Below are 71,063 nucleotides of genomic sequence, written 5' to 3' on the forward strand. Positions count from 1 at the left end.
TTTGGCACAAGTTGGGTTGCTGGGCTCAGAGGGAGACAGAGGGATGGGAGAAGGGCTGACACCTTCCCTAGGAACCTGAGCAAAGATTCCCCCTTCCTGAGCGAATGCAAGAAAAAAAGCCTGATGGTGTTCATTTTAAGCATTCAGCCACTTGTAGCCTGATGCTATTAGAGAAAATAAACACACAAGAGCCACTCAAGCAGTGCATGAAGCGGGGAACAGGTATAAAACAAGCATTGGATGACAGGAGGAGACACGGGGTGCTGGAAGGGAAGGCTGCACAGCCACACCCCAACCCCATGTCACCCCGCCGGGCTCCTGTGGTGCAGGAAAGAAGAGGGATCAGGGCCCACACCATGATCCCTGGCCTCCAGGTTGGTTTTATACCAGATCCTCTGAGGACGTCAGTGCTTGGTCCCAACCATACGCCACCAGCACAAGGCATTGGAATCAGTACAAGCCCAGCAGTGTCCCCAGATGTGACACCCGGCTGTCCCTGCTGTCCCTGTCTGGTGAGATTCAAACCTAATTGCTCTGTTAACACAAGGCAATGCAACAGAGACAAGGGAAAACAAAAACCAAAGATGTGAGGTCTCGGAGGGTGGATTCCTCATGTTGCTGCTGGGGTTAAGCACAGAGCCATGCAAAAACAAGGGTGTTGGAGGGGAAAGGGAGAGGCACCAGAACAGAAGAGCTCCTCAACCCCATCCGGCAGCATTTCCCCACTGCTCCCCACTCCATCAGTCGCTCCTTCACCTCCATCAGGAGCAGAACAAAAGGCATAGTGGTCTCTCCTTCCCACCATCACTGCAGGCTGGCAGCCTCTGGATGCAGGCTGTGGTCTTTGGTGCCTCAGACTGAAAGTGTGAGGCCTGGGGAAAGCCACTGCCACAGCGGTGAGGAGGACCCGCAGCATCCCAACACTGCAGAGCTGCTGTGTGACACTGCCATGGCCACTGGCAGCTGTCACCACTGGCCCTGTTTTCATACCAGCGCGAGAGGCAGCAGCTCCCTCTACTAAAGTCAAGAGCTCTATGTGAAAAAGAAGCTGCTGGCTTCTTCAGCTGCCCACACCATTATTTTCCCCTTGGAGACAGAACGATTGAAATACTCTGATTCCCTTCATCCCATGTAGCAGCAGGGCAAGCTGCAAGTGCCTGCCAAGGGAGAACGGGTGAGCACTGAGCACTGCAGAGCCTGAGCATCCTTCCCCCCATCGCAAAACACCGGAACCAGGCTCCAGACCTGTGCCTCCATCCTGCACGTCTCAGTGCTGGTGTGCAGTGGAGCGGGACCCCACAGCAGCTCCTGCTTCCCAACCCAAATCAATGCAGCGCTAATTTAAAAAGCAACACATTCCCAAGCCCCTTCTCTGGCGTGCTCAAACTGGCACAGTGCAGCCTCAGCAAATGCAGAGCCCTCTGCTGCTGGCAGCCTCAGCAACCGGCACCCCAATGTGGTGTGCAGGGAGCTAGGGGGCACATTGCCTGGGCAGTGCCTGCCGATGGCAAGCCTGGTCTTGTACAGGGTTTGCACTTTGCACCACGTGCCAATTAACAGCATGCCACCATCAGCACCGCAGCTGGGTCCCCAGAGCTGACAACAGCATCCCCTGCCTCCATGGCATCCCCTGCGTCCTCTACATCCACCGCATCCACAGCCCACTCAGAGATGTTCTGTGGGCACCATGAGTGGAACAAGCTCACACCTTGCATGATGTCCACCTTCCAAACTGCACTTCATCTGCAGAACCTGCACTTGGTTACAAGGCAAAGAGACTCCAGCTGCCCAGGTTCTCCCTGGTCCCAGTCCATCCCCACGTGTTTATAAGGTTATATCTGGTCTGTATGCACACCACTGGAGAGCAGAGGTTTTCCAGAGATGCAAAGCCACCATCAGAACTCGTGGTTTGCATTCAGGACGCAGCACTTCCCTTGGTTAAATCTTAGCACACATCAAAGGGTGTCTGTCATTCAGTTTACAGAGTGATCGCAACCAGGAAAGAAAAGTAGGAGCTGGAATATTCATGACCAAAGCCATATGGTTGAAGCAGTCAAGAAAGGTTTTTTGAATACATTCAAACAATTACTACATGTGAGAACATTGCAATTCCCTCACTGCTAGTCCACAAACAGAGAGAAGCTAAATTCATTAGATTAATATTTGTGGAGACTTATTAGTTTAGCTCTAATTTCATGATCAGATGGCATTTTCTGGAAGTTGAGAAGTAAGCCCCGAAGGCTCCCCTGGACCCAAACCATAGCATGAAGGAGCTACTGACTAATTCTGCAGGAAGAAACTGTGCAGAGCTTCTGCTTTTCCTTTGGCACGGCTCCCCCAGCCAGGGGGGCAGGGAGCAGACCCCTCGGACTCATGTTGGGCTTAACCCACCTCCCATCAGGGTCAGCACTGCTGCCAACATCAGCCAAGACCCCGTGCCGGCCCCGTTCCCAGGGCACGAAGGCATCTTTCTCCCTTTCCTTCTTCTCCTCCTCTTTCTCCTCCTCCTCCTCCCTGCAGCACACACATGCCGCGCTCACCCAGCCTCGTGGCGGGGGGGTGGGAGGCAACCTGACCCCCGCGGGTCCCTCGCTGACAAAAGGCCTATCTTCTCTCCGCCTAAATGATTTAAATTCTAATCAAACATCATTTATGGTACATCTCGGAGCCGTCTCCCGGGAACTGCTCCCACGTGAGCCGTTGCCAGGGCAACCAGGGGGTCTCATTTCAGAAATGTCAGATTGCATTATTGTCTTCACACTTCTCTGATAACCTGGTGGCTCTCCCTCTCCCGCCGCCGTCCCCGCAGCTCGCGCCAGCCTTCCCCCTCCTCGCCTGCCGTCCCTGGAGAACACCTCCTCCCCCTGCCCGCCCCGCCAGCACCGCGTCTCTGTCGGAAGGGGAGATGCTCCCGTAGCCACCCTGCTGCATCACCGATCGGCGTGGTGGCGCCAGGGCTGCGCGGGGACGCGCCGTGCTCCCTAAAACGCGGGCAGAGAGCAACAGGGGGATGTGCTGAGCACCACGGGGTTGTGCCGAGGTACTGCGACTGCCCAAGTGGGCCCCGCTCCCAGCAGCCTTCCCAAGGCTCTGCTCCACTGCAGTCACCTGCTGCACACCCCACAGGTTGGCCGTGCTGCACCACGTTCTCCCACCAGTGCAGCTTCCAGCCAGACTACAGAGCCCAGCTCATCCCTCTGACTTTGTAATTGTCTTCTAAAATGACATACGAGAGGTGTTTAATCACTATCTACACACGAGAGAGTCTAGGAGGAGCCCCTAGCCTTCTCCACAGTGCCACGGGGATGCAGGTTAAAGCAGCTGGGCATCAGCAAAACAGCAGACAGCTCTCATTAAGGTCACAACCAAGATGAGCCAAGCACTCACCTGAGACAGCCGAAACAGCCACCCAAAGCAGGGAGAATGCTCACTAGAAAGGACATTTTTATTCTGTGCAGCAAGAGCTGGATATGCAGCAAGTGCTTCTGTCACAGCCGAGACATATTGTTGCTCCTTGGTGCACCTAATTGAGCCCAGGAGCCACGTCACCTCTCCTCAAGAGGATCCTACAGAAGCTTCAGATTCCCTGTGCTGCCACTCCGCTTGGGGGAACTGCCAGCTGCTTGCTTTCATGCTGGCACACAGCGAGTTTCATCTGCACCCACACTGAGCTCCCGGCCTGCATCTCTCCAAGGCCAATCACTGACCCCTTCATTTCTCCATTATGACCTTTTGAAAACCCTCTTGAACATTTCCAGGAGAAGGACGGTGGCCTCTATCACATCAGATCCCCTGGGACAGGCTCAGTGTGGGACATGTGGCTGTGCTGTCACCTTGATTGAAGAGCCAAAGATACGGCCACCTCCCCTGCTCTGCTCCCTGGGATCCCTGCACCCCAATGTCTTCCACCTCTACCCCATTCACACACATCTAAACCTCTTCTGCCCTCCTGCTCAGAGGGTTTGGCCAAACAGCCAAAATTTCCATTTCCCCTCCCATTCCCTTGTATCCCACCTTAAGAATGGCATCTGGGAAGGTGACAACGGATGGCCCTGGTGAGTCAGGCTAGTGATGGTGCTGTTCTTGTGTACTCATGCGCTGTCCTGCATCAACTCGTCCGTCCGTTCATCCATCTATCCATCCTTCTGTTGGTCCCTTCATTCCGTTCATCCACCCATCCATCTGTTCATCCACCCATCCATCCATCCATCCATCCACCCATCCACCCACCCACCCATCCATCCATCCATCCATCCATCCATCCATCCATCCATCCATCCATCCATCCATCCATCCATCCATTTGTCCCCCTATCCACTCTCCATCTGCCGAGTGTGCCGGCCACCTGACAAACTCCTAATGAACTCCAATGCTGCCTCTTCCCAAAGAATTAACCAGCCCTGGCCCAGGCGGTTAATATTTAACTGGATAAGAGCCATAAATATGGAAAATGGGACTTTTAATTAAATAAGCAGCTTTTAAAAGGGCCCTTGGGCCGAAGAGGCTTTTGTTTAAATATGATTGATTTGACATTTCCTTACCCTCCCGTTTTTTCTCTCCCTCCCTTTCCCTTTTGGTGCGTGGATGGGGAGAAGAGCTGCTCAGCCCCATCATGGCTACCCCAATGGCCTTCATGGAGGACAGGGCAAGACCAGCAGGGCACAAGGGCATGTTGGGCAGTGATCAGGAGGGGCTTATAGGGGCCCAGGCCCTCCTCAGCCACTGCTTCTTCTGAGCCCTCAATCATCTCGAAGGTGCTGTACTGTTTCAATCCCATTTCCTCTCATCTGAATTTTTAAGGCCTGAATTACAGCAGAACACTCCCCAGGGGGGAGCACACGGTCGTCCCTTTTCCTCTTGCTTCCTTTTTAGGCATTACCACCGCAGCCCCCCAGGTTCATTATTTTCATGAACACTCTTCTCCGCAGGGGGCTGCAGCCACACGTGTTTGTGCACGGAGAGTCCCCTGCAGGCGGCTGGGAGGGGAAAATGAGGCAAAGAGCAGGGAAGACTGAGGCAAGGAGCAGGAGTCCAGTGCCCATCCAGCCCGGAGGCTTCAGCCCTCAGAGTCCAGTGACTTCCTGCACAACCTGGGCTCCCTGCGCTTGGCTCGGCCACAGTGGGTTCCAGCGGGGAGCACAGTTAATTATCTCCAGAAATGACTTGGGGGAAGGAAAGCATTCGCGGGGCCTTGACTTGTTGCTTCAGTGGCGCCTCACATGCAGTACTGTGAAATGGGAAAAAAAGAGTGTGCGTGATCACGGAGCAGAGCTGGCTGTGCTTCACTCAGGGGTCCCTGCAGCAGGGACTGCTGGCCACGCACGCAGCTGGGTGGGACCCAGCGGGTTGCACTGCTGCCGTGGAGTGGGATGATTCTGACGTCTGACATGATTCTTCCTAAGTAATTCCTAAGAAACATTTATGCTTTCCTCATGAGGGCACCATGCCACTGCTGTCAGTGGAGATGAGGGGTGCTGGAACATCCGACCCTACGCTGCAGCCAGAACTCCTGGCCAGACTGATGCAGTGCTGAATGGCATCGAGAGCACTTCAGTGGCTTGGGGCTCTGATGGGACTACGCGAGACACACAGCAGACACAGACCTGAAGCGACGCACAGGGACCATGCACGGCACCCCAGGCACTGAGGTGCTGCAGGGATCTTTTTTTTTTTAAGGTATGAGGTTCTCAAAAAGAAAAAAAAAAAAGTCCCCGTGTTTGCAGCCAACACGTGTAATCTGTTCAGCCCTTGTCAGACAAAACAGTTTTGCCATAAGACAGCGATTCCCAGAGGGGAAAGGGGCGAAGTGAAAATACTTTATCAGCTGCGTACATATGTAACGTGGTAGCCTGGCTGCAAAGCAAAGCCTCTTTCCTTTTGAAAGCCAGGCAGGGGTGGGAGGCAGCTGCCTGCGAGAGGGGACAGAAGTGACACCGGCAGAGCCGAAAGCACCATGGCCCCCCCCCCACTCCCTTATCACCCTTATCCACCCATCAGGACAGAATAACCCCATGAATTCAGAAATACATCCAAGCAAACCTTGAGATTTCGTAAAGCTCTTATTAAAAATATATGCGTGGCTTTTAATGTATACAAATGATCGTTTACTTCAGACATGAAGAGCAATCTGCCAGACTGCTTGGGGTGGTGAGGACTCCCACCTCAGTGCTGGAGTCTGAGCGCTGCGCTCCTGCCCCGGTGCTGTGGATAGAGGGGGGTCCTGGGGCAGCAGCGCAGCTCTGTGCTCCAGGGATGGACTGTGGGTACACAACAGGTGAGTGTTCACTGAGAATCCATCAGTTCTTCATCCATCAGCCCTAGGGAAAAAGAATAAAGGCAATGCCATGAAGCAGTCACCAGTCACTGCTGCACAGTTTGCAAGAGATGGTGGGGCTGGAGGATCTGAGATGCAGCCCTGGGCAGTGGTGGGGCAGCGGGGTGATGGAGAGGGAAGGGAAAGGATGAGAGTGGGTGGGTGAAGGGGAATGGCAGGAGCGTGTGTGTGTGTGTGTGTGTGCCCATCTGGGCGATGCATCACATTGAGATTGTCCCGCATTAAAAATTCACCAGCCAGAGAATTTTCAAGGGATTTGTAGTAATTAGATGACAAAATGCTGGCAAATCTCAGGCTTGCCAAAGATGTTACTCAGGGGTCAAAGACTCGACACTTTTGGCTGGGTAATTTGTAAGTGTCAATCACACTCAGCCGTCAGAGGGAGAGCAGAGATCTGAGGGCTGCATCCTAACGAAGCCACAGCTCTGCCTCCCGCCTGCAGGACCGGGCACAGCACTGCCAGTGCTGAGTGTGGTTTGGGAAGGGCATGGCCACTCCTGTGTCCCAGCGCCCAGCTCCAGGCGGGAGGAGCCGCCCTGGCTCGCTGCCTCCAGCATCCATCCTGACTTCATCCCCATGCACCAATTTCTCCGCTTTCCTCCTTTCCTTTTTTTTTTTGGTGGGTTCCTTCATTTTCAGCACCTTTCACCCCACAAAGCCCCTTGCAGGTTTTCCCGCTTTCCTCCTCTTGCATCCTGCACGCACCCGGATGCTCGCGAGCTGCTCCTTGAACACCTGCAGGCTCCGTGCCAGGCGGAAGGCAAAGCTTCTATGCCTGCTGCCAGGTCCTGCAGCCCTCAGGACAGCCCCAGTGTGCAGTGAGCGGCAGCAGTCACAGGCAATGACCCGTCCCACAGGCCTGACATCCAGCCTCAACCCACAGCCCTGCAACGGTGGAATGTGTGATGGGAAGGCGCCGGCCCCAGGCAGGGTGCAGGGTGCTGCTGCTGCCCCTCTGCCCCACGGACCCCCTGGCAGAGCCGTGCTCCCGCTCCCACCGCTTTGCATATTTCTCCAATTCAGGTCACATCGTGCACATATGCCTCAGCCAACATTTGTTGATATTCTCTCTGCCTCTCTTCCCAGCTCCAGTTTGGGGTGAAAGCCTCCCTTATTAGCCAATTTGGATACCCATTTACTGTGAATTACTGAGCCTGATTATTATTCATGAATGGATAAGTCTGAAATCTCAAGCCCTGCCATGCGATTTCTCCCCCTCTCAGATGCATACATTTCGGGAAGCAGGAGGCAGCGCGCCCGTGTCACGCGGTGCTCTGGGGCACAGAGCCGGGCAGGGCTGCTGGCTGTGCGCAGTACATGCAGAGCTGAGGAGCTCGTGCCCCCAGCCCAGCACCCAGAGCCCCCCACAGCTCCGAATGCTGCCATTACACCTGCTGTCATTTCGGGGTGTGTTGCGCGGGATCCTCCGCGTGCAACGGAGAAGTCGGGTCCTTGCCTGCAGAGTGGGAATTAACTCCAACTGTTCTCCAGAGCTGCGATCAGCACTTCCATAATTAATGTATGGGCGCAGAGCTGTGTACATACACAGCCCCCCCACCCGCACACATCAAACAGATTTGCCCGATACCAAATTGCCTGAAAAATTAACCAGTGTCGAACTGCTCAACGAGATAAGTATCATTAAGGGAAAAAGAAAACCTTCATTATGTTTGAAGGTATGGAAAAAAACCCTTGTAAATGTTTTCCAGCCCATATCCAGACAGGGAAATAACATGTTTTAAAACATATCAAAGGGTTAAATTAATTTTCATTAAAATTTAAATTTGGAAGGCTCCCTCTCTCCTCTCCTCCCTCCTCCCCTCTTTGAACATTTGACTGGCAACCATTTCATATTTCAATCTCGGCAGAACAAATTGAATTAGATGTTGAAACCAAACTCTGCTCTGTTCTCTAAAGCCTACATGCTCAGCTTGTGCTAATCCTTTTCGCCGCCGCTGCAGACCTCAGAGATGCGCAGCAAGAACCCTGCCCTGCCACAAAAGACAATGAAGGGAGGGAAAAACACAAAAAAAGAAAAAGAAAAAGAAAACCAACACGGGAAAATCCAACCCAAACTTGTAGCCCTGTGAGGCTCTGCTGAAAGTGAGTGCTGCGGGCAGTGTGGGCAGGGCCCCGCTCAGTCCTGGCTGCGCTGTGGTGCCAGTGCCTCCCTCTCGCTGAGCATCCTTGTCCAACCCTTCTGTTTTACCTAGCACTTCATATATACATTATTACCCTGCAGCACTCTTCCCATGGATCTGGGATGGTTTTCATCTTTTCTTGCAGTGCCACGTGCCTCCCATCCCTCCCTACCTTTCACTGTCACTTCCCCAGAGATGTCTCTTTCACCCAGGCTGAACTGATGGCAGCCCCCTGACACACAGGGCTCTGCTGCCCACCCTGCTCCCCTGCTGTCACCCTCCCAGCCCCGCCAGGATTGTCACTCATCAACGCTGGGCAAAAAAAGTCTAAACAACAAAAAAAAACCCCAGATTCCAGAATCCTCATCCCTGCTTCAGCTGACAGCCACTTTGATAGTGCTGCTCCATCACGTGCCTCAGTTTATCCACCTGTACAGTGGGCACAAATACCTGTATGGGCAAGGCTGAGGCCTGCGCACCGTGCTGGGGATGCAGCAAAAGGCAGGCATTAGTATCCCACAACCTGTGAATGAGTCTGGGGGTCAGTCCCAGTGCCTGCAATGCTGGTTCCTGGGGGCAGAGAGGTGCAGTGTGTGGCACCAGGAAGAAGCAGCAGAGCTGGGAGTACCGGCTCTAGGAGCAGAGCTAGGGAGGTTTGCAGACACTGTCTGTGGGCAATGGCACAACTGCATCCAGGAGCTGGGGCGGGCTGTGTCCAAACAGCTGGGGCTGCCTGGCTCTGGACACTGCAGCTCCATCCCTTCTCCAGTTGCATGCTGTAGAGCTGCTGACCACTGGATGCATCCTTCAGCTGAGCAGCTCCAGGGGAACAAACGCTAACTCAAGGCCACGCACACACTGCAACACGCTGCATGAAGTGGGAAGCAATGTAACCCTGCTGGGATTGTTCCTGTCTTTATGGGGGAGAGGAAGGAAGCATGCACTGAGCATGGCTCTGAGCCACCCATGTCCCTGCCACATGTCCCCAGGAGCTGTCCCCCCCACAACAGCAGCATATCCTGCAGGGCCACCTCTGCCATACCTACCTCACTATGCTGCACACTGGTTACAGGGCCTCATCTTTGTTGCTCTCCTCCTCTTCTAGCTGCTCCAGGATCTCACCCAACACCTCTGATCGCTTCTTCTTGTTTGGGGAATCTGTAGAGGCACAGGTGAGAGAAAAATGAAGGTGACGGTCACAAAGGGATATGTGCACCACATGCAGCCCAGTCCTGCCCCACCAACCCCATGGCACCACTGGGGAGCTGTCTCCCCATCCACAGCACCTTTACTCCAAGGCTCTGCTGGAAGCCATGTGCCCACCTCCAGCCAACACACGGCAATGCCAACCCTTAAATGCAGTTCACCCATCCCACATCCAAGAGAGGCTGCAGCAGCTGTCCGGACAGCAGGCTGGTCCCTTGGGGCCGGGCCCCAATCCTAGTGGAGTTCAGATGATGCTGCAAGCCTGCAGTGCTGGATCTGCCCACCCCATGCCGGGTGCACGGCAGTGCCACGTCCCCCGCCAGGCGCAGAGTGCCCTCCGCAGAAGTTGCCCCCCCCCACTCCCTGCCAGCGGCTGCAGAGCACATGGAGAACAGCTGTTTGAATCCTGCCTCAGACATCAAAAGCCTCGCCGGGTTTCTCAAACAAACAAACATACCATAGGACTGAAGAAAAGGTGTAAAATAAATAAATGGAACAAGCTGTGCGTTTTCTTTTAGTATTACAGCTGCTGCGGGAGATAAACAACAAGTAAATGTCACAAAACATCAATACAGAAGAAATTAACCTGACAAAAGCTCACATCCCCCTCCTCTGCCTCCCCCAGCTTGGAACAGTTTTGCATTTCTGGAGTTCCCACCTAACGATTTTATTTTTCAATTAATTCCTTGTCACAGTGCCAGGGCCTGCCTGCTCCTGGGGGTTGTGGGAAGGGGTGCGGCTGCCACCCCAGGCCCCATGCACAGCTCTGCCCCACCAGGGCTCTTAAGGACACAAAACAGGATGGCTGAGGCCAGAGGAAGGCCCTAACCCAGCTCCTGTTGCCTGCTGCCCAGAGCTGAGGTGAGGTGGCACCAAGCGTGGTCCCAGAGCCCCCCATCCACTACACACAAACCTTGGGCACGGGGACATCCTGACCCTGCAGCCCCACAGGGTACACTGCAACTTGTGCAGGCACCTACACCCCACGCACAAGCACCCACACCACGGACACCCACGCCATGCCATGTGCCACCAGGCATCCCACGGCCACCTAACAGGGAGGCGAAAGAGGAATAAAGGAATGACATAATATAAAAGGAGCAGGGTGCAAGTGGATCGGTCAGATGTCCGTTCTGCTGCTTCAGGCTGGTTAGGGTTTTCCACTAACGATCCCATTTACTTCCTTTAAACAACAGCCAAAGCCGGGGGCGGGCCGGCAGGGATTACGGCGGGATTACACCGTGGCGGGGCTGCGGATGCCATGCTAATCCTGCCGGGTTTTACTCTCTGGCTACAGCATGTGTTTGCATTAGTTACAGAGGCGCTCTCAGAAAAAAAAGAAAAAAAAAGAAAGAAAGAAGAAAAGAGGAAGAAAGACAATACAAAGGGAGCCAGAACCGACAGGGAAGCAGCAGCCCCCAGCTTGCCGCTGCAGCTTGGGGGAGGGCGCAAGCCGGGGTTCAGCCCCTGCCCTCCTCTCTCTGCCCTCTCCTACCCAAACAAGGGCCGGACCCCAGCCCCACGGCTCCCACTGCTTCATCCCCAGCAGAAGCCAGCCCTTCCCCTTCCTGTGCTCGGCGCAGCATTTCCCATCTGTCAGTTAATTCTCTGATCGATGGCGAGGAGCAGGACGGGCGCCCGGCGCAGCTGGCGCTCGCGTTAGCGCTGGCAGGAGGCCGGCGGCCCGCTGGCACAGTGCTCCAACACAGGTCGATGGCAGTGGGGAGGATGGGAGCGGGACGTGGTGCGGCTGCATTGCCTGCGGTGGGCATGGAGGGAAAGGGATAAAACCGAAGGAGGTGGACGGATGGATGGATGGATGGATGGACGGATGGATGGATGGACGGATGTGTGGGATTGGACACTGACAGTACGTGAACAGGGGGATGCTCACGAACGCACACACACAGTTCTGAGTGGGACTGCAGAGCACCAGGTGCTGTGCAGTGAGGGAAGGGGCCCTGCTCCATCCTACTGTGTCTGTTGGATCTTTGGAAATGATGGCTCAGATATGACCTGCCTGCTATGACCAATGCCTATGACAAGAGACGAGACTTGAGGTCCAGAGCTCTCCAACCTAACAAACAAGATCTGAGGAGTCAAATTTGTGTAAGCAGTGTCCAGAAGTAAGGTGCATGACTGCAGCAGAGGGGAGGTGGAGCTGGAATGGGGAATGCTCCATCTCCTGCAGCATCAGGGCTCAGGGAAGTGCTTCTGTGCTAAGACCAAACTGACACTGCCTCAGAGCTGCTAAGGGGCAAGCAGCTCTTAACTATGCCACTGAGCTGTGCTGCACAGAGCCTGGCCCGGGCTGTGCCACAAGTTGTGCCACTCGAAGCCTGGCCATGGGCTGTTTCCATGAGCTGTGCCACTTGGAGCTGAGCCACTTGGAGCCTGGCCACGGGCTGTGCCTTGGAGCAGTGCTGCCCAGAGCCTGGCCGTGGGCTGTGCCATGAGCTGTGCCATGGAGCAGTGCTGCCCAGAGCCTGGCCATGAGCTCTGCCATGAGCTGTGCCATGAGCTGTGCTGCCTGGAGCCTGGCTCCACACCGCTGCTGGGAGCTACATTCCAGAGGGTGCATCCATCTCTAGGCAGTGCCTGTCCTCCCTGCTTTCCACGCATGCCTGCAGCTGTTATACAAGGCAGACATCAATGGGCTCCTTTAGGTCTTCTCAGTGCCATGCTGGTGCTCAGCCCATGTCCACCCCACCGCACATCTAGCTCCCACCCACCTCTTCCCCCTCATCCACAGCCTCCAGTACTGGGAACAGTGCTTTGCCCATCCCCACGGTGCTGTGCCACCCCTGGTGACAGGCAGGTGTGTGGCAGAGGTAAGGGATGCTGCTGGGGATTCAGGAGGAGAGCATCGATCTCCAGCTCAGTCCTCCAGCCCAGGGGAGCCCTTCCTACATAAATATTTGCCAAGCCAAGCGTTTGTGCTGTCAATGGCTGTCAATAGCAGCCTGCAGTGCTGCTATCTACTGAGCTGTCACTCTCGGGCACCTGATCCAAACAGCACTCTCTGGATCCCACCCAATGGTCACATTATTTCTTCTTTGTAACCGAGCTTCTCTGTGCCTCCATCACCCTCCCAGTGCCCATCCCTACCCACACTCCTCTGCTGGGAGGTTTTCTGTGTGGCACAGTGCCAAAAGGGCTGCTCACCCCTTGCTGTTCCCACCTCTGCAGCACTGCAGGGTGCCGGCACAGCGGAGCCTGCAGCTGGCACAGAGAGCCCCGGTGCTGCCAGTGCAGTGGGTAGCTGGCACATATGCCTGGCTGTGTCAGATAAAGCAGCCAGTCTGCTCTGCTCGACCTGCACGGAGCTGCATGCTCTGCTCCCTGAGCGCAGCAGTTTCCCAGCAGCGTGCCCCCTTCTCCTGGGTGGGGAAGGGCCGGTGCAGTGTGGCTGTGTGCCAGTGGGTCGGTGCCAGCTGGATGTGCCAGCAGCCAGGAGGATGCTTTACCGTGGAAGTGGTCAGCCGTCCTCCTCCTTAGGGCCTCCACCGTCTCCTCTGTGTCTGCCCACTCCAGGACCAGCCTGCGGCCGTACAAGTGCGTGCTGTGGCACAGGGCATTGAATGCTTTCTGAAGATCAAAGTGAAAAAAAAAAAAAGGAGAAAATAAGAAGTAAGGAAAAACAAAGATGTCCCTCCCTCTGCCCTGAATCTAAAGGGGAGAGAACACCCTGCTCTGAGCACTTTGCTCTGACAGGGCAGGATTCATCTCCATCAGCACCTCTGGCCTGATCATTTACCTTCCACACATCCGCAAAGAGCAATCACCACCCACTATCCCCGTGGGCTGCAGCAGGAGCCCTGGTCAGAACCTCTGCTCAGCTCTGGGTGCAGCCCTGGGGCCAGGAGCGCTGCTGCCCGGTGAGGTGGGGGATGGTGCAGGGAGTCAGGTCATACCTGGTCCCTGCTGGCACTGCAGCAGCAACGTGCCCTTGAGAAGGGAAAGGAAGGTGCAACTAACTGCCTGGCGCACCCGGGAACCCTCCCATTCCGTGCTGGCACAGCAAAGCACAACCCAACATCAGCAGAGGCTGCTCTGAGTCCATCAGTGGGATGAGTCTCAGCCTGTGCCAGGAAGTCTGCCTTCCCCTTGCCTTCCCCATGCTTCCTCCCTGACTTCCCTTTGTCTTCACCATCAGCCATACAGCAGCTATCTCTTGCTGACATTGAAGCTGGCAAGCTGGCCAGCACAGTTGTGCAGTATATGGCTAGGCATGGGACAAAGCAAAGAATCCAGCACACTCTTTAAAAACCCTCAGCCAGGATTAGGATTATGTAAATTCATAAAGTCTGTAAACTCACTCTAGGCACAGCAGACAGAAACACACCCCTCTGCTCAAGCTCCGCAGAGATGTGGCACTGACGGACATGGATAGTGGGCATGGTGGGGATGCGTTGGGGTTGGACTTGTCATCTTAGAGATCTTTTCCAACCTTAACAATTCAGTGGTTCTGACTCTCCATCACTCCCACAACTCCCATTCAATCCAGAAGAGAGGAACACATCTCCCATTCCCTGCACCCTGCTGGCATATCAGAGCTCTCCATCTCTCCACCCTGCCACCCCCACAGACCCACACAGGCCTCATTTCTGGGCGGTTGTGCTTCCGTATGAGGCTGCAGCCTTCTGCAGCTACAGCTGCCTTTATTTGCAGCTGCTGTTGTTTTAAAGGCCCATTTCCACTCAGAATGGGATCCAATTAGCAGAGCAATGTGTTGGCTTAAATAAACACTCAGGGGGAGCAGCAGTGGGGAGCTGTGATGGCTGTTTGCATTGGCACAAAGAGCCATTGCCATCGCCTGGCAAACAACGGCAGCGCTCACCATTGGTTCTCATTTGTTCATTTTGACTTCTGGATTGCTCACAAGCTGCAGCACCAGGCAGAGGAGGCTGTAGGACAAGGCATAGGTACATAAAGCATCCTCTGGACCCATGATGGAGAGGGCTGCTGTGTGATGGAGGAACCTGCTGGTGGGACGCGGGAGGTGCACAGCTCCTGCCCAGCCCCAGTGCTCCAGCACATGGGAGAAGCAAAGCACCCAGTACTGCGGGGCTCCCCAGGCTGGGGCTGCAGAGGTGGAGCCGTGCGCTTTAGATGGAAAACACCCAATATCATTTCCTTTGGGAACCACTGAAAATAAACAAGTTGCATTTGCTGCTTTGAGTGGGATCCATACTACCTCAGGGAAAAGAGAAGATACACTGATGATTCAAGAAACAAAGGGGTGGAGGGCAGTAAAGCTTCCCCCATGCATCCGAAGGCCCAACGTCTTCCTGCAAGAAGGGGAAATGTGCCGCTGCTGCTGTTGCACAAAAAAAAAAAGAAAAAGAAAAAAAAACAGGGAGGAGAAAGATACATTTGAACAGGAGAAGTGCAAAGGGAAGACGAGCAGACGGGCTGTGGGCACGGGATGCTGCTGGGGGCTGCACCCGCTGTGGCTGAGCACTGTGCTGCGCTGGACAGCTGGGCTGGGTGCTGGGGCCACCCCTGTGTGCTCTGTTAATTTGAGGACAGGACTGCTCTGTCTGCAGCCCCCTGCCTTGCTCCGTAAAACACTCAAGCTGAAGAGCCTCAGGCTGTTGGCATTGGAGGGACAGAGGGCCGCCACCACTGGGAGACTGATACGTTTCTCTTCCTCACAAGAAACACTCCCACCCGATGATGCTTGAGGCACTGCCAGCTGCGCACAGGATTTTTCCTTCCATGTGTGCACATTTCTAAAGGGCTGGCTGTCTTTCCCAAAAGGGCAATTTCTATTTGGAGACCAGATGTATTTTTATATTGACGAGGGAGAAAAGTGGAAACTTGGCTCCCAGTTAATAGTTTAAAAATAAAAACAATCCCACAACAATTCTGCATGGGGAACTTCAGGAAACGCATCCCATGGTTAACGCTTCCGTACCCAGAGTTGACACTGCATGCATGGTGCCCACTTGGTGCACACGAGGACCACCCCACAACTCCAGGGACAGCGGCAGGAAGCAAACTTCATGGGCTCAGCCCCAGGACTGCAGTGGGAGCCCACACCTCTGTCCCAGCTTTGGAGAACCCCTGCAGGTGCTCTGTCATGGCTCAGAGAAAGACAAACGGGGAGGTCACAGGTTTTAAATGCCCAACAAAGCCACCGTAACTGTTCTATTATAAAAGCATCATGTTTTATAGGACGCTTATAAGTGATTTCCAAATTACCACTCTTAGGGGAAAAAAAAAAGTCATTGATCGTCTGCAGCCATTCAGCTCAGAGGTCTCCAGGCCCACTCCCCTCCTCTCTCATTTCACTTAGCAATAAACTCTCAGCCAATTATGGCTGTGTTTACAATATTCAGGATCCTATTCATCAATACATAGCACATCCTTTTCCAGACGGCCAATGGAGTGTACTTGATGTGCCACTTGTGAGACAATTAAATCCCTAAAAGAGAAGAGGTTGAAAAAAAGAAAAAAAAAAAAAAAAAAGAAGGAAGGAAGAAAAGCTGCTTTGCTGGAAAAGAGAAGGAACCCTTGGAGTAATCTTTCTCAGGGCTCAAGCTCCAGGGCTGTCCCTGCGTTGTGGGACCAGGGGAGTGTTGGTCCTTGCTAGATGCTGGCAGCAGGAGCACCTGGAGCAGGGCACCTCTCTCCTGCACCCAGCTGCTCCTGAAAGAGCTGCTGACAGAGGCTCCTGTATGAGCAGAGGTGTACCAGAGTCCAGTCCTGGAGGAACGCAGTCTGGAAGGGAGCATGGTGCTGAGTCAAAGGAGGTTTGAATGTGGATCAATACAGGACTAACACAGAAACCCCATGTGCTGTGCTACAGGGGAGGTCATGCTGGAACAGATGATCTAATAGTCCCTTGTGATCTTGGATCAATGGATCCTGTCTAAAAATATAAACACAGGCTATGCCTGCTCCCTGCTCCTCCCTCTATCACCTCTGCTCATGGTCTTGAAAACTGGGACTGGTTTCAGGCAGTAACACCACAGTGATGACCCCTGGCCCACACCCACAGCCGCTCCTCCTCCAGACCCCACACCTCGCCAGCAGCAGGGACACCCAAACAGCACCTTCACAACAACTTGCACCCACTGCACCCACACAAAACAAAGCTGCCCAGCACAGCCTGCAGTCCTGGTAGTGCTACCTGCTGGCTGGAAGCATTGCCCAGCACACCAGGTGCTGCCCTGCCTCCTGCAAATACTGGTGCTGGTAGGAGCAAACCCTCCCCAAGGCTGACTCTCTTTGTCACGAGTGCTGGAGGACAGGGGTTGGAACATGGCTGCTGTCACACTACTCTCTGAGCAGGTACTTGGCTCAGAACTCAGTCCCAACCAGCACTGCTCAGGTTCCCAGGACGTTCTCCTGCAAGTTTCTCCAAGAAGCACTTTGAAAAGAGTGATACTGCGATGGAATTTCTTTTCCTTCCTATCACCAGTTAGCCAGCTCAAGCAGGACCACATGGGACCATTTGTTTTCTGGGGGCGAAGCCCATGCCATGTCCCAGAGCCAGCTTCCCCAGGAGCCCTGGGTGTCAGCTCCATAACAGCGCACATCTGACTGTCCAGTGGCTGTTAGCACTACTCTGTAAGCCGTTCCTCCCGCAGGCAGAGGCTTGCAGGTCTGAAGCATGGTGCTGCAAGGCACAGCTGTCCCAGCAGCCATTCCTGGCCTTCCCCACAGCCACAGAGAAGATCCATTCAGAAGCCACCTCAGTAGGGTACTCAGAGTGCTGGCCTCAGAGCGGATGACAGTATGCCAGTGTTCTGAATGCAGACAGAGACAAAGCACATCTGGGGGCTGTCCACTTTTGGGGTTTGGCTCCATCACAGTTCCGTGGTGAGTCCAACAGCATGTCAGACCTGGGGTAAGTCCCAGCAAGCAGCTCCCGAGTCCCCCTGGTCCAAGAAAGGGCTGGGAAGGGAGTGAGGCTCACCTTGGCATCCTGCTTGGTGAGGAAATCCACGAAGCCGAAGCCGCGGTGTGAGCCCGTTCCTGCCATCTTCTTGGGCAGCCGGACGGTCTTCAGCTCCCCAAAGGTGCTGTGAACAAGAGGGGGAGAAGTGAGGATGCCAAGACTGATAGGAAGGCCATGTTTATCCCACACCGTGGCACTTCCAGCTACAGGCAGCCCTGAGGCTCAGCAATCCATGCTCGGAGGCCACCCACTTCCTGCAAAGGAAAGCACCCCCAAAGCATCTTGTAACAGCTGGAAGCTCTGCTGGATCCCACAGGCCACTTATTTGTCCTGCCAACACCTTCACAGAGCAAACACCTCCCTTAGTGTAATTTCTGTACCTCCCCTCCTTTAAGGAGATGTACAGAAAGCAGGGCCCTCGGGCAGGGCTGTGCCTGCACCCAGATCCAAGGTACGGGCACCCTGCAGCCCCCACCCCAGTCCTAGGAGCATGACTCCAGCACAGCTCACTGCGTGCCACCCCTGAGAATCCAGGATAACGCCCGTGTTCTGCCTGTGTCCAAGCTCCTGCTTCCCCTCCCCTCGCTTCCATTTATCAAACACATATGCACAAACTGCAACCAATAAATATTTAATGCAGACCGGGTCGGACTGGATGTGTTATTTTATTTGAAAACCTACACACATACGTGCACATACAAAAGGAGCCCAGGATGCAGCAGTGCCAGAGAGCACCTGGGAATAAACACAGTAAAGGCCGTAAATGCTCTCATGAAATGATACAAGCTAAATCTGGGAGTTAACCCTGCGCTCTGGCAGCATGACCAGGCATCCATCCGCCCAATTTCCTGAGGCAACGCGCTGTGTAAATGCACCATGATGAAGCCTCAAAATGAATCTGCACGCCTCCTCCTCGGGGCTGCCTGAGCTCTCCCTCCCTCATGCCCCCTTCGGGCCACTGCCACACAAACAAACAAACAAACAAACCCCCCTGGGGGATGCGTGGCCTTGGCTGCAGGGCTGTGCGTGGGGCACAGAGCTCTATGTCTCTGTGGGTGCTTGGTACCCTGGGGAGGGGGCACAGGGGTGCCCAACAAGAGGGCTCCCAGCCTAAAGAATCCAGAACTGAGCCTTTACCTGATGCACTACAGGAGCCCCAATGCATTATCTGTGGGAAATGAGATGTGTGGCATGGGAGAACAGAATGTTGGCTGAAGTGCTACAGCATTGCTCTGTACACCAAAGCACCAAGCACCTCTCTTGGTCACTGCATCGAGAGCTGATGCACAGCACAGGGAACAAGAGAACCGCACGGTGAATGGCAGCAGGGCGGCTACGGGGGGCACAGGGCAGCTGTGGGGATGTAGAACAGCAGAGGGAAAAAGTTAGCTGCAAAGAAAGCCGCAGTGGGGTTCAAACTTGCAGCAGCATGTCTGTGGGATCAAGGTGGCAGTGGGGTGGCCGTTGGGCAGCTGATCCAGGACAACAGCACCCAGAGCAGCACTGCAATGCTCAGCAGGGCAGTGGGGGACAGGGCTGGCCCTGCTAGGCTGAGAAGCAAAACACTCCCCTGCTGCGGTGCTAATTAGAAACCACAACACAGCAATTACCATCCCAGGAGCTGTGAATGAAGTGGAGAGCCCAGGCCTTTAATGTTTTCCTCTCCAGCGCCAGGCAGAGGCTCACACCTTTCTTTTCCAATTATTTCCTCCAGATTTGGGGAGGATGGGGGAGAGAAGCAGAGGCAGGGGAACCGATTGCTTCCTACAGAGCAAGGCTCCTTGCACTGGGCCATCTGCAAAGCCCCTGGGAGCGGTGCTGGCAGTGGGGATGGGGACATGGCTTGTCCCCACTGGGTGACAAGAAGGAAGGAAGCAGATGGCATACAAGGAGGTAACCTGCAGCTCTCCGACGGGAGCACCAGACAGAGCAAAGTCCTGGCTGAGGCTGTGACCAGCTGTAGGATAACCACCGAAGGTGCAGACTCCCACTTGGTGACAGCACACTGCGTGTTGGGCTGTGCTCATTTTCTGCAGGTGTTTGTGCATTCTCCATTGGCACGGCCACACATGGAGGATGGGCTCAGGGGCTGCTGGGGGTGTTCTGCAGGAACCTTCTTCCTCCTTGTGCAAAACAAACTGTTCTTATGTCCTCAGATACATACTCATGTCCCACAGCATGGGATGGTCCTAAATCAGGAAAAAAAACCCAATGCCAATGATGGCATGGGAAGCTAGTTGGGGATGCATGACACAGGTCCAGGATGGAGCTTCGGTAGAGCTCCCACTCACTGCAATGGCTCTGGAAGGGGACACAGGGCCCAAGCAAGATGAGAACTTCCCCCTCGCAGAGCCATGTCCCTGCAGTGCACCTCTGCTTAAACTCATTCCTTCGATGCACAACAGTCACTGTTGCTTTTTTTCCCCCTCTCCTTTCACCCTCAAACAGGACCTTCCCTCCCCCAGTACATTATGTCCACGCCCTCCTCTGCTTCTGCGCTGATGTGCTGATTACAGGGGAGAAAGGAATAAAAGGAAAAAAAGAATGTTCCTTCCTGTTCCCCCACCCTGGAAGCAGGGCCCTGCCAAGGGCTGTGCTGGGCGAGCTGCTGGCCCACCCCATGTGGGAGTTAATGAGATCCGCACGGACGGCCCTCCCGCCCCCCGCTGCAGGACTGGGCTGACTCCACTTGGGCTAATCCCATTACAAGAAAATAACGTGGATAATTCAAGCTAATGAAATCGTTACAAGAATGCGGACAGCCAGGGGTAGACATTCAGAGCCAATTTAACACTCCTTGGTGCTGTTATCCTCAGCACAGGAAATATCTGAAAGCAGGAAGGGGAAGGAAGGGAGAAAAAAAGCCCTCCTCTCTTGTTAGCTCAAATCCTGTTAGGGAGTTCAGGAATTAATCTGCCACCTATCTCAGCCATTACCGTTATCACCAGCACCATCAGCGCCGTCTCCTCGGTAACCCAGCAGCTGGGGAGGGGGGACACATGGGGCAGGGGGGGCACATGCAGAGGGGCACAGCAGCTCCAGGGCACAGCAGCCACTAACAGCCGGAGCCCTCTGTGCCTGCAGCCAGTGGCAGCTGTACCTGGCACTAGGTCCTGCAGCAGGGCCGTGGCAATGCCCCATGCCACCACAGACTGCTCCGGTGCGGTGCCACCTGCATGGCTCCAGCCTTGGGCTGCCCGAACATTCAGTCCTGGGGAGCTCTGGGACACTGCTTGTGAGGCAACGAAGGGGTTGAAGGACACATCAGACTTCTCCAGGAGGCAGGTGCTGGAGCCAGCCTTTCGGCGGGGAACACCACTTGACTCACTCTGATGGAAGAAGCTCACCAGCAGCACTTCCAAAGGCTCTGCAGTCGAGATGGCCACCCTGGCGGCCTTGGAAAGCCAACTCCTGCCTGCTGCTTGAGCTGATGGCTGCTGCTTACCAGCTGCACACAGACACACAAAGCCTGTCAGCCAGTGGAGGCAGTTGGGATTAAGAAAAGAAACGGTGCAACACGACCTGAGCATTCAGTACATGGGACAGAGCCAAGGCCCTGTACACAGCATGCAGGGCACAAAGGCAGCTGCAAGAACACCTCAGCAGCACAGGGGCATGGGCAAGTGCTGACAGCCAGGCCACGCAGAGCAGCGTGCCCATACCCAGGACACAGATCCAATATGAGAGGATAGGGTCCACAAGCACCACGCTGTAGCACAGGAGGGGATGCTCTGGGCCCTGCAGGAGGCTGTTCCCTCCCTGTGCCATGCAAACTCGATGCACGGAGGGGTTCCGTATGTTTGTGCTATGCGGCACCAGCAGCATCCACCCCTGACCTAGGCCTTATTATCATTGAGCTCACAGGAAAGCACCGCCAACCCCGTTCCTACCCCCAGACAAGACTGGGACAAGCAGCTCTGTTGCATTTCTTGGGTGCTCTCTGGTGAGCATGCCTAATTACATCCAGACGGTGCTTTTGGCACACCTGCTGCAGCAACTGTTTATCTTGCTGACAACTAAAAGAGCATCATTTGCAAAGTTTGCTAGGAAAGAAAGCCAATTAGCACGTCGCCGGCCAGGCACAACGATCCCCATGCTCCATCTTTGCCCAGCATGCATGAGCCCGTCGTGCTCACTCCCTCCTTCTGCTTCGGATCCTGCAGCTGGGAGCACACGGAGGAAACCCAAAAGTAAAGTGGAGGGCTGTGCAGAGGTGGCACAGCAGACAGCCTGATGTCACCTGGCTGACCCTGCAGGATACACACAATGCCCACAAGGCACTGTGCTGAACGGGGAGCCCAAAAGCCAGCGGCTGTGGCGCCCTGGGAGGAATGTCCTCTGCCCCTCTGCACTCCTATTACGGGGCTGCTGCCTCCTGCCTTCCTCCCTGCAGCAGCTCAGTGCTCACATGGGACCCCTCCAAGGCTCCGTGGGACCCTGAGGCTCCTGCTAAGGGCTCTCAGGCTCTGCTCAGGGATTCTCAGCAGCCCCAGGGCTTCCCTTCCTCCCAGGACACACACAACAGGAGTATGGGGGCTGTTTCCTCCTCGCTTCAACTGCTTGCTTAAAAATGTAGCAAAACATTTTACCCCTTCTCGATTTATTTTCTTTAACGTTGCTTATGAGGGACCTTATCAAAAGCTTTCTGAAATTCCAAGTAAATTAGTCATTAGGCAGGTTTTCAGAGCAGTAATTAGGCCACTCTGTGCCCCTGATGTATTATTTACCTGAGAAGATATACATAATTAGGGCTCTTCTTTATAACTGGTATTACACGCACTAAATTCTACTCCAGTCTATCGTGTAATTACGCAATTAGGCTGCATGCTAAACAGAAAGAAACCAATTCTGAAAACCAAGCAAAAAGAGGGACAAAAACAGCCCAGCGATTATTATTTTTTAAATCCTCCATCAGCAGCACAGTGGCAGGTTTTAAAATTTTAATATCCCTCCACTTAAGTCATTTTTAAACAGGTGCTTTAAAACAGCATCGGGTTTGGTGTCGTAATGCTGTCACGTTTAATCCTGCTCCATGGGCTCAGCACGGTGCTGGGATGCGGCTCCTTACTGCGCTCTGCCTCACGTCACGGCTGGAGGCACTTCTCCTCCTCTCTTTGGCGCGACCAAAGAGAAGTGCCCAGGGCTCACCGAGCCTGCTCACACTCCCTAAGTGGACACCTGGGCACTATCTGCAATTATTTTCATGCTTAAAGATTCATTACTCAAAGCATGAACGGATGTCCTTCTGTACCTCTCCATCCCAGTGCTCGGGATGGCAAAGGGAAGGCACAGTGCTGGGTTAGGCATGGCACCAGCTGAACAGCACTGCAGGCACCAGAGAACCAGGCTGACACCCTTACATCCCAAACCCAAGGAACTGGAATTTGCGGATGGACTTCACACCCACACCGCTCTGCAGAGCTCCTGAGCCATGCAGTTGCATGGGCTGAGGAGTGGTGGTGCCCACACCCACCTCCCACATGTTGGGATTTCAAAGCAACCCACAGCCCAAACAGCACCAAGACTGGGGATCCATCTCTTTGTGGTTCTTCTGAAAATCCTGATCATAGCGCGGCTACGGTCAGAAATAAGTTATGCTAAAAATAGTCCCTGCAGGAGGGCCTGGTACAAATCTCCTTTGCTCTGTGCTCCTTAGGAGTCAGCTGATTTCAAAGAGAGAAGAGGAATTCGTGCAACTGGCAAAGCACTGAACATGAGAAGAGATGCAGCCGTGCCCTGAAGCCCCAGAAGGGACACACAGGGCACCCTGCGTGGAAAACAGCAATGCTGCAGGATGCTGGCTGCAACCTTGTACTTACAGGCCGAAACCAGCACAGACCCGACTGTACAACCTCCTGCACTCAGCTGGAGAACAAATATAGATGTGAGGAGGTATTTATAGGCAGAGAGCTATTTTAACATAGCTCTTCTTTAAAGAGAATCCTTATTTAAGCCTTGTCCCTGTAAAGCTGCAGGATAACTTCGAAAAACACCCAGATTAATTATTTTCATCATGAAGAAAGAGAAGCATGTAGGGAAGATCAAATGCATGCAAATGCATTCAGAACGTGGAAGCCTGAGTGAAGCACTTGTATTCTGGTGCCTCAATACTGCAAGGATGGCGAGATCTGAGCACAGCACAGTGCACACAGCTCTCACAGCCGCATCCAAGCTCCTCAGACCAGGAGGAGACAAAGGACGTGGAGCCGAGCACAGCTCAGCAGCAGCATTGCCACCAGTTGTCAGGTTGCACGCAGCTGGATGCGCTGCAGAAGCACTGCAAGCACAGAAATATTTCTGGATGTTCTGCGTGTTCCCTCAGCTTGCTTTGCAACAACCGAGAGAGAGCAGCAGAGCCCTGGGTAGAAACCAACCGCCCCAATGCTGCACCACTTGGACAGCACTCCATGCTGACACAGCTGCAGGCTCAGGAGCAGCCCGTGTGTGCTACGCACAACCCAGCAGTGCTGTTTCCTCCTGCCTTGAACCTGTGCTCCAGCACCAGGCACAAAGTGGGCACCCTTAAAGTGCTCCTGCTTCCAGACGGTGATGCCCCCCACGTGTCAAATCCACGGGGCAGGTGAGGGGCTGAATGCAAAGGGCTTCTGCTGGGGATACAGGGTGTGCTCTCCTCCCTTTATCTGCTCCATCTGCAGCACAGAGCAGCGCTGGCAAGCGGGAGCTCCCTGTTACAGGAGGAGAAGCTGAAGCATCCCCTCACAGCGCCATACACCTTGGCTCTGCTGGCTGCTGCATGCAGTGCTCTTGCTGAGGAGAGCTGGGAGCTCCCTATGAGCTGCTGGGGGGAGAGCAGAGCAGGAGCACCAGCAGGGCTGGGGCTGACAAAAGGCCACAGCTGTGTGCCAGTAGTGCGCTGCAGGGCATACCTCAAAGGATGGCATCTACAGGGAGAGGGACCTCAAAAGGAGATGGGGAAGCAAGAGTGAGATGCTTAAGGGAAGATTAAAAAACACAAAATAACGCCGGACTCATTGCCACTCAGCTGGTTAATGGTATCAGAGAACTGGCAATGAGCAGCACTGCATGCTGGCAGCAGCAGTCTGCACACCATTTTCCATCCACCACCATAGCTCTGTGTTACTGGTAGGAATCCAGCAGCCCTGCACCCTCTTCAGCCTCAAGAAGTGATGCGGGCAGATGGAGAGCCCTGTTTCCTCAAGAAAATGGTTCGTGAGAGTGAGCAGGTCCTGCAGGTTGCAGGATAGCCAGCATCAGCTCCCACCTAAGGGTGGGCAGAGCCATCCTTCTGAGCCTGCTGCACACAGGGGAATCGAGGTGCTGTGACCTGGAGGGCCATGTGCCACAAGGAGCACAGCCATGGGAGGGTGATGGGAGGCAGGGAGGAGATAGCCTGATCCTTTTAGTCTAAACCCTCCCCCCCGCCCCCCCCCCCAAAAAAAAAAAAAAAGAAATAGCATATCCTGAAGTGAAGGAGGTGATGCAGGCAGTGCAGAGGTGGCAGGAGAACTGGGCTGCGGTGGTGTGCAGTGACAGCAGAAGCCGCTCCCCTCCCTCCTGCTGCAGCACACCTCATTTCATGGGGTTCTTGCACAAGCAGTGGGGTGGAAAACGATCAGCAGGAGCGGGCGGCTGGAGAAGCTCCGCAGGCCCCTGGGCCTCACAGGCAGTGGGAGCCCAGCCCTGCTGAGGGGGCACAGCCACGGGTACAGGGGCTGCAGCTCTCCTCACAAGCATCCCCGTGGCAGGCGGAGATGAGCACACCCCCCTTCCTGGATGCTGACGGGAAAGACAGCGCAGTCCTGCGTGACAGCGTGAAATTAATATGATTTTGGGGGAAGCTGGCAGTGAGTAATGAGCATCTGAAATACCTCAGCTCTGTACCCCCCTCCCTTGCCCCCGAACTCATTTAACCCTTTGGCTGCTGGCACAGCCATGTGGTGAAAGGGAAAGAGGACAAGAAGTCAGACCCAAACTGGAGAGAAGCACAGAGGGAGCAGCAGTCTGTCCACCACTGAGCATGCAGAAAGCAGAGCATCTTCCTAGGACCAGCTCCCCACGCACCTAACAAAACCTTGGTATGAAAACAGGCATTGAGTAAGGGGTAGTACGTGAGCTGCCGGATGCCTAACAGGAGTCTGTCCCCAGCACCCTGCTCCCGGGAGGACGAGCCACAGGAGCTGCCCGCACTCACTTGGATCAGGCTGTCACATTTCAGATCTCTCTGCCTCATGCCTGGAAGCGCTCAGCTGGTTCAGGTACTGCTGAGGGAGGAGCAAAGGCAGGCGAGAAGGCAGATGGCAGCGGGCTCTGCCTTGGCGTGGTTTCATCAGGAAAAGCAGCGTGCGGGCGGGAGTGCAGACAAATGCTCATAGTGCCATGGGCAGCAGAAGCCAACAGAAGTGCTTGGGCACAGCGAGAGCAGGGCAGGGCCTGCCCAGAGCAGTAAGAGCCCAGCTCCAGGGCTGGAAACCCACAGGAGAGGGGGAGGAAGAAACACCGCAATGGGCAGCAATGTAAACAGACATGCAAATAAAGGACACAGTGTCATCATGAGCTGGAAACTGTGATTCATTGGGGGCTCGTTCAAGGCCTTCTTGTGAAGCGAGACAGAAAAATACACATATGCTAGCAAAAGACATGGAAGGTGGCTGGGTCAACATCAAGCTAAGAAATGACACAGAGCAGAATTTTAAAATCAAGAAAACAATCACCTTGATTGCTCCATGTCCTAAAAGCTGAGATACAAGCTCAGAAGTTGGGCCAGCATCACTGCAACTTCCTGTGTCTCGCAAATCCGCTGCCGGCCCCAGAGGGATGACCAACGGGCAACGCAGCTACAGTGTGAGGTCCTACTTTTTTGTTGTACATGTTTTCACTTCCTTATATACAAACATGCATATAAGCTTCTGAGTAGTTCAGACAAAAGAAGACTTTATAATACTAACAGTAAGAGCGCGTTACTCAGAAACCCTGGCTGCTATCTCCTCTATGGGCTGCATTGCTCGTTTCCTACTGAGCAAGAAAACGACACGTGTGCATGCACCTGTGCCAGTCCTCAGTGGCACAGAAAAATTGCAAAAGCCCCAGAGCAGAATACCACAGTCCATCTGACACACGTGTGACACACAGCCCCTTTGCCAGCTCTCCTCACCTCCCCAGCCCCTCCGCGCTGATGACCACAAATGAACGCAGCTCAATGAGAAGCACTGCTGCAGGGGAGCAGCCCGGCACTGCCCTGCATGGCACTGGGCAGCAGGACTGAGCAGGACAGGCAGCCAGAGCTCCTTGTGGCTCAGGGACCTGCGGGTGTGGAGCACATTGAGCATGGGAGAGGGGAAAAAAAAATTAAAATCCAGTGCTGAAATGAATATTCAAGGCAGGGAAAGGGATATACTGAAAAATCTTCCTTCTGCTCTTGAGAAGATCCACCTTTTAAAGCAGCCCTGCCAAGATAACACAGAGTTAAACATTTCCTTATCTATGTTAAACACCTTTTTGATTCAAACTGAAAAACAGCACCGAAAACCTATTTCACTCTCCTGCACCCCATGGCTTGTTTTGGATAGTCAAATTAAAGCAGCCAGTTACGTATCTACTCTCTGAATAGCAGCCCAGTACTGCTGCGTTTGGTTTTCCAACACAGAAGAAGGACCAAAAATATATACACATATATATTAATTTATGCTTTCTGAGATAGCGCCAGAAATAAAGCAGCCCCACAGATCCCAGCAGCTCTCAGCACACAGATCTGCACGGCGGTGCCCAGAGCCCTGCATGGGAGCAGGACACCATGGGGCAGGATTCTCAGCCAGGAAGGAGGCAGCCATCACTCAAGCTAATCCCTAACTGCACCAAAGATGCACCGTTTCCAGATGCTGTCCAATCTCACCTGCAGAAGGTGCCTGCATGGCAAGGGCTGAGAGGGGCTGAGCTGCAGTGGGAGCATCTAGGCTGAAAGCATTGACCTCAGAGCAGCTTTGTGCAGCCCCAGTAGCCCTACACAGACACCCTATGGTGTCAGCAACGAGCACACCTCACATCCTAAGAGTGAGCTGCAATCTTGTATTAAAGAAGTGCCATCATCTGCTAGCATCACTGGATGCCCCTGCAATTACACCCCCTGAGGATGGGGCCCCTGCTTCTCCAGGGCACGCAGCCCCACAGCACTCCAGGTCCAGGTCTGCAGCACCCAGGTTACAGGAAACCGTCTGTGGAATTGAATCAGCAGCACGTGGGTTTTTTCCCCATAAGATCAGCAAAATAGGGCAGAAGCTCTGTTGGCACATAATCCAGGGTACCATGGGGGCACCAGGGCACACACATGCACCTATGACTGCTCTGCGGTCCTCAAGGGTTGACTGCTTATTTAAACTGCTTACTTCTTTCCTCGAGGACACAACCCACTGATTCCACTGAACTCCAGTAGGAATGCACAGGCCTCACCACAGCTGTCAGCAATCACGCTTGCAGTCAAGTCCCACCTCTTGCTCCTCAGCTGCTCCTGCCTGGTCCCACCTGAGAGCACCTCTTGCATGTTTCCTGCTGCTTGTCCCAGCCCCCAGCAGCCAGACAGGACAGGGGGGTGTCCAGCACTGGCCCCATGACTACAGGCACTGTGGAGTAGCTGGAGCTCAGCTGCTCAGACACCTCCAGGCCTTGCCACAGCAGCATCCCTTCAAGCATCTTACACACTGATCTCTTTTCAGTAGTAGGGTTAGCTTCTGCAGTGCACCTAATGCCCAGTACACAATGAGTAGTGAGGTAGTGAGGATGAGCCTTTTTCCCCAGTGCTGTAAGGGTTGTCAATCTGAGGGCACCAAGGGACTCGCCTGCCCACCAGGTCATGGCAGGGACTATGAGGCTCTACTTGGACAGAAGCGGCCTGAGGAACAGCTCTGCATTTGCTGCAGGGGCAGCAGGAGCTGCTGGCTTCCAACCAGCAACCAACCCCAGATGGGACAGAAGGAGTTTCACTTTGGCTTTGTTACTCCAACACCGTCCCCTCCTCCTCAGTGCACAAGTCCCTCAGACTGGCTGTAGCTGCAAGCTGACTGTTGGACCACCTTGATACAGTGGCCTAGAAATGCAGCTCAGTCTGCTCACATACACAGCCCGGGCAAGCAGGGCACAACCCAGCAGCTTCCAGGAGCCCTTCTTACAAATGGGAGATGAATTCCCCTAGTCCTGCCCCAGCAGTGGGGTCCAGCCCACTCAGCGCCTGCACAGCTAGCAATCCCACCTCTGCTCCTCAAATCACTGAGATGGAAATAGAAGCAACTAGGAGGAAGAGCAATGGATTCTGAAACCTTTCTAGTACAATGTCTAGGGCTTTGAAAGCAAAATATCACACAGAACGAGCTGACATTGGACAGCTCAGAGAGTGATGTTTGCAGCGCCATGCATCCCAGGGGCATTTCCACTGTGCATCCTAATTAATACTGCCCAGCAGTTGCTTAACAAACTCACAAGTTTATGAAGGCACTCTTATTTTTCTTTTCTTCCCTCCTCTGCCTTTCAGTAGCAAAGATTTCCACAGCTTCAACAGGGCAATGTTACTCGTTACTCCAGGAAGGAGAAATTGTCTGCAGCCATGTAGGCTCCATTACTGGGAGAAAGGTGTGAACAGCAAGTGTGTCTGGCAGACAGACTCATTATACCACCCTGTCCTTCATAATGGGAAATGAAAAGCCCATTCTGATAACTACACTTTATTATAATAGGTCAGAAGAAGTGAAAGGCATCATCTTATAAAATTAACTTCATAAAGACTGCCTTTAAAAAAAAAAATCTCTGCCAGTTTATCCATTGCACCTCTCTTCAGAGATGTTCCTTCTCCTAGCAGAGCTCTCACTCTGATGCCCCATCCCACCACTGCTCTCACTTCTGACCTCTGTCAGGGGGAAGAGATCGGCTTCCTCTTCATAGGGCTCAGGCACTTGTTTTGCCAGATGCATCAACTGCCGCATATTTGTTAGGATGGAGAAAATCAGAACTGCCCTGACACCTCACCTTGAGCAGTGCTCAGGATTTTTGGGTGCCCAATTGGCAGAGGAGGGCAGGAAGCAGAGGTCATGGCAATTTTAGGATCCTTCTCCATACTTTCAGGTGTACTTTGCAAGGAAATTAAAAGGAAACAGTGCCAGCCTCAAAACATGCAGCTTAAGATGCAGTTCCTTTGGTGGCAAAAGCAGCAATGTCCAACTCTAGGCAAGCTCTCCGCCTCCATCTGTATCTCGGGTAGTATTCAATTGGGCAGAGATCTGAAAGACAACTCTTTCCAAATCTAACCAGGTCCCTTTTGGCAAAAATAAAACCTGTGTCTCTTTGAAATGTCATGGGCCAGCTGCAAATCAGCCATGTCTTTGATATCCATGAAAGTTGGTGCAGATGGGGGGAAGGAGGATGGCAGAGCACGCAGTGAAACAAACAGTTAATTGAAACATCCAATGAAGGTTGTATGGATCTAATGTGATAGATTTTAAAGGAGACTAATTTTCAGAAATTGCCAGAGCTCCAATCTGTGAAAATGTGGCCTTTTACAGATCTCCAATTCAGCCTGTCACATCTTGAGTTCCTTTTGGAAAAAAAAAAAAGTCACACCATTAAAGCCCCCCAATTTGGTAGCAAAAATTAGCAGTCTTCATGGGTATCAGAGCCTTTGTCTCCCTCCCCTAACTATGGCTCTTGGGGAAGAACGAAGGACCATTTGTCTTTTGTTATTTTTCCAGGTAGTGAAGATAATAGTAGAATATAATAAAGAACAAAAATGGGGAAAAAACACACCCACAAAAGCTAGATCTTCACACCTAGCCCAAAAGCCGCCCCTATAATTGAAAAGCATTTCTCCCGCTGGAGAAAATAACATCCATCAGATCTCACAAAACCAGCCCCGATGGATGGCAGAGGGCAGCACCCGGGGATGGGAGGGCAGAGCTCTGCAGCAGCACTGCGAGGCACAGCCGCGCCGCCCCAGCACGATGGGCAGCACGGAGCCCCACGGCAGCACAGCCCTGCTCACAGCCACAGCCGGAGGAAGGCAGCAGCCGCATCCATTGTCAGCCTCTGTAAGAATGAGAGCGGCAGCGCTGGGCAGGTCTAAGCGTTCAAGCCACAGATCCTTAATCAATGACACTAAAAAGCATAACGACAAGTGGGGTAGCAGTGCCAGCTCAGGAAATCCCGAGCGGTGCACAGAAGCCTTCGCGATTGCTATTGAAAACACCCAGCTCCCTTGCTTTGCTGCTTCAGCGCCATTAACACCCGCCCATCAGAGATGTAGAAATGAAGAGAGCTTCTTGAAAAAAGCTCAAAACACGTAAATATTTGTTTGCGGGGTAAAAACAAATGCATTTTCTCCTGCCAAAGCAATTGAGAAAAGGAAAAAAAAAAAAAAAAAAAAAAAAAAAAAAAGCACAGAAGGGAGCAGGGTGAGAGACATCAGCTGCTGGGCTTTGGAGCACGTGAAACAATAGGTAGTCCTGCAGGCTCACCGGCTCGGCTCTGCGCCGGGGCTGTGCCCTGGCTCTGTCCCTGTGTCCCCAGGCTGGCGGTGCCACGTACAGCCCCGGCTGCTCTCCTGGGCAGGCTAAGAGTGCCCCCTGCAGCCCTGCTGGCCGAGCCGCCTCTGCCGCCCAACCATTGTCTGCGATTTCAAGCCAGTGACAAAAATCAGACGGGTTCCTAAATACAGAAACGCAAGAAGCTCCAGAGCACAGGCATCTGATGTCAAAGAGCCATCTCAGAGCACGAAGCACATGACAGTGCTCAGCTGTGCTCGGTTTCAGCCTCTCAGCAGGCCAGGAGGGCTGGCTGGGCATGGGGAGGATTATGGATCCCCCCCCAGCCATCCGCCGCTGTTTTCAGGACCAAACTCCCATCTCCACAGAGCCCAGGTAAACAAAATGGATGTTCGCGCATCATCCTGGAGTGCTGGCAGCAGTGTGCTGCTGGAGGCTGTGCGCTCCTTGCCGTGTGAATCACAGCCTCTCCCCAGTCCCAGGTGTCAGACAAGGCAGGAGAAGAATAAAACACAAAGCAAAGCCCTCATTCTCTGCTGGACTCGTGTGTTCTCTTGATACTCACAAGTCTCCCCACTCCATGAACATAGCTCAGCACCCAAAAAGGCAAATAGGTTCCAGGCTTTTGTTTGCTCTGGTGCTATGGCTGCAACCACAGAGGCTGAATTCTGAATGAGCAGTGCCTAACATGCTCCCTCAGCATGCTGCCCTGAAGCCCCAGGCTTTTTTGGGCTTTGTTTCGACTGGGGCTCCCAGGGCAATGCTGAAACAAAAGCATCCAGGCTACACCTGCACAGCACGAAAATCCCTTTGCTCTTCTACGTGAATCCTAACATCATGCTTTTCCTGAACACGTCTGGGCTGAATCATGGTGTGCTTAAAACCCACTTAAAACCAAAGACCCCACTCCAAAACAGCATTGCAGCATATAGCTTTTGTCACCACCGTGGCTTTCCTCTACCCTACAAGAACACAGGCTGTAGCAGCATGGACCTACTGTCCGTATCCACTGTTCTTAACACTGTCAGGGCAGGAGAGCATCACAGCTCATAGAGGGGTATATAGAGAAAGGAGCTTCCCCTGCTACCAGCAAAGCCTTGTAGCTCTGTGCACAGCCTGATAACTTTTTCAAAGGGTTAAAGTGGAACAGCACAGCGCTGACCCAGCAAAACACTGCCTGCTGCTGAGACAAACACCAGCTCCACGGTAAAGCCTCCTCCTGATTCAGGACTTCACATCTTGCAGATGGATGCTGTCGCCCTCGGTCTTGCTGACAGCAAAATGGATGGATGGAGCTGGACAACAATTCTCCCAGATTCCTCCAGTAAGCCAGCAGCACAGCAGGGAGCATGGCCTGGGCCCACCGCTCGGATTCTTACCCTGGCAGCAGCAGATGACATAAGCTGCACTTTACACAGCTGCAACTCTTTTCTGGGATACACTAAAGGCTTATTGTATCCTTGTATGCACAACTGGGCTGAGGATAGGAAGAGAAGAGAGCAGGCTAAGATTCTGAAACCCCTACTGATCGCTCAGGTACTTCTCGCTGGAGGGACTCTGGCAAGCTGCATACCTCGCATCCCTGCAGCCACAAGGGATGCACAGCAGCAAGCACATGAGGTACACACCCAGGTGCGGCAAAGGCAGAGCCAGATTTATGTGCTCCCTGCAGGCTGGGAAGGAGCTACAGCATTGTGTGTGCAGGGCAGATGGAGGAAGGAGCCAGCCCGAGCTGATACCTCTCACACCAGCTGTTTGCAGTGACTCTTGGTGCTCCTCCCAGCCAGGTGTGCCAAGCAGCAGGAATGCTGCCATAAGCCTTACAAACAAGAGGGAAAAAAAATATCCAAGGCTGTGTCATCTGTTGGATAGGGGGAGATGTCCGTCCTCCGTGCATGCCTACTGCAGAGTGATGGGCCACCCAGCTGCAGCAGATCAGAGCACTTGAGTCAAAACTCTGGCATATGCCATCTGTCTCGCAGACAGCATCTCACAGCAGAAAAACCTGCTACATCAGTTCTACTTACAAGTTCACCTGCTCCCACAGAGAAGTCAAAATTCATCATTACAATCCATCAGCAAGGTCCTGCATTAAAATCTTGCTGACTCCTGAGCAGGGCATTGCCCAGACCTGACAGAGAATGCTTTCCTACCTGAAGAGCTCCCTGATCTCCCTGACGGTGGCCTGGAATGGGATGTTTCGGACTAGGATCTTGGAAGTCTTCTGCTTCTTGACCGTCTGCTTCTTTCGGGAGGACTTTGCAGCAGGCCTGTCAGGTGAACAGACAGGGCAGGTAAGGGGCACTGCAGAGCAACACGCCCAGGGCACATTGTCTGCTTCAATGCCAGCCATCAGAAGTAGCCAGCTAGCTCACAACGGCATCCCTGCCGGTCTCACGCTGGTGACAATGGATATTTCATTAGCTGTATAGAGAAGGAATGAATGCAAGTAATTTAAATCCCAAATTTAAAATCAGAGCTTCTGGCTTGCTGAGTGCAGCCACAACGGAGCTGCACTCCACAAAGGCAGCAGGCTTGTACTCACATCTGCCACCAACTTTTCTTCTGACTCTAAACATTGTCTATTCAGTACCAGGTGATGAAACATTTGCATGTATTTAAACAAGTAATCTAATGCAAGCGACTGTTCATTCTTTTTCCTACTGACTTAGAGAACAATAAACAAAACTAAAATATATTGGTAAATTATTTTGCTCAGGTTGTGTTGTATTTGAATAAGATAAAAATTTACCTAATATAAAAAAAAAACAAAACAGCAGCTTAGAGTAAAGCATTCTACATTACAGACTGGATTTTAAAACCCAGAATGGGTATGAATGCTTTATTAAAAAAAAAGCCACAAAATGCAAAGTGCAGATAGTGAACTGTCAGCCTTCTGGGCCCCAGGTACCAGATTTGCAAAGGAATTATGCCATGTAAGAGACACACTCTTCTCACAGCATTTCCAAAGTGTCTACAAGATAGTTTTTAGGGCGCCAGTAATCACTTCCAAATCACTTGGTGTACTTTTTTTTAACCTCATAGGTACAGATCATCAAAATCCCAGTAGATATGAGTCATAGATTTCAACAGTAAAGCTATAAACCTGAGTCAGTCACCTCGTTATGTGACATCAGGAAATGTAACTCCACAGAAAGGTCTGCCTCTTAGGCTCCCCACCAAAAGAACCTTAGGCATTTTTCAGAGAAGCCTTTTCCTTAAACATGAAACAAGTATCGCGTGCCTGGTTCTCATCTTGGACCCACTTTTGGCACCCCATCAGTGTATGCTGCTTAAGGTTTCACTTGAAAGTCAGTCTCTTAGTAAGCAAGCACGTTCACATCTGCTCTTTTTTTCTCTCCTCTTTTTTCCTTCTTCCTTTCCAAGTACTGACTAAGGTGACTCCATGCAACGTGCAACAAAGGCTGATGTGTCAGACAGCCGAAGCACTACTGGCCACAAATCCTTATGAAGCACAGATACTAGCTTAGAAATGAAGAACCTACCAAGACTTATCACAGACTAAATGTAACCATGCTACAGAAGGAAGACAGCTTTACCTGACAGCTCTCTCAGAGATTTTGACTTCCAGCTTATGGCCATCTACAATGCAGCCCTAAAAGTTAAAATGAAAACAAAAAAATATGAGTCACAACAGCATTCAAGCTTCCAGGATACAAGCATAACATTTCACAGAATCACAGAGTGGTCAGGGTTGGAAGGCACTTCAAGGATCACGAATCTCCAACCCCCTGCCACATGCAGGGCCACCAACCTCCCCATTTAATATTAGACCAGGCTGCCCAGGGCTCCATCCAACCTGGCCTTGAACACCTCCAAGGACGGGGCATCCACAGCCTTTCTGGGCAGCTGTTCCAGCACAATCTTCGCATTTCACATCTTTATTCTTTCCCATACATTCCTCCCCTTCTCCTCACTAAAGGTCTTCCCTATTCATACAAGGTAAGGTTCTGATATGAAGCTGGAGACAGTCTAACTGAGGAATCAGCCAGCACCCTCATGTCTGCTCATTGGCCTCAGCGCTGGCACTAACCTGGCAAAGGCAAGTCACTTCCCTGCCCTGGGCTACTGGTTCTTCTCCTTCTGGACTGCAAACTCTTCAAGGCAGGGAGCACCTCACAGCTTGTTCTGGAATGAGCCAAGGATGACTCACTTGCTGTCAGTAGCCAAGACAGAAAGTCTTCTGTCTCCTGCTACCCACACATTAAAGCACAGAAAACAAGCAGCCTCTTGCCTAATCAGTCCAGAAACAGCACAGGATGTGCAAAGGCTTTACGCTGGGAACCTGGAGCCCTGCCGCCCACTCCCTCTGCAAAATCTCCACTGTCCTGCTTACCTCAGGATTCTATGTTCAAAACAATGCAGAACACCCATCTATCTCAGGACTACACAGCTGTGCAATGCAAAATCACCACCTGTTGAAGGTGAGACCCATGGATTGCAGTCATGGAGCAAACAGCCATTATACACAGAGCAATTCTTCCAGGTCTATATAGAAAAGGAGTGTTCCTGCTGTCTAGCCTGCATCAGCAGGTAATGTGGACCAAGACACTAGCATGTTGTTCTAGCAGCACCAGAAATGACTTATTTCCTTGAAGAGCATCCAAGCCCTAGTCCCTGAAGCACTGGTAGAGTCACAGAAGATGAAACTGAACCCCACAACACCAAATACTAAGCTACACTTATTCTGTGGGGGTCTCTTATTCTTAGGTCTCTGTCACTGTTGCAAGTAAACCTTGCAGAATAAACTTGTTGAATTTTAATAATTCCACATTTTCTGCCATCTCTGCATAGGATCAGTGCTAGTAAAACATTCTTATGTACAAGCTATTCCCCCTTGCACAGAACGGCTTGAGCGAGGAGGGAGCTTAAGCATCTAGTTCCAACTCCTCTGCCGTGGTGAGGAACATCTCCCACCAGATCAGCTGCTGAGGCCCTATCCAACCTGACCTTGGGCATCCCAGGGATGAGGCATCCACAGCATCTCTTGGCAATCTGTTCCAGTGACTCAGCACTCTCTGAGTAAAGAATTCTTCCTAATATATTATCTAGATCCTTTTTCTTTATTTTAAAGTTATTACCTCTTGTCTTATCATGACATTCCTCGATAAAGTGTCCCCCTCCTGCTTTCATGTAGGTTTCCTCCAGGTATTGGTATGAAATACCCTTCTAAGTACTGGTAGGAAGAGGGTATATACCCCTCTTCCTCAACTAGCTTTTGAACCTCACAGTTTATCTACATCACTGCTCACTATCTCTGGAAATAAACCTGGCCTCAGCTTACCTGGAGCCGTCGCAATGCTTTCTGAGCACTCTCTGGCTTCTTGTACTCCACAAATCCGAAGCCCATGGAAAGCAAAGTGCCTATAAGAAGATAAAGGAAAATTGTTATGATAGCAGGAAACAAGGATACTAAAAAGTAAACATAAAAACAAAGTGCTGTTGCATACTAACTACTAACACTGCCACAGCATTACATGGATTCCACCATTAACTGCAGTGCCCAGCAGGATCCAGGGACAACTGTGAGCACAAAAATTCTCTGAATCTCTGACTGCTAAAACTGGGGGGAAGCAAAAACTAATACACTGAAGAAGGGGCCAGTCTGTCCTTGTCCTGACTGTCATATTCCTCATTAACACTCCTTAACAGCTTGCATGGAACGAAATACTGCTCTAGAATGGATGCTCAGTTTGAGGAGCTTGTTTTGATGCTGCTATCAGAGATGGCACTGTATGCCAAACTGATTTTGAGCTTTGTGAGATTTCAGCACAGCCTCCATAAATAAAACAATAACTGTATGTCCTATAGAACTACCGCAGTTTGTAGTCAGGGTGACTGATCCTATTATAGATACACAAGCCTCTGCTTATACACAGGACATTTCCCTAATGTACGAAACAAGACCTTCACTGGGGAAATTTGTAAACAGCCCAGACATAAGTGTGACTTTTGCTGTGGGAAAGAAATATGCAGGTTGCAGTCTGGTCCCCAGATGAGGCTTTTCTAATCTGCAACCCATTCAGAAATTGGTTTTGGTTAACAGACAGCAAATAGGCACTTAATGACCACTGCTGGGAACCAAGCATTTGAGATCTGTTTAAAGGCAAACTGTCATGTGCTAGTAATGGGATGATTTCCCACTACAACAAAACAAAAGCCCAACATTTGAGAGACAGAACATCTGTGAGGCAGGCAAAAAACAGAATATACTTCTGTGAACCTGGAAAGGCAGTTGCAATTTCCAGGCCCATAAATAAAGCTAGGAGAGGAAAGGAAAAATCCATAAGCAAAAACACATCACCAAATTTCTAACTTCCGAACTTGAGAGGCAGTAGGATCCTGAGGTCACCCTGCAGCAACAGAAACCAATAGTGCTGGTAGGCGGGATGAGCTCAGACCAGATTCAAATGCTGCTGTCTAGTCATGAGCATGCCACACATGTCAGCAGCACTGAAGAACGGACTTTATTCTTTTTCTTTCAGTGAATCGGAGTTTTTAAGCATCCCATGCAAAAGGATGCCTAGGGAGTTATTCCCCAAGGCAAAATCCCACAGAGCTGTGCAATCCCTAGCCTAAAATCTGGAAAGATGCAGCCCATTCAGCTTGCCTTATGCAATCCCTTTCCTGTCCAACCCCATGGGAGGTAGGCAGAGATCCTGCTGGGATCAGCACAGGCAGCAAACAACGCCTGCTCAGCGCAGTACTCAGCCAGGCACCCTTGAAGACTGTGGCTGCTGCTGTGGATAAAGTGTTGTGCACATGTTCAATCATTTAAGTGCACTGGTCCCTTTCAACTTGCATCCCGCTCTGTGATCCTGAAGGAGTTGGCTTCTCTGTCCTGATCTCAAGAAAAGGCCACATCTCCACAAATTCCACAATTCAGCTTAACCTTCTAGACTGAACTCCAGTGTGTTTTTGGCTGCTGTTTTCAGCCATTTCAACAGGCACACTTCTAGAAACACTGAAGACCTCATCAATGCAAAAATAACAAATGCTCATCCAGATGAATGCTAACGCAATGCCACACCTGAGCCCTCAGCAACCAGCTGCGGGAAGGAATTGAACAGTAACATCTAGAGTACCTGCTTTGTCTTTCTTCTTGGATACTGTGCAGCTCTTCACAGCTCCCACTTTGGAGAACGTCTGCAAGGAATTCAGACACCCTTTGTCAGAGGCTTATAACTCAGTTTGAGTGACAGTGTAGCACTCTTTCAGAGCCAGAGGCACACGCTTGCAAGCCTACCTCCCCGCCAGGCACACCTGACAAGCAGGCAGTGCAGCTGCTTTTTCTCTTACAAGATTATTTCTGCACAAATACACACACAGACTTGTAAATAAATCAACACAGATGGTCCCAGAAATCCTTCACCACTCCTCAGAAACCGCTGAGCTCTGTGGTTGTTGTGGGGGACCACAGCAGATTACAAGCTGTCTGCACCCAGGCAGGGACCCAACTGCAGGTAACTCTTGTGATCCTCGTAAGAAAACAGCTCCTTCCAGAGTTGTAAGAGAGGTGCTGCAGGGCAGCATGGGCTGTTCTACCGTGGCACAACATTTGTATGATTCCCTTGTACAACTGCAACTGGAATGTAGGAAAGAAAAAAGAAAAAAAAGAAGTCCTGGTCCTTCTCTGAGTATTTAAGGTTTGTCCCCACAGCCAGCAGGACCAGATCTATACCAGAACCTCCATCCCAAAATGGAGCAGCACAGGTCCAGGATGGACTGACATCCCACCATCATTCTTGGACCATGAAATACGGCATGTCACAAGGCTACAGAAAGTGGCAAAGGTGAGAACTTGCAGCTGTTTTTTCCCAGCCTCACTATTAATATTCCATGTGGTTTTAGAAACGCTACAATCTCCCCCAAGTGCTTTGCTGAGGTAAAGCAGCACAGACAGCTCCATACTGGCACAAAATCCAAGCACATGTCAGTGAAATAATCACTTATGGCCATAGCATGCCGTGCAGTATTACAGCTGCACAAGTGCTGATCCCAAGGAGAAGAATGGGAAACAAAGAGTCTTAAAAGATTTCCTACTGCTTCCACCTGTCCCAAGGTAGAATTCAAATCCATCAAAACTGTTTCAGATACGTTTGTCTAATAGAAGCCTAAAACTCAAGAGTGGAGTTTTCCTGCCCCAGTACTCCCAGTGCTCCCTCATGTACCATTAGGGCCATGCCACTGACAATTTAACTCCTTTCAACACCACCGTTAGCATATCAGAGGTGGAGGACACCTTTCTCCCTGCACTCTGCAACACAGGTGAGCCCTTTCTTCAAGCCCATGCAATGAGTAGGGGCCTTCCAGCAACGAGGTGCCCAGTGTGGTCTCAACCTGCTCCTATCCATCACAGCAGCCCTGCCTATACTAAGCAAAACCCAGACTCCACTCCTTGCTTACGGCTTACCTCCTTCAGTGTGTCTTCTGTGGTGGTAAAGTTGAGGTTCTTGATAAACAAGGTACAACCTGGAATGGTCTCTTCCTCATCTTCCTCTTCATCTTCTTCCTCATCCTGTGCTGATGTTTCCCCTGAACCCTTTACAGTTGTGTCGCCATCTGATACAAAAAGAGAAAACTCAATCTGTAAGACACAACAAAGCCAAATCTGGGTGAGCTCGTCCCCTGCCCCAGCTGACAGTCACTGCTTCAGCAAGATCAGACCACTCCTCTACTGGGTGAACAGAGACTGAGGCTGACTCAGCACGCACATGTGAACAGGTCCCTGTAGAAACAAAATCCTTTGAATGCAGAAACTCCATAAGCCTGCTGCTTGGCCCTTAAACACCTAACATCAATCCTTGCCAGACACCTACTGAACTAGGCAAGGAGCCCTGGACAATTAAGTACAATTCTGCAGTGATCTAACACCTCATCTCTTGATAATACATACCTACAGGTTGTGAAACCACAACTTCCGCATCAGCACACGAAGGCCGTTGTTAGACACACTAGCTGTCATCCACTGGCTTTCCAACTTCTTCCCTTCCTAGACAACTTGTTTTCCATACCAGCTTCAGCCCCTAACAGCACAGCTGATGCTGTGCTCAAGGGGACCAAGCTAAGCATCTCCCTCTGGCATTACCACCATCCCCTCGATGACTTTTCTAGGCTTAGTGCTCACTTTTTTGGTATGAGAGAACCTGCATGGAGCCAGGGGTGCTTAGACACTTCCCAGCTCTAACTCCATAGCCAACTTTCCCCACAGGGCTCCATCCAGTTGCCTTCCCTACCGGTGGCACCACACAGCCCAAGCCTTCCCAGTCAGGTGGTCAAACCCTCCTTGCTCCAACCCGCAGCATGTTTGCCAACACAGCATGGAAAAAACTCATTGCCTTTGAAGATAAGTCGTTTGAAGAAAGGGAGGGAAGAGATTTAGTGAGACAGGGTAGGAGAAAAAGGTGCCTCCATCTGTAGCTGGCACAATAAGAGGCCACGTGCCGCCGCCCAAAGCCCTTTTGTAAACGAGGTGATGAGTTTATTGCACATCCCCTTCCTCTCCCCTTTCCTAGATGCAGAGCTTCAGAAGCTGGCAGAAAAGACCATTATCAGCCCTGAGCAGCCTTCCAGGAGCTCCTGTGCTTAAAGCCCTTTATCTTGAGGTGAGGGTCTCGGATACAGGGAGATAAAGCAGCTCCCCCAGTTCCCTTGGGCTCCAGCCATCCCCTGTGACCCATATGCAGAACAGCAGCCCGCGAAGAGGCTTTTCATTAGCTTTTCTCCCCCCTCCCAAAACCTCAGTCCTGAAATAGCTTCCAACGAGACAAAACTATTTAAAGCCAACCTCTTTTTTTTTTTTTTTTTTTTTTTTTAAGTCTTGAAAGGTTTTAAATATACAGGCGAGAATTAATGTTTACAGGATGGGGAAAATGAGTTTACCAGTGGAGAGAAGGCTCTGCCCTTGCAGCAGTGGAAAATCATCCAGACAAAGCACACAGCAGGAACTGATGCAAGAGAAACAGAGAAAGAAGAGTAGAGACTCATAGCCTGCCACTGGCAAGTCAGCTGCCAGATCCTCCATTGCTGTGCAAGCCAGTTGCTCAGGTGCTCTTGCACAAGGAGGTGTCCTTGCAGAGCATGAGACCACATGCACTCTGGGGTTAGGGCTGGCCTACAGAGTAACTACAGCTCTCAGTGGCTGCTGCCAAGAGCAAAATGGACCAAAAGTTTCCTTTCCAGAGCATCTGCTCCAATCCAAATTGGATTGGTGTACAGTGGGCAGTACCACACTCTTCACATCTCATCCAACAGGCAAGGAGTGAGACAGGACTAAGGCCAGAACTTGAGTGGCAACATCAGCAACCACACAGCCCAGTGAGGTGACCCTAAGAACCATGTACTGAATGCCATGAGGCTGGTTCTGTTCCAGTTACAGAATAACTTACATTAGTGTATAGGAGCTGCTGATTAACAGCTTGAATCAGTGGTTGAGCACCTGGAGAAAAGACTGGGTCAGCCCTGAAAGCACAGGTGAAGGCAATTCAGCTGTGTGACTGGAAGGGGGGGAGCCTGGCTGCACCTCTCGTAGACCTCATTTAAGGGCTGACTGCCACTGGAGAAGGGTCTCTAGTAAGAGATCCTTTGTGGAGTCTTTCTACAAGCCTAGATCTTCAGAGGCAGGTAAGCACCCTTCTTTTTGTAACACCTTGCATTTGTTGCCATTACAGTTGAAAAGGACCTTAGAGCTCATCCAGTTGCAACTGTCCTGCTTTGGGCTGGTTGTCACCCATCAAACCGTGCTGCCCAAGGCCCCAGCCTGGTCCTGAATGCCTCCAGGGTACACACACAACTTCCCTGAGCAATCTGTTCCAGTGCGTCGAAAAGTTCAGGAATGTCAGCATTGCTACTTTACATGGAAAAGAGCATGGAAACAAAGGCAGATTCCTCTGATACAGTTAAGCTCTTACCAGGTACCAGCCTTTCTTTTCCCTCCTTCTCCACAGCTTCTATGTTTTTTTTCTGAAGGGCTGGGCTGGAGAAGACACCCATTGGAGCCCATTCCAGATACAACGGCACAGAGTGAAACTGTGGAGAGAACACAGGAGAAATGTGAAGAGCAAAAGTTGAAGCCTGAAGAAAAGTCTGCTCTCAGCTCCATTTTCCCCTCAAACACCCTGTTATGGACAAGAGAAGAAAAGCTATGCAGCATCTTTGTTTGGCTCAACCATCTTTCACTGGAGAAGTGAGTCAGTATCCAACCTCATAGAGGACAAGCCTCTGGAAACCAGAGGACAAGGAACAAGGAAGGCCACAGCTAGGAAAGGATTCCCAAGGAGAGCTCCAGGCTTCAGTACCAACTCTACCATAGCAAAAGGCATCAGAAACTCTCTCCCAGGCCACAGAGAGTTTTTGGACACTTGTCACAGCACACTCTTCCAGCTTTTTTTTTTTTTTTTTTTAATTTTTATTTCTTTGTGAGTTGAGAGTCCTACTTAGCTACTGCAGCATATAGATGCACTGGGTATCTTCCTAAATCTAAGAATGAGGAAATAACATAGCAATGCTATGGTTTTAAGATGTTTTATGTTTTCCTTTTAATGGAAATGGTTTGAAGTTGAGGGAGGAAAGATTGAGGTTGGATGTCAGGGGGAAGTTCTTTACTATGAGAGTGATGAGGTGCTGGAACAGCTGCCCAAAGAGGCTGTGGATGCCCTGTCCATCCCTGGAGGTGTTCAAGGCCAGGTTGGATGGGGCCCTGAGCAGCCTGGGCTGGTATTAAATGTGCAGGTTGGTGGCCCTGCATGTGGCAGGGGGTTGGAAATTCATGATCCTTGAGGTCCCTTCCAACATTGGCCATTCTGTGAATGCTGTTAGCTCACTTTCCCTTGAAAACCATCTTTATCTCAATTTTAGCATGCACTCTTTTCAGGAGCTTCACAATTAGCCAACATCCTGCAGGCAGCTGCATACCCTCTGGCTACACTCACCTTGGAGTAGGCCAGCTTAGTGAATGCTTGCTTGGCCTCGGTTGGCTCCAGGAACTCCACAATGGCTGTGATGCCTCCAGCTGGGAGCAGCACCCGGCCCAGGCTGCCGTGTTTGCCAAAGACAGCCTCCAGCTCTGCTGTGCTTGTGGTGGCTGGGAGGTTCTTCACCAGGATCACAGTTTTACTTCTCTCACCAGCAGCCTGACATGTTCAGTGGGAGAAGAGGAGAAGGAGGACATGGGACTTCAGAAAGCAAAAACCAATCTCTTACTAACTGAAGATTTCATTTTCAATACAGTGTGCTCTCTCATGCCATGTCAGGCCTTTACAGGATCCAAAAGTGACAACCACCACTTAGCAAAGGCTTTCTGTTGAGAAGATGCATGCCCCAGCACAAACCTCATTACACAAATTCTCACACACACAGATTTCAGTTCCAGCTGCATCCTGCTACAGACACAGGACTTCATCTCTGCTACTAACATGTTGTCACACTATCGCATGTACTTCAACTATCCCAAGCATGACTTCATCTTTAAGAGTTCAGAACTGTTTCAATAGTTCAATCCTGCACGATGAAGATTTTTAATTAAAAATCTTAAAAAGAGCATAGGATGTCAGGACTGGGCAGAAGAACCAGGCTCACTCTGCAGCCTCACAGCAGGCATCTCACCTGACTGAAGGAATCCAGGCTAACTCCATTTTCAATGAGGAACCGTCGGATTTCCTGGACCAGCTCGGTTTCTCCCAGAGCAACCCTCACTGCCACGCTGTCTTTACTCTCCTGCAGGCAAGAATAACAGTCAACAATGCTGTAAGCGTTCAAAACAGAAGCAAAGGGGCCTGGTCCAGGAATTTGCTGAGCACTTATTCCTGCTGCTCTTAGAAGAGCAGAGAAATTGAAGACAAAATGGTTCAGTTCCTCTGAAGCTGCTGGGAGTTTTGCTGTTAGAGCTAGAGAACTTCTCAAGGAAAGTGAAGTGATTCTAAATTTTAGTCTGTGAATTCCCATCAATTTTTAGTCACATGCAAATACAAACCTCAGCCACAGAAAAGCCTAACTAGGAGGGAAAGAGCAGAGATAGGAGTGTCATTTTGAGTTCTAGTTTCAAAGACTGTCACCTACAGACAGGCTACAGGACCACTGACCTTTCAGTCAGTGTGGAGCTTAAGACTGCGCAGCAGCTCTTGCTGTGCAAAACGACCAGGCAGGTGTTAGCCATGAGCAAAGAGGTCAGAAAATGGTCTCCTACCCCATTTGATCAGTACCCCAACTCACATGATCCAGCACTTGGCTTTTGGAAGCATTGTATTTCTGAGCAATTGCATCAGCCACAGCATTTGTCCCCACAAACAATGTATTCCAATTGTGAGAGCTGGAAAGAGAAAGAGGTTCAAATCTTGCAGTTTTTTCTTCCACTGACATCTCTCTGTTCAATGGTCCTGGAAAAGAAGAGCTTTCAAGGCCACCACTAGTAACAAGGATAAGATGGGGGGGAAATAACAGCAGAACATCCTTAGAAAATAGACAGGATGAGAGAGACATGACTGGTGAGCAAACAAAGGCAGCAATGCTGGCACCTTAGCTCTTCTTCCCTAGCATGTGAGTGGCCACAGCTATGCAGTTATAACTGGAAACTGGCTCAGAGGAACGTGTGTTTTTTCATATGGTTTCCTAAAAGCAAAATCCTGCGCAAGGAAAGTTGCATTCCTTGCCTGTAAGGTCTGAAAATATTACCAACTTTCAAACCAGTCTGTTAGAAAGATAACTCCTGAACGTTTTAGAATACAGGCGACCGAGTGGATGAGAAAGGTGTAACTGATTTGTAGCCACTACCCTGAAGAGTTACAGCATGAGATCAGTTTTATTAGACACCAGAGAAATTCATACACAAAGCCAAAGAAAACCACATTTCTTTCCATATATGTTCAGTACTTGCTGAACTACTAGAGCTACTTGGAAAGAGGAATTAAGTAGGTAAGAGGTAAAGGAAACAGGAAGCTGCATAACAAATTCTCTACTGACTTTGGTAATCTATACAGACCCTACAAAGATGCATTCTGGCCATCTGGTAATTTGGCAGGTTGTGTTGTCTTACCCTGCCACAAGACACCTCCGTACCTGGTACTGCTGGCTTTGTCCTTGGCCTGCTTCTGCTTTTTGTAGGAGGAAGATTCTTCTGCATCAATATCTTCAATTTTTTCCTTTTTGATTGTGGAGGGTAAAAGATGCATCATTCTGCCCTAGAAGAAAAGACAAGATTCAGAATCACAGAACTGCAGTGGTTGGAAAGGATTTCTAGAGATCTTTGAGCCCAACCTCTCTGTTAAAGCAGGTTCCCTATAGTAGGTCGCACAGGTAAGTGTCCAGATAGGTCTTGAATATCTCCAAAGAGGAAGACTCCACAACCTCTCTGGGCAGCCTGCCCCAATGCACTGCCACCCTCACTGTAAAGAAGTTCTTTGTGTGAAAATCCCTATGATTCAGTTTTTGGTCTTTGCTCCACATCTTATCGCTACACACCACTGAAAAGAGTCTGCCCTCATCCAACTGACACCTGCACTTCAGATATTTATAAACATTGATCTGAAGCTCTGAAATAATTCACAGAAGTTCATGAACTAAGCAGAGGAAAGAAATTTTCAGACATTTCTCTTAGGCAAGTGAACTAGGTGAAAGTAAACCTTCCTTCTTAGAGGCATACTGCAGGTGAGAGTAATCATACAAAGCATGACAGACTCAGACCTCGGTATTATCTGTGAAACTGTTCAAACCAGGCTGCTCTGCCAGAGGCAGTCGTGTTCCTAGACAGTAAAGCAGAATTTAGCCCTTAGCACCTAGGGGAATTCTGCTCAGCAACACCTAGGAGCAAACACCTGTGTGCTTCACTAATAACCACCTTTACCAGGTAGGCTGATCGCATGTGAGACTGAAGTCACTGTACCTGGAACACCTGCCCATCCATTTCTGCATAGGCCTTCACTGCGTGTTCAGGAATCATGTAGGTAATGAAAGCAAATCCTTTGGGTTTCTTTGTCAATCTGTCGATAGGGAAATGGATCTCTGAGAGAGGCCCTGCAAGAGAAAAAGCCTTTCAGTGAGCGATCACTTACACGGCCACCACACTTGCCAGCAGCATTCTGAACAGACATCCCCTGGTCACAGCTAGGAAAGGAGCCAGAGAGAGAAGAGCAGGTCTGAACATTGCAGGAAGGTGTGTGATGAGCCATGAGTCTGCGTGCGGAGCCACTAGCTGCAGACCAACAAGGAGGGCCCAGCAGTAGCACCCAAAGTCCAGATATGCTGTAGCACACATGGCTTCAACTGTGGGATTGGAGATATGAAGAATAAGGGCAGATGCACACACAGCACATCTGAGCTAAGTGGTACAGCATCAGTTTCAATACCAAGCAGTCCAATGCTGTCACACCAGGCACTGAAGATGATTTGAGTCTGTCTGTGTCTGAGAGGTGTGAGGTGCAGATTCATACGTGCATTCCCACCCAGCAAACCTCTGCTTGCAAGGAGACAAAGCACTGCAAGTTCCAGCACTACAGCAAGTACGTACCATACTTGGAAAAGATCTTCTCCAAGTCCTCCTCAGTGCTAGTAAAAGGAAGATTTCTGACAAAGAGTCTCCCTGATTCAGACAAGTCTTCCTCTTCCTCATCATCCCTCTTCATTCGTTGCCAAGGCTGGTCATGAGTTTTTGCTGTAACAGTTTCTTTTGGGGTATTCTCACATCGGGACACCTCAATGTATCGCCCACCTAGTCAACAAACACACACAGGCACATCAGATGCTTCCTGAGGCCATGAGCTATCAATATCAATGTGTTAAGAATCTAGGCTTACAACAGCGACAAAAGCAATCACAATTCAAAAGAACTGAGTAGAATTCTGTCAGATTAAATAAAAGAAAGACAGTTTCAAGAGATTAGCAGAACATCTGCTAGTCATCTTTAGACTCCTTTCCTTTCAGACAGCTTCAATCCTTCTGATTCCATCAACCTCTTCCACAGGCTTCTATGTTCCAATCCTACATGGGATTTTTGCCAAGTATGAGCAGCTTCACTAAGGACTTCAGTAAGAATGGGTTTCAAATGCAGGCTTGGAGAATCATTTGTACAAACCCCTGCACTATCCCAACTTGATTTTTACAGTATCTTTTTTTTTTTTTTTTTTTTACCAAAAGCAAGATACACATCGGGCACATGACAAATATCAAGAGCCAAAGAGTAACACACATAGGTCAGCCACTCCGAGCTGCTCCTGATGGCACTTACATGGCAACTGGTTATCCCACAACAGCTGTGCAGAGGAAACCTCCCCCACCATTTGCATGGAAGAAACTGAAGCAATGGGAGATTCTTTCACAGGGAGCACTTTAACACCTGAGCACTCTGTCACTGACATCAGAACAAGAAGGAACAAACAGCACTTACCTATGTATTCTTTTTTCCGCTTCAAGGCCCTTTGCACTTCTGCCTCACCCTTCAAATCAACAAAGATATAACCTTGGAGGAAGAAAAGGTTCAGCTGAGCATCATGCAGGGAAACACAGTCAGTAATGGGCTAATTAAGGGTGAATCAGGTTTTTAAAACAGATTCCTACAGATAAGGCATTCAGCTCCCATTAAATTTTCAATCCAGAGTGAAAATGGCTGTGGCAGACTGGAAGGCTGCCTCTTAATAGCTCATTCTCTATGTATAAACTGAACAAGCCTGTCTTAACAGCTGAAGTAGGCTTTCCACAGGCACCTTCAAGAGCAAAGAAACGGTGCATCTGCTTCTAGGCTATGAAAGGAAAGCATATAACTAAGTTCCCTGCCAGCTCTAAGGACCTGCACCTTCTGATGGGTACTTCCAGTAGTCACAGCCAGTCAGGAGAGCACCTTGGCTAAAGGCAGATCTGCAGCAGCCACTTTTCCCAGAGGAAGGGGCCTTTCCTTGGCGTGGTTGGGGAAGTTTAGGAAAACTTCACAGACAAACCAAAGAAAAGGCTCCCGCTACTGTAATGCTGCTGCATTACCCTAAGGGAGTACAGCCAACATTACTCTGTCCACAGCATCCCATGGCTAGCAACTAGGGCAGGTGAGCTGCAAAGTCACAGAAAGGTCAGTAAGAAACGGGACACAAGCCAGTAATGTGGAACTACAGATGGAAAGAACAAAGGTGTGACTGAGAGGTCATCTGACTCACACAGCCAACCCTCTTCCACAAATACACATTACCTGTATTTTTCCCCTGGGCATTTTTTCCTATCCTGATTGCCACTGGCTTCAGAGGTGACAAGAATTCTCGAATCTTTTGCTGCAGGAAGAATAAGAATTGCTTAAATGAGCTGTTGGATACAGAAAGCTGTCATTAGACAACCTTTTCTGAAAGAAGTACCATAAAAACACCACGTGTAATATAGGTAGCTCACTCCAAAAGTAAAAGTATTTATTTCCATGAAATCTACAACAGATACAAAGAGTGTAATATTATCTGATAGAGGCAGTTCTCAGCTACAAAAAACTGTTTTTCAACATAGCCACTACCATTAGCTCTGTAATTTCACCAGCAGTGAACAGGAGCCTGGATGCTGCACTCATAAAAATCTGCACCTGAAGAGGTAACCCAGAGTCACTGTCACACTGAAACAAAGCACCCACCCCTCACTGTGCTCAATTCCACTGTTTGATCTCCATCAATGTTCAGCCAGCACTGATGGATGTAAACGAGTGAAATTTTTTTCACAAGGAGAAACTCAATTCCTCATCTTTGCTTCATATGCACTTCCACGTCAGATACCATTTTGTCAGTTCTCCTCTGCCACCATCTGTTGCACAGCAACAAAATGTAAAGGAATATTGGTGGGAAAGGCCAACTCCTACTGCCATACCAACATCCACTTCTGATGTCATGGGCCAACATAAAAAAAAAAACAAAACAAAAAAAACACAACAGGAGGCATTACTTTTGGAGCAGTACCTGTACAAGTAAAAAAGCTTCCCCAGCTGCCCATGAAATCCTCAGCACAGTTCAACCAAGTGAAGACAGGGCCTCTGCAAAGACCTTGCTGAGTTACAAGCTGGGAATTCTCAGCTCGGGAGCCAGGCTTACCTCAGTGATATTCGAAGGGGCACCACGTAGTTTCACTGTGTGTGGCGTGCTTGCTTCTGCTGAACTGACTTGGTGCTTCTGCTGCACAGAAGACTGGAAAAAAAGAAGCTGACTGAGAAGTAGAAGTCATGACACAACCAGGTGATTTTGAATAGCAAGCAGGAGGCTGAAGAGTGGAGGAGGAAAAACAATTCCATCAGCCTGGGCAGGAGGACTTCGATAAGGGTGCAAAGCCTGACTGGGATGGTCAAATGCAGATGCTAAAAACAAGCTCTGCAAAGTATTCCCTGCAGTAAGAAGAGAGAAAAGCCTATGAAAGGGGCACTAACACTACCCCTTAGGAAGTTCTGTTTTCCAGAAAAAGAAATTTAACTAGCATTGAGAGGAGATCTGACAAATCCATTTTTTAAATGGGTCCCACCCGATAAGCCAAAAAAGCTGGTGCCTAGGGGTCTCCCAGACTTCAAGTTTTCAGTTACATCCCTGGAGTAACCAACAAACACATACTATCTCATGAAGCTCCTGCCTTAAGCGTGACAAAAGCGTAATTCATTTCTACCTCTAGTGTGGATCCTTTTTTCTTCTTCTCTGCTGGTGTCTCTTGCTCTGCTTCTTGGGGTTTTGACTTCCTCCTTTTATCTGTGTGGGTGCCAATATTTTCTGTAATGCCTGAATCCTCCTCATTCTTGCTTTCCTCTTCCTCTTCCTCACTATCTGTTTCTTCCTCTGTACTGGATGAAGAGCAGGAGGAGGAATCCCTCACTACTTTAGATTTCAGGTAATCCATATCTGAGAGGTCTTCTCTTGTAGCTGCCTTCTTCTCCTGTTGTTTCTTTGCTGTCAGAAAGGAGAGACCAAAGAAGTTTTATCTACAGATACTGCTGCTCTCCCCCCAGCCAAGTTAAAGCTGAGAACAGGCACAATTACTGTGACCTTCTACTCTACACTTTCCACTTACAAAGAAGTCTAGAAAACAGTAGAGCGATTTTAAACCAGCACTTCTACACTAACATGCCTGGATTCCTGCTTGCTTTCTTTTAAGCAACAATTCATGTATAATACAAATTGGAGAGGGCTGCCCTGCTCATTTTCCTAGGCTTTGAATTAATGACCCAGGAGAAAGCACAAATGCCATCCCCTTAATATCAGAAAGAGTGTTTCCCAAATTTCTCCGTACTTGGGAAGGCATCTGCACTTCCACAGTGCACACAACGAGTTATGTGTTGGAGAAACTACCCTTCTGATTACACTCACTGTTCGTAAGCAGGACACTGAATCAAATTCCATCAGCATGTTTGCTCTCCCATTCACCATGACAAAGCCAAGCAAAGGGTGATAGTCCATTTTAGTACCTCTGGTTTCCTCCTCATCTCTAAAGGATTCACTCCCATCCTTCTCCTCCTCACTCAGATCCTCAGACTCATCTGAATCAAAGTTCAGATAATCAGCCACTGGCTTTGATTTTTCCTTCTTGGGCTCCTCCACCAAAGTGTCATTAGCCCAAGTGGCCACCTGAGACCGTTTCTGGTGGACCACCAAGAATTCCTGGAATGTTTTATCTTCTTCCAGCTGTTGAAAAACAAACCAAGCAAAAGACAAAAACAAAAACGTGAAGACAAACAAAACTGAACTAGTGGCATGTTAAAATTCAAAGAAACTCATTTCCAGTACCATAAAAAAGAACAATTCATAGAGAGCAGTCCATTGTACACTCACAAGGTGAGCACTTAGTCACTAACATCTTCTCAGTCTTTCAGCCCTACTCCTTCTTGTACTTAATGTTTAGAAAACACTTTAAAGAAAACAAGAAGATATTAAAGAAGGAAAAAAGCGTGCAAACTAAACATGTCACAACTTGCATGTGATACAACTGTTGAAAGATCTGTCCTGGATAGAGTGCTTATTCATGGAGAAGTATTTAATGATTAAAAAAAAGATAAAAATTAATATATATACATATACACACACACACAGATCAGTCCTCAGTGTTAAAACCGTGATTTGTTACAGTGGAATTGGACTGCAATGCAGTTCTTCAAATCACACATCTTGCTAAATTCGTAACAGTACAGAAAAGGGCTATTCATCTCTTAATACAAGTTATCAACAATGTAGGCATTGGAACTGAAACTCTACTCACCTCCTTAAAGTTTTCTGATGGATTTTTCTTCTTTTTATCCTAGGAAGAGAAGCCATTTTTAGAAAGCCTTATTAGAAGCAGAGCCAGTGATACTTCTCAGGTAACCTAACGATAGAGGTTAAATAGGTAAATTTCCTAAGGCAGAAAATGCCAGAATCAGGACTCCAACATCAGCTGTCCCCTTTTCCACACGCCAGGCTACTCTTCTCTCTGCCAAGTCACTGACACGTGTCAGATCTTCAAGGAAAAAAGCAAGACTTACTTTCTTTGTGCTTGCAGGAGCTGCAATTGTCACAGGTCTCTCAGGCTGTTTTTCCAAGGCAGGGACTTTCTGAGAGTGCTTACTCCATGCTTTGGGCTTTGAAGGGTCACCAAAAGACTTGCAAAACTCAACCTGAGAAGAAAAAAAATCAAGTTTTTAATCAAATTCACCTTCAGCAGTCTTGTTCTGAATCTGCAGGATGCATTTAAGCAAGAATCTTATAATCCAGACAGAACGGATGGTGTAGGTTAAGGATGTTCTTTCTAGAAGTATACAGCTTCATACTTACTCAAAATGGGAGTTTGTTATGCTCAATTACAGAGAATTAAATCAGCTCTCCTGCTTATCATGAATGAAAATTCCTGTCTAGTACACTAAGACGAATCATTTTAAATAAAAGAAAAAACAAGCTCAACTTCAAAAGTTCAGATTATTACAGCTCAAAACCTGACATTTGCTCCAACCAATACTGAAATCACTGCTAGTGCACAGAAGACAGCCCATTTGTACCAAGTACCTGCCTGAAACAGCAGCAAGGAGTCTGGGCATCAGGCTTTGCTGTTTTCATAGAACTTTATCATAAGATGGCCTGAGTTGAAAAGGATCATCGAGTTTCAACCCCCCCTGATGTGGGCAGGGTTGCCAGCTGCTAGACCAGGCTGCCCAGAGCCACATCCAGCCTGGCCTTGGATGCCTCCAGGGATGGAGTTTTGCTGCAAAGGACTCAGTCTTCAGACTTTTCTGGCCCTTAGGTGTTCATCTGTAAGACCATCAAATCCCCCAGTGACTAAGTTTCTTAAGAATCAAAAGAAGGTATTTTTATATATCAACTCACAGTGACTCTGGAGGTGTCTATGAAACTTCTGTTGAAATGGCTCAGTGCTGCTTGAGCTTCATCTTCAGACTTGTAGCCAATGAAGCCAAATTTCCGGAACTTGCCATCCTTGGTGAATTTCAAGCAACAATCAGTCAGTGTGCCAAAGGCTGCAAACAGCTTCCGAAAGCGATCTTCCTTCATCTGGAGAAGGGAAGAAGAAAAGGAAGGCAGGTCACCAACATAACTATAGCAATCTTTTACAGATAAGTCTAAAGCAAAACATTTACTAACACAGAGGACTTCTGAAGAAATCTCACTATGTTGTGGCAAAGCTGATAAGAAATGCATGTCAGCTATGAAAGTTTGTCCTCTTCCTTGCAAATTCCTTACATGTATGCTTCTATGCCTACAAAACCTCCATAGCTAAAGGCTGCACCCGGGTGTTGGGATGCCCTCAGTGGAGCATCCACTCCACCCACAAATAACTTTCAGTATCCCTAGTGGGGAGCAGAACCATTTACACCTCTCCTGCCTCCTTGGGAACACGGGAAAGATAGGGAGCCACAAACCGCCCCTCTCCTCCACCTCAGATAGCTGCTGGATGTGCCCTGGGTGCAGAGGCATAGGCTGGAAGGCAGCTGCAGGGTTCCTTCTGACCCCACAGAACCCGAATCGTTCCTCATACAGAGCCCTCCACCCTCAGGGCAGCTCCTCTCTCCTCCATAAGGCCCCGGGGCACCTCCACAACTCATAACCACCAACGGCCATCTCTCGCGGAAAACACCCGCTCCCCCAGAACCTCCACCTGCTCTTCGCCCCTTCCCCAGGCCTCTCCGTGAGGCACCTCTCCTCTCCCGGCCCTTTCTCGTCCGAGCAGCCATCAGATTCATCTCTCTTCCTGGGCCCCGAACGCTGTCACACAAAAGTCGCAGGGAGACTCACCCCGTTGGGGAGGTTCTTCACGATGAGCCGAGACATGTCGGCTCTGAGAGAGGCCAGACAAAACACGGCACTAGGCCCAATCTGCCTCAGAATCCCGCACGCCGCCCCTGGGCGCCGCCATCTTCCCGCTGCATCACGTGAGCACGGAGAGGCAGCGCGCAGGCGCGACGAGGCGGGGCCTGGCGGCGGGCCTTAGCAACGGGCCTTAGCAACCGGCCCTAGCAACGGGCCTTAGCAACGGGGTGGAACAGGGGAATGGCTCCTCTCGCTTCCAACCGCGCAGCCCCGCTCTGCCTCTTGCAGAGGGCTTCGTCTGCAGGAGGAGGCTCAACTCCTGCGCAACTCCAGCTCTGCCCGCAGGAAGAAGTGCGGGTGGTGGTGGTGGTGGTGGTGCTGGGCTTGCTACTGGGCCCGGTGCTCTTCTGCTTCCCCATCCCCTGAACCCAGGCAGTGTATGGCAGAAGGGCCCTGTTGCATCCCACCAGGACTAGAGAGCAGGCGTGTAGCTGGAGAGCGCAACATAAACCCTGGTGAGCATGAAGGGAAACACCTGCATTTCCAGGGTTGAAGAACTGGAGGGGTGGACAAGCTTAGTACACAGGAGAAAGGAGAGAGCGAGATGGATGTCTGGAGCAGGATGGCTGTCTGCTGCTCTGCTCTATGGGACAGCACGCACCACGAAGCCTTCCTCCTGTAGCCTGGGAGAAGATGTGCCTGCTCCTATCGCCCTACTCCTCGCAGGGGTCGCACGAGATGGCAGCGCAGGGTCTGCTCCTCCTGCCCTCTGCTGCTGTCCTTGCCAGGCTGTCAGCCTGTCACTGGGACACAGGCTGGCACTGACAGGGCCCTACGTACCATCACTGACACATCCAGACCATGCCCTTGTCACTCCTGTCCTTGCTGGGATGTCTGTCCCCTTCTATCCCTCCCCATCTTCTTCTCACCTGCTGCTTGTGGCCGCAGGCGGGTGCGGCTCCAGCACACTGTGTCCAGGACAGCTCTGTCCTTGTCCTCCTAAGCAGGCATTGCTGGGACAGAGCTGCCACCAGGCAGTGATCAGCTGATCTGTGCCATGCAGGACATCTCCTGCCCCAGCTTTACCTGGAGCTGCAGTTTCTCCCAACAGCTCCTCCTGTGATAGGGGTTGCTCTTTCCCAGCATCCTTCTGCTGTGTCTGTGCCCCCTCCAAAGGGGCTCAAGTCACAAAAAGCCAGCTCCAGGTGACACCAGGGACATGTCCTCCACATAGCTGAGCTCTGGGCTGCCTCAGTACCCATGGGGAAACATAGCTTTTGCCAGCACCACAGAAATGTACATTTTTGCTAACCCTCCTCCTTTAGCAATAACGTATTTTAGCTTCAATGAGGTGATCTAGCTACAGAAGCACAAGATTTAAAAACACTGACTTTGTAGTTAATTTCCTTTGCTCATTTTACCCCCAAGAATGCCTTTGGATCCAGTTTTTATGTTTGCAAGTGTGAGAACTAGAACAACTTTTATTTTTGAAGGTTTTTTGCTCTGGCAAAACCTGGGACTTCTGGGGCATCAGAAATAGGTGGCTATATCAGCAAGGAAAGAGCCTGCCAAGCAAGCCCCAAGGCAGGCTTATTTCTGAAGGGAGGCTGCAGCCCCAGGCAGGTGGGAGGGAACCTGAGGCCCTAGCTTGAGAAGGCTCAAAGGAGGCTTTTGTAAAGCTGCTTGTAGTGCTTGAACATCTGTCCTGAAGGCCATCTTTAGCCCTTTTGCTGCTGGCACATGGTGTGGGTAGGGAACAGGCTGGGTATTGCATAGCACTGGGTGCAGGACAAACAGCTCAACCCCCAAACTGCACCAGAGCAGCCTCAGAAACAGACTGAATGCATCCTGTTTTTCATTCTCAAATGATCCCATGCTCATGCCTGGGGGGGTTGCATTCAGACAAATTCAAGAGGGTACCCAGTGGGCAACGCACCCAGCAAAAGTGATGTGCCATCAGCCTACAGCCTGGGTGTCCACAGATAGAGGAGCAGGGCTACTCTCTGGTCACTGCCAATAGCTCTGTGTAGGGCTGTCACGCTAGTGGCAGGGTGCAGGCACTGCCTGTCCCCTCACTCCTTTATCCAAGATCCCCTTGTGGCTGGCAGGAGGTGACGAGTGCTTTGTCCAAGCCCACCGCCAACAGCAGAAGATGCGGTCCTGCACGGCTCCAGCCGAGCTGTCACAATGTGTTTGGCAAACGGCTCATCAGCAGGACGGACAGGGAATTGCACAGCACCAAAGAGCAGGGGTCACCTTGCCGTAAAACACTGCTATGGGCTGCCTGCAGTCAAGAAGCTGAACTTTGGGAAGCAGGGCTGGAGGAGAGAAAGGAAGAAGCTGCTGCAGGTCCTGTCCATCCCTGGATACAAGAAGGGGTCAGATGCAAAGCCTACCACAGTTTTGGAGAGATGCTTCTTTTTATCATGTGTCCGAAAGGGCACCAGAGGTTTGCCCCAGGTCACCTACAGCTTGCCCACCCTGCCTGCTGCCAGTCTTGCCTGAGAAGCACAAGCACAGCTGAGGGCAGCCCTTCATGCCTGTCTGAGCAGGGGCACTGCGTACGCAGCAAGTGCAGGGCAGGTGAGGGTTGCTGGAGCTGGGGTCACCCTCAATGGACCAACAGCAGTATGCTGTTAGGAATTCTAGGGTGCCTAACCCTGTTCAGGGGTGCTGAGCATGCCTGCAGCCCTGCAGGACAGCAGGTAATGGAGGCGCTCAGCTTCCCTGGCAGTATTCCACTCCCTCCCTTTTCTTCTAGATGTGGATAATGAGCAAAATTCAGCCTCAGGGTGTTCCCACAGTGGGCTATGAGCTGGCTGAGGACCTTTTTCACCTAATTTAATTAATCCACAGGTACTAGCAAGGACAAAGATGAGCATGACCAAGCAACAGTCACCAGTTCGTTTTGCTGCAAAGACACTCTGTGCGTGCAGAGAACATTTCAGGAACAGCTTTGCTGGAAATGCTTCCCTAAGTTTGATTTTGCTGCAGTCAGCTCCAGACTGCAGGAGACTTTGATCTTTCTGAGCAGAGATGGCTGGAACCACCTCATACGAGCAAATTGATCCTACCTGATCCTAGAGGAAGGACATCAAGATCTTGGAAGTGTGGTGCCCAATGAATCCATCTCCCTCGTGCTGCACAAGAAGATGGAGCCCATGGGAAGAGCAGAACATGCTGCCTTGCTGAAGGGCATCACCTAGAGTGGGTAAATCCTCTGCTACATGGAGAGGATGTTCTCCTGCTTGCTGATTAGTGCAGCATCATCATGGGCAGAATTCACCTTTCACCCAGACAAATTGTCACCTGGCCTGCAATTGTGTCCTGTGGTCCTGGTTTCTGTACTTCCTCTCTGCAACTTTGAAGCAGAATATGTCTTTCCAGAGTCTGAAAGCTAAATTGTAACAAGTAGACAGGAGAGGATGGATAAGGACAGGAGAGCTTGTACTGAGCTCAGGGGAGCCCCGGCACCAACCAGGATTGCCATGGGGCAATCGGACATAGAGATTCAGACTTACAGGACTCCAGCAACATATCAACCAAGCAAAGGCCAACTTACGGTCCTCCAGAGAGACTGTAGGGGACCTTGGCATTGTGCAAACAAACTTCTTTAAGGCTAAGGGATCAGCTTTAAGGCTAAGATCGCTTGGCAGCTGCTCCTGAACCCACCAAGCCACGGGACATGTTGGCTGCGTCCTGCTGGCCATGCAGCTGCTCCTGATCCAAGCAATTACTGCCGTCTAGCAATGACAGCATTTCCTTCAGGTGGCAGATAAGGTCCAGCCCCCTTCCTGGAATGCCCCAAGCCAGACATCAGCGTCTCTCCTGACCCACGAAGGCTTACCAGCATCCTTCTGGTGGGTACAATATGGGACACTCTATGAGGGGAAGGGTTCTGCCTGCTGCTGTCCCTTGCCTGCTCTCTCCTCCATCCATCACCGTCTCCAACTCCTTCGGTTTCCTTCGTGTTTCTGTACTTTCAGTTGTGTACAAAGGGGCTCAGGGGAGGGTCCAGGCAACAGCTGCCTTTGATCAGTGCAACATGTGGGAGATGGAGCACTTCAGGAATGCCGACTCCTGATCAAAGGTGGGAAGTCAGTGACAGCCTGGACCCTGCAAGAGCCCATCCCTGCTAATCCCCAGCAGGGAGCTGGAGGTAGGACTAGCAACCCATACAGTCCATCTGCCTGCCCATCAGAATGGACAAGCTGATGTGTCAAAAGGGATGGAAGGCCAAGCTGGAGAGTGGCCTCCAAAATTCATTGTTGGCACCTGAACCCAACCATGCCTTTTGGCAGCAGAAATACTGCACACAGCTGGTTGCTCCAATGAAGAGGTGACACAGAGGGAAAATGGGACAGCAATGCCCCAACATGTCACCTACATAAAGATGAGGCTGGATTAAAAGGTGGCTTCTAGAGGAAGAGAAGAACTGATCATCCTTCTTGAGGGGTAAACAGAGGTCACTGGAGGAGAAGTTACAGCCAGCCTCCCTTTCAGAGAGGAAACCCCACAGTTGAGTGAGTCTGCATGCAGCCCCCCAAGACATTCCCACCTCTCCTTCTGCCCCAGATGTTCTTATCTGCTGTCTGTTTCCCTGATAACCCCAGGCATGAAGCTGGGAAACCTTTCTGCATGGAGCAGGTTGGCCCAGCAAGGCAGAGTGTGAAGACCCACTGCCCACAGTGTTTGTCCCCTCCAATGGGAAGGACACTTCTCCCAGCCTCAGCACCACCCAGCAAACAGCAAAAGAATCCCTTGATGCCCACAGCACCCTGCACCTTTCCCTGCCCCATCTCTATTTGCACATTTCTTGGACAAGACTCCTCTGTCATGTTGAAAAGGGAAACTTTTAGAAAGAGCCGATAAGGGCAATTCCCCTGGGACCTCCCTGGGCAGGGTCATGGGTCGCTTCCTAGCAGTGCTTGTCCTGATAACGAGTCAGTGAAGGCTGTGGTTGTGGAGACAGCATTTATCAGTAAACCCTGGGAACATCAAGACATAAAGGTGTCTTCTCATTTGCCAGACTGGGGAGGTGGAGCAGGGACAAGCCTTGGTGCAAGGATGGAGGTCTCGGGGTGTGGGTGCCAATGGGCCAGAACAGAGAAAAGCTGTGGGAGGGAACATGGGAGAGGAAAAACAGTGTGAATGGATGGGCAGTGCAAAGGATACATTTCCCACTTGCTTCTGGAGCGGTGATGCTCTGCACCATGATGGGGTTGCCATGGCAAGCAGGGAAATGAGTTGTGCCCAGAGCAGGATAGGCAGCCAGGGAGAGGTTGTACATGGGAGCCAAGCCCTGTACAAGTCCCGTCGCCCAAAGACTACCCACCAAACACCTGCCAGAATAGCCCAAAGGCCACAGAGTGCTTTTTCCCCCCAACTCCTCCATCCCATCCAGGCAAATCATAGCCAGACTCTGGGCACAGAGGGACGAATGATTTGGGAGAGCAGAGGAAGGAACAGCCCAGCACACTGCTGGAGAAAGGGAGAAAAGAGCATGGGGTGTGTGGCACAGCCTGTCACTGCTCGGGATGCTCTGGGTGACAGGCCACCACTGACACATCAGCACTGCTGACACACTGGCAGGCAGCATGGCAAGGGCAGGGCACAGTGAAGGATGGGGCCACTGCTAGGACTTAACCCCCTCCTCAGCCTCTCCTCCATCGTACATATCTCGCAAACACCTTTCTCTATCAGAGACACTTAACAGGGCTAATATTGAAAGCACCTGCCTTCCTTGGCTGGGAGTCAAAGGCCCCAGTGCCGGATCCTATATTCACCCAGCACAATTATCCCCGACCAAATGCCGCCTTGCACGAATGTAGGGCACCCTCTCTGCTCACCTGCCCTAAACCAGAGCACAGTGCAATTAAAATAAGCAATGCCAGATGGTTTATTAGCAGCTACAGAGCTAAGGGCCAACACTTCACCTTCCAGCACGGAGATCTCCAAAGCTGCTCCACTGCAGCTCCATTGCATCCCAGGGTCTTCCTCTCAGCCAATGCACAGCCCTCCTTAGCAGCACCTCCCTGGGGTCGGTGCACCAATAGCAAGCATTTCCATAGACTTGCAGCAGTCAGCCAACCTCATGAAAGCCAAAGTGCATCCAGTGCTCTCATGCTTATTTTTACAAGGAAATCCTGTAATTTCAGCTGTGGGTGAGCCCTTTATTCTTGGCCAGGGTGGTTTGATCAGCACTGCACCTCTTTGTGCTTTACAGGAGCAGGTAGGTCTCCTTCAGGACCAGGAGTTCCAGTCTTGGTGCAGCAGAACTTGGCCTGAAAAAACACAAATCTGAAATGCTAAAGAAAGGAAAAGCCTCAGGAATACTGACAGAAGGTTTTCACACTAAATATAGAACCATTTAGGGGGCACTGCATGCTTGCCTCCCCAGCCCAATCCCTCTCTGACAGCTTCTGCCCTCTTGGGCTTTGCAGAGATGTCAAATCTCACATTTCTGCCATGGCTTTTATTCTTCCTCATGCCACACTTACCACTCACATTGTGTGCATCCCAACCACTCCTTGCAAACAAAAAGTTGGTTCATCTCTGTGATACAGAGCAAAGCAGAAATAATCTCCCATGCCTTCCACCAGCTTGCAGTGAACAACTACAAGTCCTCCTTAGAGGGCTTTCCCAGGCCCCCACATCCAGGAGCAGTTTTGCATTCTCTGCACTTATTTGTCCACTTCTTTCACACCACAGAGGAACACCGGGAAATGATGCTGGACTGGACCAGGATGCTGCAGTCCTGCCCAGGAGAAGAACTGAGTGCTGGCCATTAGGTTTGCAAAGACCAGATTAAACTGCATTAGATCTCAATGCTCTGAAAATCCCTCTGCATTCCTAAGGGTGTGCATGCGCATCCCTGTGCTGCAGCATAATGTCTGAGACAGTCACCCCACTCATAAAGGAGAGGACAGGATGGATCTTGCAGCACTAGCTCAGCCTCTAGTTCTGCAGTCACTTCCCCAGGCTCCATCCAAACTGTTCCAGCACCAGCCCCAGGGTTTATGTACAGCACGGCCTTCCTGCCTGCTAGGAGCAGGATGTTGGTTCTCCTTGCAGTATAGCAAGTGGTTTGGCGATGGGAAAAAGCTGTTGCAGCCCTCATTGGCACTAGGGATCAGCAGACTGTGTAGAGCCCCACTCCATCCCCAGCTGCTAACACAAGGTAAGGAGCTCTGCATCAAGCCACAGGAGTGCAAAGCCTGCTTGAGCCCTGCACCATCCTGCGATGTTCACCAGGTGGAACAGCATTACCAGTTTGGTGCAAGCAGCTCGATCCCAGCATGTTGCTCTGGGTGTGTCTCTGCAAGGAAGCACCAGTGAGACTGGGGTCCCCCCAGACAAACCCCCACCACAGCTGCAGGAAAGCCCTCTTCTCCCATAAGGACACCTCACGCCGTTTATTTTTCTGCTGGCAATGCTGGATGTTAGGAGCTGCCAGGCGAGGGGCTCTCCAAGCAAGGACTACAAAGAGGGCTGACACCTCTAATGAATTACAGTAATACCATCTCGGGTGAACCCTGAAGTGCCTGTTTACACAATCACTGACCTCCCTTCACCCACGCTCTGGTCCAAGTCCCCCCTCCCTGCCTTGATGGATCACAGCTGAATGCAGGCAGAGCCCAGTGTTTATCATCTCCCAGCTCGGGAAGGGAAGAAATAACAGTATTTCCTGGCACGTCGGCCACCACCAGCGATAAAATGCCCACCCAACACTCTCTCTGGGAAACACCCTCTGTGAGGAATTCTTTTGCAAACCCACTGCTTGAGAGGAGGGCCCCATGCATGCTGCTTTTGCAGATGGACTTTCCTCATGGATGCTTTCTGCACCAAACCTTGTCCATAATGTCAGTTCCCAGCCAAGGGATCGTGCCTGGCCTGATGACTTCATGCTTCTGCCTGGGCTCAAACACAGCAGACCCCAGTCCATTATCTATCTTTAAGCTTGCCCTGGTGGAGAACCACGAGAGCATCCATCCCGAGATCAGCCAGTTCCTGGGAAAACAGCAAGCTGAGATGTGGGGCTGAGACAACACATCCCAACTTCATCTTGTCCCAGCTCCAGCCATGCAAGCGAGAGAACTGCAGTTAGACAAGGTGGGGAAGCAGTTTGGTGGTTGCAAATGGCCAACAGAAAGGAAGGACAGGGGGATGCTCTGTCTCCCAGCTGCTCTCACGCCAGTCCTTACAGATCATTACAGCCATAGCATGAAGGGAAAGACTTTCATGTAGCCAAGCTTTCCTTCTTCGTTTACTCCGAGGGTAAAAACTTCAGTGCTGGCCCCCAGGGAAGGTGCTTCTCCATTTCTCTTCTCACCCCCCGACCTCCTCATTTTGTTGCAGAGTTATTTTTGGAAGTAAAAAGCTTTCTACTTTGCCCTTCTCTTGGCCCTCATCTTCCTGCCAGCCAAAGTGGCATTTTAAGCCTCCTGCCCACCCGACCAGAAAAATGGTGGCTGTGGCAGGGCAGAGTCAAACCTTTCCACCCACCGAGGAAGCCGGAGCCTTTTCGACCCATTAACCCACCAGCAGCTCAGCCACCCAGAGAGGGGCTCTCAGGGTTTGCTGTGGGTTGTATCTGACCTCACATGGATCCATGGGGAGGAGAGGAGAGTTGTGACCCCCAGAATGGGGATTCACCCTCATCTCCTCCCCTACAGTGCTCCAAAACCCATTTAACTAAAGTACTGTGGTATCTTACAGCTCCACCATACAGAAAATCCTAGCTGCACCTCAAGTCCTGTTTGCACTCAGAGCTAGATGAATTCAGGAGGTCTTATTCCAAAAAAGCTGTTGGGACTCAGAGACTTTGTGCCACTCCCAAAAAATGCACATTGCTAAGTTCACATTGGCCAAAGGTTTGAAACACCATCAGCAGGGAAGCAGCAGCACAAGATTTGCAGACTTGAGACTGAGCTGAAAGAAAGGATGTCAGAGCTAGGGATCACCAGAAAGATGTGGTCCCAGCACTCCTCGCCTGCTATGAGACCTGCTCTGCAGCTGGATGCACTGCCACACAGGGGTGTGCTGAGTGTTGCCATGGGCTGCTCCACAGCTGGGAGGAGACAGGTCTCTTTCATTTGCAGGGCTGGAATGGTGGCAGGAGAGTGTCTCCAATGACTATAATTTATGAAAACCAGCAAGAAGAGCTCAAGACAAATGCTGAGCTCAATCAGCATCCTCCTCCTTACACCAGCAAGCATTCGGCACCCAGGCAGGTGGGTAGGGAAAGCATGCATGGAGTTAGTTCTGCCTCAGCTGCTGGTGGTGGGCAGCAGTCTGGGGACATCCGGAGTTCTCTCCAAAGCAGTGTTTTACATTGTCTGCTAGAGAGCCACCTTCTTCCTCAAGGTTTCCAGCCTGTTTTCAATCCAGCTTCCATGGCACCCTGCACCCTGCAGCCGTGAGCTTGGGTTTAACTACAGGTCCTCGTGGTTTCACTTGAGTTGGACAAAGCCTTACTGAAGAGCATCACTGACATAGGTGCACCCTGCAAATCGTGGGTCTGGGAAAGCCTCAGATCCTGTGGTTTCTCCCTGCTCCAAGCAGCTCCTTCAGCTCTTCCCATTACCTCATCCTTACACCGTGCACAACATGTCTGAACGCCAGCCAGCAGGGAAACCTGGCAGGGATGCCCCGGCACGCTTGTCTGCATCTCCAGATGCCCTCCTCCGCAGGCTCTGGTCGGAGCCGAAAAGGCCGAGCAGCCTCTGCTATTGCAGCAGCATCGCTGCACAGCCCTGCCGAGGAGCCGCCACCACCAGATGTCACCCGCACCCTTCGCCCGAAGCCCCCCAGGAGGCCCCGTAGGGCTGAGCGTGAAATGGGCTGAGGGCAACGTGCCCTGGGCCCCCCAGCCTCTCTGGGGCACCTCAGCACCTCATCCTCCGGGAGCATCAAAGGACACCAGACCGCATCTCCAGCTCGACATCCGTTCGTCTCCATGGAAACCCTCTGCCTGCAGCATCCCCGATGAGCAGTGCCAGGCCAGGCTTGGTGCAGGTGCTCTCTGTCCCAGCCCTGTGTTCCCCCCCATGGAGTCAGCGGATTGTTCTTAAAGTCCTCGTACATCCAGAGTCCTGCAGCCCCGACCGCAAAGGGCTGAAAGAAGCCAGTCTGAAAGCTGGAAGGATAAGTTCTCAGGCTCAGGGGCACAATAGCAGGTTTGTGCAGGGAGATGTTCAGCTGAAATAGCACAAAGTCTGAGTAGTATCACCCTGACTTTGGACAATATATCCTATTTTTGTAAGTAAATTGGAAAGTTCTGTAAGCTATGGATCCGTTGAGATATTCTGCTCTAACAGATGTTCTGAGGTTCTTGTTCAGATTAAGTGAAATAAAAGAAATAAAGTTTTAAAAGAAAAGATTTATCCAAGCCAGATAAATGTCAGGACTGGCTGGGAATACAGAGAGGCACGCAGTTTTGACTCATTGAGAAACTAATTTTTCTAAATCAATGTACAAGAGGGTCTGGAATGCCCACAGTATGCCTCTGTTGCCATGTCTGTATTTATTCCACCTACAAACACTGGTGAAAACTGTAAGCAGCATGAGCCCCAGCATTAGCACAAGCAAGCCTTAGGCATCATCTACAGTGGGCCATTTGCCACCCCATCCCTGGCAGGGAGCAGAACAACTATCCAGCAGGTCAAACCTGGGCTGTCAACCTCTGTAACCATCCCATGAAATCCTGGAGAAGGATGACCTTCCCAGAAGGGCATCCCATGATCCGTAAGAGACAAGGCCCAGCACTAAAACCGTACAGACCGGCAGCATTTTGTCCACTGCAGCAACAACCAACACTAGAAAAAAACAGCCCGGGTCTTTTTGTCCTTGACCTCCTCTGCAGCAGTACATTAGGCTCTCTGTGCAGGCGCTCTGCTGGAAGTGGGATGCTGCTGAGTTTATTACAGAAGCAGAGGGGTCGGCTCAGAAGGTCCCCAGGGCTCGGTCCCCTGCCGCTGTTTAGCTCAGGTTGCGTTGTTTAATGGACTGGTTTACAAAAAGCAAGTCTGTTGTGAGCCCCCACAGTGTCTTATAAAAGTCAGCACCAACGCTAATCCCCCAGCCTGGCTCCACAAACGGGTTATTGCTCGTAAAAGCCCTGCTCCATAGGGCGAGCCAGCGCTGCCCCCAGGTACGGGCAATAAAACCCCTGCCCTCCGTTCTCAAAGAATATTTGATATTTGCTGCTTTGGGTGCCCAGAAAGGAAGAAAATTACTGGCCCGTTACCCATTGCCCCTCGGCCCATTTTTCCATGTTTAAAACAATTGGCAGTGGGGTCAGCTTTAAACATTTGTTTTGCCTCAGATTATTTGCAACACCCCATAAACTTGGTGGCTTTTCACTCCCCCACTATGGGGATTTCTCCTATGTGTTTTTTCCATGCATCTCCAACATATGGGGCAATAAACCAAGCTCATAGCTACTATCACAAAATACTCTGAGGGTAGGAAGGGGACCATGGAGAGAGGTGCAGGAGTTGGGTGGAAGTGACCTGACAGAGACCTGAAGGAAACTCCTATTTTATAGAGCAGGAAATCGCAGGCTCAGCTTGGACTGTGCCATCTTCCTGAACTCTTCATCACTCCTCAGGGCTGGGTAGGCACCAGGAGGCATTCAGCAGAGGCATAGTCAGAAGGGGTCGGGTTATTGGCTGAGAAAAGCACCCAAGGGCCACTCAAAGAATAAAAGGAATTCATCTGATTTGTTTGTTCCCTCTCTCCCCACAATTGCCAAAACAGTTATAAGCAAGTGGCCACGATGCCCCATTCCCCAGGAGCATGCCCTGTGCCATCTGCCTGCAGACAGCTGTCCCTGTGCCCAAGCAACCCAGTCACCCCAACGCTCCGACAGGACTTACATTAAAGACAGGGAGAGAGGGCTGTGCAAAGCAGAGTGAGGTGGAACCGAGTGATGGAGAGTGGCAGAGGTAGGTTCACATCTTTCTGGCCTTCCTTTTGACACATTTTGGTTCACGAAATGGAAGAAAAACCAACACAGCTAGCTCACTGTACTTCTCTAGAACACAAATCACTCCAGCAGTGCAGTTCCAGTGTTTCCCAGCTTCTGCGCAGTCCTAACTTGTTCTTTCAGTAATGTCATCTCAGTGAAGGTCTTTGGAGTGACTCTTACAGTGGTTCCCCAAGCAGCCCTACAAGGGCTCTTAGGCAGAGAGCTCACTCCATCCACTCCAGTTCAGATGCATGATCACAGGGAGCCTCTGCCCTGTCTCTCCCTTCCCCTCTGGCCCAGATTTTCAGCACAGAGCCTAGAGTAGCCCCAAACAGCTGGGGAGGTCCCTGCAGGCTCCATGCAAAAAGCACAGCTCTGCAGAGGTTCTGCGCCAACCACTGGCACAACCAATGAGTTCAGGAGCTGCAGACAGAAGTTTTCAGGCAAGATTTTTTGTACAGTGAGAAGACAGTGTGTTTCTCTGCTTGCTTTCCTCCTTGCATTGGGAAGACACTGGGAAGAGGGTGGCAAAACGCCACCATTCTCCCAGGAAAACCCACACCTACCTGGAGCTTCCTTCTTTGGTAATGCTCCACACACATGCCCTGCAGGCAAGCAGCCCAAACCCAAGGTCCAAACAGACCTCGGAGCATAGCTGCATGTTTGGGAAGGCACAATGGACACGTCTGGACAGTAAGGAGAACACAGCTCCCTGTGCTCCACTCCCTGTGATGGCTGGAGCCGGGCGAGCAGAAGGCTGGAGTTTGTAACACGGTGTCCAGCTGTCATCACTGGCATTTGTCAAATGAAGTGACCACTCTCGGGACAGGTACTATTTCAAAAGTGGACATCACTTTTAAAAAGTGCTAATGTACAAGGCTGTCAGGTCCTGGCCTCAGGAGCAAGATTGCTCCTCTGATGTCTGGGGCAAGATAAGGCTGTGGCGCACTCGCACTGCAGGAGGGAACAGCCTGGGCTGTTCCTGCACATCACTCACAGCACACACCCGGTCCTGCAGCCGTGCTGCACCCACAGCCTGCTGCCCAAAGCTGGAGCACAGAGCCATTCAAATCACCCTCCCATTGCAATTCATGTACACCCCATCCCCCAACAGTGTGGAGCTTATTTCTAGAGGGCACTCACTGCTGCTCCTAACCTCAAGAGCTCTACCCACCAAGCTCTCCTTCACCTGTGGCATTCCAGAGCTTTCCCCCAAGCCCACCCTGTTCCTGAGGCTGGCAGAGGGGCCAGTGCTCTACCAGGTGCCACCAGGTGCAGCAGGTGCGGGAGCAGAGCATTGCCCACAGCAGCTCTACATCAGCCCCCAGCTCACCTTCTTGAACACTAGAGGAGTTCTTTCACCCACTACTTCTACTGCAGGACCACCTGAAAACTGTTTATTCCAGTTATTTTCTCCTTGTGAGTCTTGTTTTAAGGTAAAGGAGAAAAATAAAGATCCAAAAACCTGATCAGATCCAATTCTCCTTCTTGCTTTCTCTTCTGGAGACAGCGAAGCCCTCTCCTGAGCTTTGGACATTACCCACCTGGTTCTGCTCCAGGATTGTCCCGACTGGAACAGGAGCACTCTTCTTTAAGAGCTTTGAAACAGCTTCTGACAGAGTGACTCAGGGTAATCCTCTTGAGGACAGAGAAGGATTGACTGCTGCACCTTGGTCCCACAAATCACAGACTCATAGAATGGCTTAGGTGGGAGGGGACCTAACAGATCACTGAGCTCCAACTCCCTTCCACAGGCAGGGCTCGACCACCAGATCAGGCTGCCCAGAGCTTCATCCACGAAGCAGGGCCCTCCCTCTGCACACTGAACACCAGCAGCACTCAGGGCAGAAGCCTTTTCTCCCCAAAACAAGTCAAATAAGAGAACCGTGCTTTCCCACCCCATTCCCCAAACAAAATCAAATCTCCACGTACCTCACAGAAAACACACTCAGCGGTGCTTCTTGGAGTTAATTGGCATCCTGTTTTAACCACCGATTATTAGGTCGCTGAATAACATTAGCATAAGTAACACTGTTGGTTCGTATCAGCAAAACTGGTCAAGCTTTCTTCAAGCAAACAATCTGTAAAGTATCATGTTGCTCTTGAATAAGCTTTGCAATTATGGACCAATACCAACAGTTTGTTATGCTGACACCATTTGGATGATTTTTTCTGTTTGTGGAAAACTGCAGCTTTTCCCCAAACTTTTTCCCAATCTGTACTAGCACACGATCAAGTATTGGCAAACCTGCCCACAGTGTGTATGTCATGTGCAATAGGTGTAACATCATAGAATCACTGAATGGCTTGGGTTGGAGCTAGAAGGTCATCAGTGTTTCCTCTAAACCAAGCCCTTCTTTGGTTTTACGATGCTGTATCTATTGCATATGGTGTACACCTTACAGTTATTTTGCATAGACAAATGAAGAACAAAGAACCAAAGTAACACTACAGAAACACAGTGGGGACCTTCGTTACCATACAGTTGTTGATTGATGTCTTAAAACAATCATTTTAGGGAAAAATTCAGGGGTAAAAATATTCCTTCTTAAAACAGAACTTTTCATTAATGTTGAAATCTCCTATTTGTGGATGAAGAAATGTATCTATTTATTTCTAAAAGTAGTACAGGTGTTTATTCCTTATCCATAGAATCATAGAATCATGAAGGCTGGAAAAGACCTCTCAGACTCCCAAGCCCAACCCCATCCTACCTCTGCCATGCCTGCTGACCGTGCCCCCATGTGCCAAAAGTTCACTGCTCTTGAACAGCTCCAGTGACAGTGACTCCACAACTCCCTGCGCATCCTGTGCCAGTCCCCGACTGCTCTTTTGGAGAACCTTTTTCTAATATCCAACCTGAACCTCCCCTGGCATGACTTGAGGCCATTCCCTCTCATCCCAGCACATCATGAGCAGGGAAGTTTTTCTCATGGCGCAGGCCACCTCTTGCTTGAGGAGCTGCTGGCTGGAGAGAGCTTTGGTCCATCACAAAGTACAGTAACCCTTTCCTAGTCATTCCCAGTGACTGGCAGTGCTCCTCTGCTAATGCCCACTTCCAGAACTCTAGCTTTTTTTTTTCTTTTTGGCTACACTGCAGGGAAATATCAGAGGCACCCATGTGGCCTCCCCTGGCTCCAAAGGGAGGCACTGGCTGTGGAAGAAACACCCAATTATTTAGCAGCTGTCAGACTTAAGCCCAGTAACCCCAGGCCAGGAAAGCTGCACTCCATGCATCCATCCCCTGGCAGAGGGCAGCCCAGCACAGCTGTGATGCGTGCTGTGGGACTGCGGGTTGTGGGGAACACGGGGCACTGGGGCGTGTGCCCGACACGGCGCAGGGCTGAGGCAGTGCCCATCCATCAGCGCCCATCAGGTGCCCCAAGCCCGGCTGGCCGCAGGATAAATCACACCGCGAGGGATGGGGGGAGGCAGGGGGTGCAAAGGCAGCGCGAGGGAGAGGAAAAACCAGATCAAAGGCAGAAATTCATCAGAGATAACAGAATTATTTATTTTTCCTGCTGCTAGCAGGGATTTTTTTTCCCCCTTTGAGGCCCCCCAGGCCTTCTGGGCTCCTACGTCTCCAGGCAGTCTGTTCCTCTGCAGCGTCCCTGCACCCCGCCCGCCACAAAGCACCATGCTCACTCCATCACGCCGCCCCGCTCCGCGCAGCGAGACCTTTTGATCTCCATCTCTGCAGTGTTTATGTGTGACAGTGCAAGAAATGTATTTACAGTACCCAGGGCTCTGTTAGACACTGCCTGCCTGCATTTGAACATTAATATTGGGAGCAGGGGAGGGGGGGAGCCGCTCTCCTTTAATTCACCCATCATTTATTAAAATGTTTATTTGGAAATCTGCAGGCCCATTTATCTGGTTATTACTCAGAGCAGGATCAAATAATAACTCAGGTTCTGTGTGTCACACAAGACAAACCAAATCCACTCTCAATGGGGTCCCCGCGTGCCCTGTACCCACCCGCCGGGCGCAAGGCTGGGTGGGCTCTGGGACACGCAGTTCCATTTCTCATTTCCATCCATGGGCACAGGGCTAGAGGGCCAGCTGCTGCTGGCTGTGGCCCCAGATCCCCTAGTGCCCATTGGCAGGGGGCTCACCTTGGGCTGCACCCAGCTCTGGCTCACACTTGGGTTTTGAGCCACTCTGTCCATGCAGGAACAGTTTTGCTGGTGAGCTCAGAGTCACTCCAAAACTCCCATTCCCAGCTCCTGTGGGTGAAACAGTGCAGCACTGGGATATTCTGCAAGGAATCCATCTTTCTGGGGCTGAAAGTAAAGTAGTGGTTACCGAGCCTTGGTGGGTACCCACCATTTCCCACCTGCATTCCCTTCCCCACCTTGCACTTTCCACTTTCTTTTGGGTTGCCCAACAGTGCCATGTGACGGATGATGAGGTTTGTCAAGGTGCTAATTTCAAGAACTCAGCAGCATTAGGGTTGCCTGTAGGACTGTGTGCAGATGCTGCTTAGTGCCTGTGGAGCTTTCTTCCCAGCAGCCAGCTGCTGACTAGGTAAACATCGTGACTACTTTCGGGCAACACCTGGCAGCAAGCAAGGTGCCTTCTGAGCAAAGAGGCTTCGGTGATGACATGGTGCCATGAAGGGGCCTGTTTCACATGGCCATAGTGTGCTGCAGACCCAGCAGAGCCCATCTGGCAGCACACAGGTGCAGGATGAAGCCAGAGGTGCAACGACACATTGAGCTTCGGGGACCTTAGGTGCCTGATGGAAGGAATAATTACAGAGAGTGACTGATAGAAGGGAAATCGAGGGGGCTGGGCTCTGTGCACTGCGCACCTCACACTGCTGCCTCATCGCCCCCTGAACCACAGTCTTTCTCCTGACTACAGCCATGAAATCCCAGCTCTCGAGTACATGACATAACAAAGTTCTTCCCATTAGCAGCTGTTTGCAAATCTCATTTTAAAAATGTCTTGTGTTGCAAAGGTGTTGAGCAGGCATGACATCAAAGCCAGCTTGTTCAGAATCACCAAATAAGTGCGTTGGGATGGGGAGTGATGGAACAAAGCACTGGGCCTGGAGCTAGAGCCATGTCTGTGCACTTGACCAGTGCTCAGTGCGTGGCCATAGAATCATAGAATCAGCAAGGTTGGAAAAGACCTCTATGGTCATCCAGTCCAACTGTCCACTTATCACCAGCATTTCCCACTAGACCATGTCCTCAGTACAATACCTAAATGATGCCTCTGACTTGGTGGGTCCCAGTACAGAGCTGGTGCTGGTGGGAAGTAGAGCACCCTCTGGTGCAGACACCTGGGCTCCTCTCTGGGACCCACAAGAAACACCACCTGTCTCTACTTCCAAACCAACAAGATAAAGCCTAAATAGAGCTGTTACAGCATCATCCCAGAGAATGTTGATTTAAAATTCTTGCCTCCAAGCAGGAGCAGCCCCTCAGAAACAGCAGCACTACTTTGGTGCCCTCTTTAACAGGCTGAGCCTGGCATTCTGCACTGGGATCCCTGCTTCTATCCAGGCCATGTGGGGGTTGCCAGCCCAGCCCAGCCTGGGTCTGCAGAAAAGTGTGCTTGCTATTCAGAAAAAATGAGATTTCTGTTTTTCAAATCAACAGATTTTTCATTCTGAAGGTGGGCTTGCTTTAGCTACTTGTGCAGACATGCGCCGAGAGAGAAAGAAGGGTTGGTTTTAAGCGTCTGCTACATGCACATATAGGCGCTGTATGTAAGAGCAATGTTTTGACTGCATTACAAATGGTTCAAACGCCCTCCCC

The 71,063-nt window shown here is 50.9% G+C and overlaps 1 protein-coding gene across 1 annotated transcript; it reads right to left on the reverse strand.

The window, feature by feature from the left end:
• Positions 1-6,040: 6,040 nt before the first annotated feature.
• RBM19 (RNA binding motif protein 19) lies at positions 6,041-53,456 on the reverse strand. Its single transcript, XM_052689798.1, has 25 exons — positions 53,310-53,456; positions 52,386-52,568; positions 51,551-51,682; positions 51,289-51,327; positions 50,501-50,717; positions 49,708-49,985; positions 49,149-49,241; positions 48,275-48,353; positions 47,486-47,557; positions 46,610-46,810; positions 45,986-46,116; positions 45,163-45,284; positions 44,320-44,416; positions 43,714-43,824; positions 43,041-43,241; positions 42,021-42,138; positions 39,524-39,672; positions 38,196-38,256; positions 36,395-36,474; positions 34,650-34,705; positions 33,243-33,359; positions 17,609-17,714; positions 13,149-13,269; positions 9,522-9,633; positions 6,041-6,317 (listed from the first exon to the last, which is right to left on the reverse strand). The coding sequence occupies exons 1-24, from the start codon at positions 53,343-53,345 to the stop codon at positions 9,542-9,544; spliced, it is 2,892 nt and encodes a 963-aa protein (XP_052545758.1). The 5' UTR covers positions 53,346-53,456; the 3' UTR covers positions 6,041-6,317; positions 9,522-9,541.
• Between the last annotated feature and the right edge of the window lie 17,607 nt (positions 53,457-71,063).

This window comes from Tympanuchus pallidicinctus, unplaced genomic scaffold (genome assembly GCF_026119805.1).
Source record: "Tympanuchus pallidicinctus isolate F22 unplaced genomic scaffold, pur_lepc_1.0 scaffold25, whole genome shotgun sequence".
Lineage (NCBI taxonomy): Eukaryota > Metazoa > Chordata > Aves > Galliformes > Phasianidae > Tympanuchus > Tympanuchus pallidicinctus.

Excerpts from the sequence above, each read along its gene's own strand:
- RBM19 (XM_052689798.1), bottom strand. The coding sequence starts at position 53,345 with ATGTCTCGGCTCATCGTGAAGAACCTCCCCAACGGG. Across the intron at positions 46,117-46,609 it reads GAAGATCTTTTCCAAGTATG|GGCCTCTCTCAGAGATCCAT; the intron begins GTACGTACTTGC and ends TTTCTCTTGCAG. Across the intron at positions 43,242-43,713 it reads GCCTGGATTCCTTCAGTCAG|GCTGCTGGTGAGAGAAGTAA; the intron begins GTGAGATGCCTG and ends TGAACATGTCAG.